The sequence below is a fragment of the Durio zibethinus genome, chromosome 24 (assembly GCF_047325235.1).
Source record: "Durio zibethinus cultivar Kanyao isolate XHJ-2024 chromosome 24, ASM4732523v1, whole genome shotgun sequence".
In the NCBI taxonomy this organism is placed as follows: domain Eukaryota; kingdom Viridiplantae; phylum Streptophyta; class Magnoliopsida; order Malvales; family Malvaceae; genus Durio; species Durio zibethinus.
In genome coordinates, this window is record NC_143185.1 from 19,924,224 (window position 1) to 19,994,589 (window position 70,366).

General features: G+C 30.8%; 7 protein-coding genes, 1 long non-coding RNA gene and 3 pseudogenes across 14 annotated transcripts; 3 read left to right on the forward strand and 8 right to left on the reverse strand.

Annotated features, from left to right (window-relative positions):
* Positions 1-13,320: 13,320 nt before the first annotated feature.
* LOC149512026 (peptidyl-prolyl cis-trans isomerase CYP40 pseudogene) lies at positions 13,321-13,933 on the forward strand (annotated as a pseudogene).
* A 424-nt stretch (positions 13,934-14,357) lies between these two features.
* Positions 14,358-15,534, forward strand: LOC149512027 (uncharacterized). Of its 2 annotated transcripts, XR_016333072.1 has the most exons (6): positions 14,358-14,478; positions 14,575-14,624; positions 14,784-14,888; positions 14,988-15,054; positions 15,153-15,187; positions 15,275-15,534. It is a non-coding gene; the product is annotated as an uncharacterized LOC149512027 (long non-coding RNA). The 2 variants fall into 2 exon arrangements; XR_016333071.1 differs by lacking the exons at positions 14,358-14,478; positions 14,575-14,624 and having other exon boundaries at positions 14,656-14,888.
* Positions 15,535-15,590: 56 nt separating this feature from the next.
* On the reverse strand, positions 15,591-18,531 carry LOC111317127 (uncharacterized). The gene is made up of 7 exons (XM_022919488.2): positions 18,191-18,531; positions 17,290-17,404; positions 16,992-17,166; positions 16,591-16,647; positions 16,404-16,460; positions 16,107-16,270; positions 15,591-15,874 (listed from the first exon to the last, which is right to left on the reverse strand). Exons 1-7 carry the CDS (start codon positions 18,529-18,531, stop codon positions 15,755-15,757), a joined length of 1,029 nt encoding a protein of 342 aa, XP_022775223.2. The 3' UTR covers positions 15,591-15,754.
* A 28-nt stretch (positions 18,532-18,559) lies between these two features.
* LOC111317126 (putative disease resistance protein At5g66900) lies at positions 18,560-22,897 on the reverse strand. 3 transcript variants are annotated; one of them, XM_022919483.2, is made up of 7 exons: positions 22,710-22,897; positions 21,963-22,610; positions 21,082-21,482; positions 20,515-20,873; positions 20,007-20,218; positions 19,167-19,914; positions 18,560-18,832 (listed from the first exon to the last, which is right to left on the reverse strand). In XM_022919483.2, exons 1-7 carry the CDS (start codon positions 22,786-22,788, stop codon positions 18,580-18,582), a joined length of 2,700 nt encoding a protein of 899 aa, XP_022775218.2. In that variant the 5' UTR covers positions 22,789-22,897; the 3' UTR covers positions 18,560-18,579. The 3 variants fall into 3 exon arrangements, with proteins under 3 accessions (XP_022775218.2, XP_022775220.2, XP_089609507.1); XM_022919485.2 differs by lacking the exon at positions 18,560-18,832 and having other exon boundaries at positions 18,891-19,914; XM_089753381.1 differs by lacking the exons at positions 18,560-18,832; positions 22,710-22,897 and having other exon boundaries at positions 18,891-19,914; positions 21,963-22,692.
* A 3,398-nt stretch (positions 22,898-26,295) lies between these two features.
* Positions 26,296-28,080, reverse strand: LOC149512028 (reticulon-like protein B16). Its single transcript, XM_089753864.1, has 4 exons — positions 27,515-28,080; positions 27,257-27,443; positions 26,933-27,147; positions 26,296-26,800 (listed from the first exon to the last, which is right to left on the reverse strand). The coding sequence occupies exons 1-4, from the start codon at positions 28,044-28,046 to the stop codon at positions 26,622-26,624; spliced, it is 1,113 nt and encodes a 370-aa protein (XP_089609990.1). The 5' UTR covers positions 28,047-28,080; the 3' UTR covers positions 26,296-26,621.
* A 3,295-nt stretch (positions 28,081-31,375) lies between these two features.
* Positions 31,376-35,037, reverse strand: LOC111316459 (putative disease resistance protein At5g66900; annotated as a pseudogene). The gene is made up of 5 exons (XR_016333127.1): positions 34,352-35,037; positions 33,468-33,868; positions 32,905-33,262; positions 32,394-32,607; positions 31,376-32,301 (listed from the first exon to the last, which is right to left on the reverse strand). The product of XR_016333127.1 is annotated as a putative disease resistance protein At5g66900 (transcript).
* Positions 35,038-38,359: 3,322 nt separating this feature from the next.
* Positions 38,360-39,844, reverse strand: LOC149512029 (putative disease resistance protein At5g66910; annotated as a pseudogene).
* LOC149512030 (reticulon-like protein B13) lies at positions 38,443-39,208 on the reverse strand. Its single transcript, XM_089753472.1, has 3 exons — positions 39,057-39,208; positions 38,754-38,968; positions 38,443-38,621 (listed from the first exon to the last, which is right to left on the reverse strand). Exons 1-3 carry the CDS (start codon positions 39,206-39,208, stop codon positions 38,443-38,445), a joined length of 546 nt encoding a protein of 181 aa, XP_089609598.1.
* A 3,154-nt stretch (positions 39,845-42,998) lies between the features above and the next one.
* Positions 42,999-47,040, reverse strand: LOC111317128 (putative disease resistance protein At5g66900). Of its 3 annotated transcripts, none has more exons than XM_089753753.1 (6): positions 46,093-47,040; positions 45,293-45,693; positions 44,731-45,086; positions 44,222-44,433; positions 43,348-44,129; positions 42,999-43,154 (listed from the first exon to the last, which is right to left on the reverse strand). In XM_089753753.1, the coding sequence occupies exons 1-6, from the start codon at positions 46,745-46,747 to the stop codon at positions 43,140-43,142; spliced, it is 2,421 nt and encodes an 806-aa protein (XP_089609879.1). In that variant the 5' UTR covers positions 46,748-47,040; the 3' UTR covers positions 42,999-43,139. The 3 variants fall into 3 exon arrangements, with proteins under 3 accessions (XP_089609879.1, XP_022775225.2, XP_022775224.2); XM_022919490.2 differs by lacking the exon at positions 42,999-43,154 and having other exon boundaries at positions 43,191-44,129; positions 46,093-46,753; positions 46,836-47,036; XM_022919489.2 differs by lacking the exon at positions 42,999-43,154 and having other exon boundaries at positions 43,191-44,129.
* A 369-nt stretch (positions 47,041-47,409) lies between these two features.
* On the reverse strand, positions 47,410-50,273 carry LOC111316213 (reticulon-like protein B16). Its single transcript, XM_022918227.2, has 4 exons — positions 49,688-50,273; positions 49,431-49,617; positions 49,105-49,319; positions 47,410-48,963 (listed from the first exon to the last, which is right to left on the reverse strand). The coding sequence occupies exons 1-4, from the start codon at positions 50,217-50,219 to the stop codon at positions 48,785-48,787; spliced, it is 1,113 nt and encodes a 370-aa protein (XP_022773962.1). The 5' UTR covers positions 50,220-50,273; the 3' UTR covers positions 47,410-48,784.
* An 11,031-nt stretch (positions 50,274-61,304) lies between these two features.
* On the forward strand, positions 61,305-65,478 carry LOC111316214 (protein SKU5 SIMILAR 14-like). The gene is made up of 9 exons (XM_022918228.2): positions 61,305-61,446; positions 61,550-61,721; positions 61,828-61,937; positions 62,260-62,530; positions 63,280-63,376; positions 63,538-63,883; positions 64,000-64,365; positions 64,442-64,520; positions 65,096-65,478. Exons 2-9 carry the CDS (start codon positions 61,578-61,580, stop codon positions 65,297-65,299), a joined length of 1,617 nt encoding a protein of 538 aa, XP_022773963.2. The 5' UTR covers positions 61,305-61,446; positions 61,550-61,577; the 3' UTR covers positions 65,300-65,478.
* Positions 65,479-70,366: the final 4,888 nt, after the last annotated feature.

Here is a 70,366-nt window from a genome sequence, read left to right on the forward strand (position 1 = left end):
GCATTCAAGTAAAGAAAAACAAACAAACGCATAGACATGTAGGTAGGTAAAAAAACAAAGAAATTGAAAAAAAAAAAGAAACAGCTAAAAACCTAAATAAAGACAAGGACAAAAACTTCTGTGATTTGATACATGTAATTATTAGGTGGCAACTCAATACCTCAGTTTTCAAACGTCTAACTTGACAAGTATTTTATGGGTTGCACTTGTGATGTCTATTTCAAAGATAGATTGGTCATTTTTTGTATGTCTAGCAACACTTTTAAGCTTTTATTTCTTGAAAATCACGTTTTCTTTTAACTAAGGAAAAAAAAAAAAAAAGAGAAACACCAAATGCCATTTTTTAAGAATACCACATTAGCGATCAAGAATTTTGAATCCTTCAAAGTTCAAAGGGTGAACTGATTGTTTTCCATAAATTTTAATGAAATATTTAATGGACGACTAAGGGGATTTAGATTATTTTATCAATGACTTAAATAATGAAACAATAACATGTGCTAAAAATGGCGTGCATAAAACATATCAATCTCTAATATTAACCGTTGTAATTATAATGTAATTAAGTAAATAAATAATATTTTGCACAATTTTTAGTACTTTTTTTATTTTGTTTTGGTGGGTTTTCTAAAAGTAAGCTCGTGATCTATAGCTTGTGACGTATTTTATGTGTTTATAAAAAAATTATTACCCATTGTCAAAATGTCATATGAAGAATTAAAGTGTTATTATGCTTATAAAGAAAATATTGTCTATTACAAAATCGTCAAATTAAAAACTAAATACACCATAAACAAGTTACTAGCACCACAAGCAGTATCACTTTAACAAAAACCAAAATATGTGTTTTATTAAAATAGAAATGCTATAAATAGTTAATTGACCAACCACATATAAATATATTTAAATTTTTATCTTATCAAAATAAATTCTCTTTATTTCTAAATTTTATTCAATATAAATATATAATATACATTATTGCAAATAAGTATTTTGCAAAGTAAAATATGTTACTTTATTTTTTTAAAGAGATTTATTTTTTTAAGAGTTAATCAAATATATAACTTTTATTTGTTACAAATTTTAAAATTTTGAATATAATTTTTCAAAAATATTCATATATATATATATACACACACACACACACACACACACACACAATAAATAAGTAAATTAATTCAATGCGAATTACTTTCGTGCATCGTATGAGTTAAAATCTAATTATTATATATATTATATATATTTAGTCAAAATAAATTTTCTTTTTATTTTTAAATTTGAGTAAATATAAATATTTAATATATATTATTCCAATAACGATTGTGAAAAGCAAAATATGTCATTTTATTTTTTTAAATTTATTTTTTTGAAAAGTTAATCAAATATATAACTTTTATTTGTTAAAAATTTTAAATATAAAATTTTTAAAAATACTAATTTATACATATACAAAATTAATTAATTAATTAATTTCGTGCATTGCATTAGTTACAATCTAATTATTATATATATATATATATAGCAAATCACATATTTTAATACCAAGTTAAAATAGTTTTTTAAATAGCCCTAATAGAGTTATTAATAAAATAAAAACATAACAGATATAATTATAAATTAAAATGCAAATGTTTAAAAAGAATGTGCTTTAAGGCACCGACGAACTTAATATCCAATCCAAAATATAGATAAATCATAGCGTACACATAATGGCTGCCTTTTTGATACACTAGCTTATTTTACATTATGTATGAGATCACTTGTTCAAGTTGTCTAACAAATAAAATCAATTTACTGAAATGAAATTTGAAAAAAGATATCATAAAAATCGCCTTTTTTTTTATAAAGTAAAAAACTTTTTGTCTATCTTATGAGAAAAATATGTGTTGATTCCCTAACATACATTATTATTATTATTATTATTATTATTATTATTATTATTATTATTATTATTATTATTATTATTATAATTATTATTATATCACATACTTTGATGATACCAAGTTAAAATTGTGCAACAATAATATATGGATTCAAAATAAAATATAAAAACAAATATAAAATTATCATAAGAAGTTTAATTACCTAAATCAAAATATCTATTTATCATTAAAGACTAATGTCACTTGCACATATTTTGTCTTCAAACAAAAGATACAACATACTACCAATACTACTACTAGTTGGCAAACTAATAGGCAAAAATGTCCAGTCAAGACATTAAAAACAACTTCACCATCATATTTCTCCTTCTTCTTCCTCTTTATCTGTCATGACTTTTTACATGGTCCATATGCTCCATCCATCAGCCATCTATAACCAATTGCATCTTCGGTTCTCTTAGTTTTCCCAAACAGTCTTAATGGAATCATTCATAGAATAAAAATACATGACATAACTACAAGTGAGAAGGCATATACGTACATTAATGGAAAAATGCTAAGTTTTTATTTTCTTTGTTCGTAACTTTTAAATTAGTATAGATAACCCTTGTGCATATATAATACCAAAAAAAAAAAATCATAAAGATAGTATACTTATATCAATTAATTTGGAAACTTTATTTGAATTCCTTTAATAGTGAATCACTTGCTGCAAGGTAAGTTATGCATTTATTTAATTATATTAAAATAATAGAATATTTGACTGATTGATTAAAATATATAAGAATATTTTACCCTTTCCAACAACTTGGTCATTGTAACAGACAACTAACTAACACTAAGCTTTCTTGTATTTTACCAAGGCCTTTTCATAATTTCTCATCTGTCATACAAGCAAAACCATAAATACATGAGATTAAAACTAACTTCACTTGCATAAAAAATTCTAACACAAATTTAAAAATGAGATTAATTACCTTCTCCTCCACTGATCCAAGCATGGAGAGAGCACCCACAGTAGCCAACCACCAAGTAAACCTTTTTCCCTTGACAGGAATGTCTTCAGGCCAATCTGGATAAAAGTCATCTTCACCAAATAGGTTGTTGATGGAATCATCTTTCCCTCCCAAAGCTTCTCCATAGTTGAGGATTATTATCGGCTTTAAGGGTCTATACTCGTTATCACAAGATACTTTTTGAACTTCTTTTAAAAGATCCATCCCTTTAATAACTCTGCCAAACACAATGTTACTGTCATCATACTCAGCACATTTTAACCCTTGGTGTTCATAGGAGTAGACACCAAACTAGCCCGATCATGCTAAAGGCTGCACTTCTCACCAATATGCATTATAAGAAAATAGAAGATTAGTGACAGTTTTGTAGCGACATTTCACTTACAAACGTCATTAGCTTCTCTGTTTTTATAAAACTTAAGGCGTTTATTATTAAAACGTCATTAAATATTGAAATAGCAACATTTTTACTTATAAATACTACCCGAGACTTGATATTAGCAACATTTATCAACTACAATACCTTCAATAATCCTGTTTTAAAATTTTGAATAAATATTGAAGGCATTTTTTTATAGAAATGGCTTGAATAATCTAATTAAAAAATGGATATAGGATTATTGAAGGCATTTTTGACAGACAACGTCTTGAATAATCCCCTCATAGAAAAATGTATGCGATTATTAAAGGCCTCTAATAATTCCATGAAAATTGAAAGCGTTTTTGGTCAAAACGTCCTTAATAAATATCCTATCAAAATTTAAGGATCATACGGTTGTTAATCATAAGGTTGTAAGTTTGATCCCTCTTTTTAGCTTTTTTTAGATTTGTGAAGGGAATATTTGTAAGCGAGTATTCTAGGTATTTTTTGGAAAAAAACACTTTCACCAATCAATTTAAAAAATTATGAAGAGAGAATATTAAAGGTGTTTTCGGTAGAAAAATACCTTTAATAATCCAATCAATAAATTTTCATGAAGGATTATTTAATGCGATTTTGATAAAAAAACGCCTTTAATAATATGTTGTTAGGGATTATTCAAGGCGTTTTCTTACTAAAAACACCTTTAGTAATCCTATAAAAAATACTTTGGTTTAATTATATATGTGAAATCAGTTGTATGTTTATGCCAAAAAAACATTTGAAGTCAGTTGTAGGTTTACGCCTAGATAACATTTGGTTTATATATGTGGTAATATGAATTAAATTTTAGAATTTACATTATGAACATTATTGTATTTCAATAAATTGATCACACATCCAAATTTGAAATCGATAACGTTACCATATTGATATAATTTTCTCAAATAATCGTATTGAATATATGTGTATTCATATAAAATAATATATACCAATAATATTAAACTAATACCCCAATAATTTTAAAAAAAATTCATATATATATATGTATATATATATGTATATATATATATATGTATATATATATATATATACACACACACAATAAATAAGTAAATTAATTCAATGCGAATTACTTTCGTACATCGTATAAGTTAAAATCTAATTATTATATATATTATATACATTTAGTCAAAATAAATTCTCTTTTTATTTTTAAATTTGAGTAAATATAAATATTTAATATATATTATTGCAAATAACGATTGTGAAAAGTAAAATATGTCATTTTATTTTTTTAAAATTTATTTTTTTGAAGAGTTAATCAAACATATAACTTTTATTTGTTATAAATTTTAAAATTTTAAATATAAAATTTTTAAAAATACTAATTTATACATATACAAAATTAATTAATTAATTAATTAATTTCGTGCATTGCATTAGTTACAATCTAATTATTATATATATATATATAGCAAATCACATACTTTAATACCAAGTTAAAATAGTTTTTTAAATAGCCCTAATAGAGTTATTAATAAAATAAAAACATAACAGTTATAATTATAAATTAAAATGCAAATGTTTAAAAAGAATGTGCTTCAAGGCACCGACAAACTTAATATATAATCCAAACTATAAATAAATCATAGTGTACACATAATGGCTGCCTTTTCGATACACTAGCTTATTTTACATTATGTATGAGATCAGTTGTTCAAGTTGTCTAACAAATAAAATCAATTTGCTGAAATGAAATTTGAACAAAAATATCATAAAAATCACTTTTTTTTATAAAATAAAAACTTTTTGTCTATCTTATGAGAATTATTATTATTATTATTATTATTATTATTATTATTATTATATCACATACTTTGATGATACCAAGTTAAAATTGTGCAACAATAATATATGGATTTAAAATAAAATATAAAAACAAATATAAAATTATCATAAGAAGTTTAATTACCTAAATCAAAATATCTATTTATCATGAAAGACCAATGTCACTCGCACATATTTTGTCTTCAAACAAAATATACTACGTACTACCAATACTACTACTAGTTGGCAAACTAATAGGCAAAAATGTCCAGTCAAGACATTAAAAACAACTTCACCATCATATTTCTTTTTCTTCTTCCTCTTTATCTGTCCTAACTTTTTACATGGTCCATATGCTCCATCCATCAGCCATCTATAACCAATTGCATCTTCGGTTCTCTTAGTTTTCCCAAATAGTCTTAATGGAATCATTCATAGAATAAAAATACATGACATAACTACAAGTGAGAAGGCATATACGTACATTAATGGAAAAATACTAAGTTTTTATTTTCTTTGTTCTTAACTTTTAAGTTAGTATAGATAACCCTTGTGCATATATAATACCAAAAAAAAAAAAATCATAAAGATAGTATACTTACATCAATTAATTTGGAAACTTTATATTTGAATTCCTTTAGTATTGAATCACTTGCTGCAAGGTAAGTTATGCATTTACGTAATTATATTAAAATAATAGAATATTTGACTGATTGATTAAAATATATAAGAATATTTTACCCTTTCCAACAACTTGGTCATTGTAACAGACAACTAACTAACACTGAGCTTTCTTGTATTTTACCAAGGCCTTTTCATAATTTCTCATATGTTGTACAAGCAAAACCATAAATACATGAGATTAAAACTAACTTCACTTGCATAAAAAATTCTAACACAAATTTAAAAATGAAATTAATTACCTTCTCCTCCATTGATCCAAGCATGGAGAGAGCACACACAGTAGCCAACCACCAAGTAAACCTTTTTCCCTTGACAAGAATGTCTTCAAGCCAATTTGGATAAAAGTTATCTTCACCAAATACGTTATTGATGGAATCATCTTTCCTTCCTAAAGCCTCTCCATAGTTGAGGATTATTATTAGCTTTAAGGGTCTATACTCGTTATCACAAGATACTTTTTGAACTTCTTTTAAAAGATCCATCCCCTTAATAACTCTGCCAAACACAATGTTACTGTCATCATACTCAGCACATTTGAGCCCTTGGTGTTCATAGGAGTAGACACCAAACTAGCCCAATCATACTTAAGGCTGCACTTTTCACCAACATGCACTATAAGAAAATAGAAGATTAGTCACAGTTTTATAGCGACATTTCACTTACAAACGTCATTAACTTCTGCGTTTTTATAAAACTTAAGGCGTTTATTATTAAAACGTCATTAAATATTGAAATAGTGATATTTTTACTTACAAATGCTACCAAAGATTTGATATTGCAACGTTTATCAACTAAAATACCTTGAATAATCCTGTTTTAAAAATTTGAATAAATATTGAAGGTATTTTTGACAGAAAATGGCTTGAATAATCCAGTTAAAAAAATGGATAGGGAATTATTGAAGGTATTTTTGGCAAACAACGTCTTGAATAATCCCCTCATAGAAAAATATATGCGATTATTAAAGGCCTCTAATAATTTCTTGAAAATTGAAAGCGTTTTTGGTTAAAACGCCTTCAATAAATATCCTATCAAAATTTAAAGATCATACTGTTGTTAACCATAAGGTTATAGGTTTGATCCCTCCCTTTAACTTTTTTTGGATTTGTGAAGGGATTATTTGTAAGGGATTATTCTAGGTATTTTTTGGGCAAAAACACTTTCACCAATTAATTTAAAAAATTATGGAGAGAGAATATTAAAGGTGTTTTCGGTAGAAAAATGACTTCAATAATCCAATCAATAAATTTTCATAAAGTATTATTGAATGCGATTTTGGTCAAAAGTGACTTTAATAATATGTTGTTAGGGATTATTGAAGGCGTTTTCTTGTTAAAAACACCTTCAATAATCTCATAAAAAATACTTTGATTTAATTATATATGTGAAGTCAGTTGTAGGTTTATGCCTAGATAGCATTTGATTTATATATGTGATACTATGAATTAAATTTTGAAATTTACATTATAAACATTATTGTATTTCAATAAATTGATCACACATCCAAATTTGAAATCGATAACGTTACCATATTAATATACTTTTCTCAAATAATCGTACTGAATATATGTGTATTCATATAAAATAATATATACCAATAATATTAAACTAATACCCCAATAATTTTAAAAAAATATTCATATATATATATATATATACACACACAATAAATAAGTAAATTAATTCAATGCGAATTACTTTCATGCATGAGTTAAAATCTAATTAGTATATATATTATATATATTTAGTCAAAATAAATTCTCTTTTTATTTTTAAATTTGAGTAAATATAAATATTTAATATATATTATTGCAAATAACGATTGTGAAAAGTAAAATATGTCATTTTATTTTTTAAAATTTATTTTTTTGAAGAGTTAATCAAATATATAACTTTTATTTGTTATAAATTTTAAAATTTTAAATATAAAATTTTTAAAAATACTAATTTATACATATACAAAATTAATTAATTAATTAATTCCGTGCATTGCATTAGTCACAAATATAAAATGGATTCAAACAAATATTAAAAAAAATTTGAATTGAAATTGATTATATATTTTTATTATAAAATAAAAACAATTATTTTATATTAATTACATTAATAATTATATTGAAATAATAACAAAAAATTAATTTTAAAATTTAATGAATCAAATCCATTAAAATTATATTAAAATCTAATTAATTAATTTTAAAATTAATTAGAATCTTAGTTAAAAGCATGGCAAAGAAACTAATGCCAATTGCCAAAATGTTAGATGCGGCCGAAGGTAAATTTGTGTTTTTATTGAAAGCAGAGGGTGTCCATAGGGCATAAAGTAGTGAATGGGAAGAAGGAAATGCCATCAAAATATAAAAAGACAAACGAAGTACATGCAACACAGACAAGAGCAGTAATGCCTCAAGAAAAACCTCTGTTTCACCAAAAAAACACAACCAAAGGAAAGAGGTAATTTTGAAAGGAGAAAGATAAAAGACAAATGGTATTCCTACTATTGCGATAAAGGTGATAAAATCCTATACGCCTAATGTTGCCCATCAATTCGACAGGCCTTTTTGCATGGACTCACCGAAAAACTCAATGAAAATTCTTTATAACAAAAAAACAAAAGGATACTTTTGCATAGAGGGATAAATGATCTCCTTGCACTTGTGCCTACTGCTACATATATTCTAAATTTATCGTGGACTGATTTATAATATACGATACAACAGGTCCCATCAAGCCACTTTACTACCTTTTTTTCTTCACTTTAAATTCTACTACTATACAAGGATTGGTATTATTTTAATTTTGCCCTCACAATTTTATTGCTTTTTTTTTTTGCTGAAATATTTGTTTTTACGTTTATTTTTTGTTTGTTCTCAGATATTTTTATTTATTTTTGTGCTGAAATATATATCACTAAATATGAGCTCTACCAATTACCAACCGGTTTCATAACTTTGTAATTGCATAGAGTTTAACTTTTGCACTAATTATTATTGCATACTTTAAAATCTAAATTACTCGGATATTATATGGATTTGGAAAGATTTTTTAAGGGTTCTTTCTAGAAACGATTTAAAAAATGCTTATTCAAAGAAAAAATATTTTAAAATAAATTTTAATTTTAATTCAATTAATTTATATAATTACTTTTAAAAAATTAAATCTAATAAATTTTAAATTTTAACATCTGCAACGTTCTCACTTATTATTATAATACAATCTTTGTTGTAATATTTTTTTAAAAAAAAATTTACGTTTTAATTGAAATTTTGCATTTTAATTGAATCGATTGTTTTTTTCTTCTTTTTTTTTTTCATTTTGGATTGCACCGTTCACACCATCCAATATTAAGATGTTGTAATTTACTCTTATAAAAAGAAACTCATAAGTGTTATTTCTAAAGATACATTAACATTCGAGTAATTCAAAATAAATACTGTAATGATTTTAAGCTAACTATTAAATAAAAATATACCCATTGTTTAAATAAATAAAATAAAATAAAATAAATTGTATATTGACTTGGAGCCCAACAGAATCATCGATGGGCCTAAAAAAGTGCTAGATCAACAATGCATCCATTGTCTATGTTGGGAAATATGCTGTGGGCTTGGCTTCTGCAAGTTACACGGGCAGGAGCACTTCGTTAATCCAAAACCCATTTTCTCTTTTTAATGGACCTAGATTTGGTCTTTAATTTAAATCATATTTATTTAATTTGCTTGTAAAGTTTGGAAATTCAATTATTAATTAATTTGTGTGCATATAGAAGATAAAAAGAAAGATCAATTTAGTATAAATTTTTTTTATATTATATATTTTTTTAATCATTAATTTTAATAAATTAAAACTAAGAATAATAAATAAAAAATAATCTAATTTCTACTGTATATTGTTAAAAGTAGTAATATATATTTTCTTTTTTTATATTTGGTAATCTTTATGTCTATTTTGTCTTTTATGCTTGATAATTTTGTGTAAATACAAATAGCTAAAAGTAATGCATTTTATCTATTTTGTCCTATGGGCATAATAATCAATTATATTTGATCGCAACCTAACTTGCTCAAATAATTATTTTCTCTATTTTATTTTTGTCTTGAGTAACTTTCTTCTACTTAATTGTAATAGTAAATAATTAAAGGTAATTTATGATTTTATGTAAAATTTTGGGGCCATGCATGTAAGTAGAGAAAAACAAAGAAATTGAAAGAGAAAAGAAAAGGTGAGAGCTAAAAACTTAAATGATGGGCATAGGTTAAAAAGGCAAGGGCAAAGGGTTATGATTTGATTTGTTATAATTATTGGGTGGCAGTTCAATACTTCTTTTTTGGAGACCTACCAAACGGGTCGGTGTGAGAGTTGACGTATGGATCCTACGTAAGTTGGAAGTGGGTTAAGACATCAAAATGATGTTGTTTTAGTGTGTTTATAAAAGATTTATTTTTGTTTTATTTTTTCTCTCTTTTTACCCTTTAGAGTTTCTCTCTCTAAAAATTTATCTCCCTCACGAGCTACCGTAGTAATCCAGATTTTGGCCAATCACCATTGTGCACCGGTGGTCAGAATCTGAAATAGTGCTGAAAAAATAAAAAATTTCTAAAATTTGATGTATTTTTTAGATTTTGGTTGTCGAAAAATTCAACTATTGTAAAAAAATTCAAATTTTTTTAATTTTCAACAACTCAAAAAATTTAAAAAAAATTTCAAAAAAAAATTTTATGCAATCTCCTTGACCTTTATTCTTAAAAAAAAAACAAAATCATAAGCCTTCTAGATGAAGTTTTTAGTTCTCATTTTTTTTTGTTTCTGCAAACCAAAAAAAAATCTATTGGTGGTTTTTCTTTGATAAAAGGATTGTGGTTTTTTTTTTTTTTTTGCTTGCTTGTATTTTTTTGGCTCAGACTTCTCTCTTTTTTTTTTATAGTGTTCGCTTAGGTTTTTTTCTCCTCTTTTTTTTTTGTCATGTATTCTTCTTTGTTTTTTGTTTGTTTGGTTTTTTTTTTTTTTTTTTTTGCAAAACTTAGCTTCATTTATAAAGTTTTTGAAATTCAAATATCAGATATTTTGAGATTTTTTATGAAAAATTTTGGAGATCTATCTGATGACTTTTGATCATCGGATTTTATGCTGTCAAGTTAGTCAGTATCATGGGAGAAAAAACTCATTCTGACAGTTTGATTTCAGTTGTCAAAGTTGAAACATAATATTTTTTTTGTTTTGACTTTTTTTTCTTTTTTTATTATTAATTTTATTATTATTATTATTTGGAGGACAAAATACGTATCTACACTAAAGATAGTTGCTTGACCAACTGTGCAAATTTAGGGATTATTTGATATTATTGTATATTTTAGATTTTAGATTTTTAAATATTTCATTTTATTTTTAATTTATTGAATTTGAAAATATGATTAAATAGAATATTTTTGTTTTGTAAATGTGAAAATAAAAATATGTAAAAGAAAATTATTATAATTTTTAGACTCAGCTTGTTATTAATAATATATAATAATGTTAATATAATTTATTATTTATGAATATAATATCATTTATTAATACAATATTTATATAGTAAAAATATTATTTTATTAATAAAATAATTGTAGATTATTATAGTGGTTTAATTGTAATTTCTGTAAATAGTATCAATACAGTAATAGTGTCAAATTGTTTTCAAAAAATTGAAAATCCAATTTTTCTATTTTGAATAATTTTCAAAAATTTTCAAAACTTTGTTTTCAATTTTCAAAAACCAAAAACAAAAATAACCTACTAAATAAGTTTTTATTTCCAATTTAAAAAAAGTTTAAAACAAAAACGAATACATTATCAAATGACCTCTTAAAGAATCATGTTATTCTCTTTTTAAAATTTTGAATCCCGTATCAAATATTGTAAGGCTCATTTTATTTTTTACTCCTCCGTTACCTTAGGTTTTCTCTTCATAACACTTAGAGCTCAATTTTATTTTTTTAGCTAAAATTTAATTTCTTGGTTGAGATAATAAAGAAACCCATTAGCATAGTTTTAAACCACATTAAAAAAAAAAAAAAAAACACATGCCTTCTCTTTATCTTGAAGAGATTTACCATAACTATAATTGATTTAATCTCAAATCTAAATTTGATAAAATCATTTGGTTTTCACGTAACATATCTTTATTTTAATTATATAAATCTTTCTATAGTTTAATCAAGAAAGTGAAATGTTTGTTTTTGTTTTTGACAAGCGTAAGTATAATTTTGATAACTTATTACTTATTCAATGGTAATTATTCTTATAAATAATAGTATATACATTGTTTTACAAAAAAATTAGATAGAATAACATCTACATTGGTTAGAGCCCAATGAGATGATCGATGGGTCTAAAAGAAGTCCAAGGATCATCAATGCCTTCCCTGGCCATTTTAGAGATATGCTGTGGGCCGGAACACTCCACTCATCCATTTTCTCTTTTTAATGACCTTGATTTAAGCTTTAAATTAAATCCTAAAATTTTGGGATTTTTTTTACAGAAATTTTGATTCTTATACAATGATTGTGGAGTATTTCATTCCATAAGGATATTAGAGGATCGATAATTATCTTATTAAGGTAAATTTATAAAAATTAATTAAAAATAAATTATTAAGGTTAATCTATTAGTAAAGTTTGAAATTTCCATAATTTAATCTAATCTACCGGAGAGTTTAGAGTCTATCTAAAATTCAGTCTTTTAAATCAGGAGTTTTTGATAGATTAAAAAGCTTTAGAATCATTCCCTGTAGAATAGTTGCATCAGGAAATAAAATAAAATAAAAAAACTCATAGAAAGGGTTAGAAGCCGAGGAATAGGGGATTTGAGGCATATATTTTTCATAATCTTTGATTTTTTTGTTCTTGTTTTCTTATTAAGTGATTTCTTTATTCAGAGATGGCGCGCCCCCGGAATAATTTAAGTGTTGTTGTGATAAGAAATACTTGTGGTGTTGGACAACAAACTTTGGCATTTTATTGTGTCCTTTTTGTCACAACTATTGTTTTCATCTTAAAATCTGCGTTCAGGACTTTGTCAATTATCAAAATCAAACAAATGCTTGAAACCAGTAAAGTTTTTTGGTGCGTTTTAGCTTGTGTAGCTTCAGCGGCGGGGGTGTATGTCTCTCTTATTCACCAAATTTGGTGTTAAATACTTGGGACCATACTATCCCCAATGGGTTCTTGTGTGGTTAGAGCCTGCTCAAATGTTAAACATGCTTGCCATGGATGATAGTATGGCATGGTTATGGCAACATCGATGTGGACCGCTAGGAAAAATGATTCGATGTAGTGTGATGTTACTTTTGTCAGTCCTGTTTCAACAGTTTCAAGATCAAAAACCTGCGAGTTTAATCGTCACCTTCTCGTTTGCTGTCTATTTATTGAGCATCATTCGCTTGACTCGTCCATCCAAAGACTTTGAACTCTTCAATTTTTACAGTGGTGCCAGTTTAGGAGTCATATTTAAGAATCATGGCTTTTTTAGTTTGAGTTTTTGGCTATTCTTTTTGGTTTGTGTAAGTCTAATGGGACTCAAACATTGGCTTGAGGAATCTGAATCCGCAAGCAATCCCAAGTGTTTTCTTGACATTGCCATTGGAGGAGAGCGTCAGGGAAGGATCGTCATTGAGCTATACAAAAATTTGGCTCCTCAAGCTTGTCAAAATTTCTGGGCACTATGCGCTGGAGAGAAAGGTTATAGTACTAAAACTAAAACCAAACCATTACAAGGTAATTTTCATTTCAATTTGTTCATTGGTTATATATTTACTACTAATGCTAATTGCTAGTTTGGGAAATTTCTTGCAGAATGCTCGTTTTGATAGAATCATAAATGGTGTCATGGTAGTAGGTGGAGACATTTCATCGAGCTCTGGTGGCGAATCCATCTATGGGTTAAGTTTTGTCGCTGAAACTTGTTACTTAAAACATGACAAGAAAGGTTTGCTCTCTATGGTTATTCAAGGTCCTAATTCTACAATCGGCTCACGATTCCTTATAACAACTGCTCCTTGTTTGGAACTTGATTCCAAAAATGTGGTGATTGGGAAAGTTGTTAAGGGAATAGGTTTGTTAAAAACAATTCAGAAGGTGCCTGCTGGTGAGAAGAATCGTCCTGTTGAGGCTGACTCTATGTGATTGTGGAGAAATTCGGTATGGTGAAGATGATGGCCTTAAAAATTATTTTGGTGATGGCGATTTATTCTTGGATTGGCCTCACGACATCGACAGTAAGCCTTGTGATTACCAATGGTGGAAAGGTGCTGCCTCTACTATCAAGGATAAAGCAGTACACTTACATAAGGTAGTAGACTAAAATTTTCTCTTGCACATCATTTCAATCGATAGTTTTTCATTTATATTATAAATAGATATTTCCAAAAAAAAAATAAAATCTGGATCTGCCATTACATGAACTCGTTCCGTGTGAGTTATAGACAATGGTTCTTTTTTTTTTTTTAATTAAATTCTGCTTATTCTTGGTGTAAGTAAATTTTATATTTAGTGATGATTTGATCACATATTATTGATTTCCTTTGCCCTGGAATGTTGATATTGCGTGCTGCATATGTAGGCCAAAAACTATAAGATGGCTCTTAAGAAATCTGAAAAGGCAATACGTTATTTGAATATGACTTTGTGCATTGATAATGTAAGATGTGCACGAGAATACAACAATGGAGGTAAATTTCATTTTCCTTTTAGCAATTTCAATCAACAAGATTTTGCCAATTTGATGATTTAATATGCCTAATAAGTTTATTTTTCTGAACTTACAGATGCATCACATTTGGCAAAGTTGTAGTCTCAACTATCTTTGCAGAGTGCTGTAAGCTATTTTATTTATCACTTTAAAAGAAAATAATTCATATGTCCTGTTGACCTACTTAAATCACCTGATATAAAATTGGTTTCCTTCAAATTTCTCTTTGCTATTTGATTCTTTAACATATAAACTCACTGATCTATATTATTTCCTTTACCTTAGGCCTGTGGATTAGAGTTAGGAAATCCAAAAGAAGCTTTGTCAGAAATTCTCTCTCGAGTGCACGAGGGAAAAGAGAAGATGGAAGCTTTGCTTTTGCAAGCCAAGGTTAGTCTCCCATTATCTTCCATCTAAACATGTCTACGGGTAACATGTCCAAAATTAATCTCAATATGCATGTGATCCTATTTGTCTTGGGCTTACAAGGCACTTTATAACTTGAACGCTGCCGCCCAGTCCCTTGAAGAAGCAATGAAATTCAAACCAAATGAAGGTAGGTTAATTTCTTCAACTTTTGACTTGTATTCCTGCTTCATGATCATCACTGCTATATATCCATAATATTGGACATTACCTGTTTTCTGATTGTAGTGAGAATTTTGGAGTTGAACAGTGTGAAGGAGAAGGTTAGTTAAATTACCTATTTTCTATCTTTTTCTTTTTCTTTTATGTCCATTTCCCATTGACTTTGTTTCCAATTCATCTGGTTGCAGACGTCTGAAAGGCATGGCAAAAAATTACCCGAGGACAAATGCTGCAAACCAAGTGAAGAGGTGTGGCACCTGGTTTAATTAGTTTAGATCTCAAGGAAACTGATTTCAATATGCTTTTTCTCTGATGTGAGTTCAGGAGTGTTTTGCTTGATTTGGACTATGAGCATGATGCCTCTGTTTTCGTTTTATTTTTAAATTTTTCTTTAGACTAATTGTTAATCTGTTATATATGTGGTTTTAAGCTTTATTTATGCTACTAATTACCTGTTATGTAATTAGTTAAAATTTTAAAAGTTCGAAAATCCCATTGACAGTCTTTGGAGAGGAAAAACAATGAATTAAATTTCAGGTTTTCTATTGCCAAACATTAAAAAAAAAAAAAAAAAACTACAAGGAAAAGACTGGAAACAGGAAACTGTCTCGGAGAAAAACCCTTGTTTCTCTTGAGCTTAACAAAAACAATGTTGAAGCATCTGACTGTCAGGTCTTGAGAAAATGAGCAGCCAAGAGTTTTGTAACTGTGAAGCCATGGAAGGTTTCAACATCAAACAGTTCTTTCAGCTTCTCATCACATATTACTTTCCTCTTGTCAGATGGATCCTTCATGAAAAAGTAAAGAAAAGTTTGGACATAAAAATTCTTGTTGTTTTTGAAACCCAGTACCATATTATATACCCAACTCAAAAATAGCAGATTCAACTGATAGATAAATGGATACCAAAATGTTCAATAAAGAATGACTATAGTGAGTAGACTACTATTATGCAGCGTTATGATCAATAAAATAAGTCAAAGGCTACTATGGTATATTGCATGGTGGGCAATAAAATACCTGGAGGTTGTGTTCTTTTATGTAATCCCACATTCTCTTTATTACAACAGCCCGTGTAAGCTCATTTTCTCCAGTACCCAGAAATTTTACTAGAGCATCTGAAAGTTGAAGAGGAGCAAGAAATCCCTTTTGTCGTTTTTCCTTTCTTTGTGGCTCATCTGGATCTGAAATGTCAAAGAAGAAAACAGCAACAACAGAAACGTCAAGAACCTAAAATGGTGAACTTTCAATCAACATACCTTCTTTGTTTACAAGTTCCGCATAGAAGACCTTTATTTAGTCATTTACAATCCATACCTTCTTCTCTCTCATGCTTACATTGCTTTTCCTTCTCCGTTAACTTGACTGAAACAACTGTGACATGAAATCCAATATAGTTAAATTTGTTATAGACAAGTTGTGAATGTAAGCCATACTAACTCCTCATGTCATGCAGAACAAGTTCTGCACAGAAGACCTTTTTATAGTCATTTACAATCCATACCTTCTTCTCTATCATGTTTAAGTTGCTTTTCCTTCTCTGTTGACTTGACTGAAACAACTGTGACAAGAAAGCCAATATAGTTAAATTTAGCACTTCATAAAGATAATCGGTAGATTTGCATTATAAAACATTTGCAGCATATTGATCAAGACACAAAAGATATTCTTCCTTGATTTAGTTGAAAATTAGTAAATAATGCCCCATATTTCCAGAGGGAGAGAGAGTGAGATGAAAAATAATAATTCCAAGGTGACAACAATAGCCAATTCTGAAGAGTCTCAGCAGTTTCACAATTTCAAAAAAAGTAAGGAAATTTGAGCCCAAAATCTAATATATCAAATGACACTATCTAAAAAAGTTCAGCAAATGCAAAATGGTAGAACGGACAGATATGCTAGTACCTTCATCTGAATCCAAGGGCAAGATATGCTTTGACAGGGCTTTGTTCATTTGAAACATGTCAATGGAACGTACACCAAAAAGTGCATATAAAGGCTCATCACAAATTATGTTTTTCTTGTTATCTGGGTCTTGCAAATTTTTCTGTCTGATATAAGCCCATATTTGCTTGACTACCTAGCACCAATATAAATCAGAAAGTTTAGAACAATGCTACTTCCTTAATTAGAACAATGCTACTTCCTTAATTATGAAATTAACAAGAAGCTAAAAAGAAATTTCAGGATGTTTTAGAGGTACCTCAGTCCTCGCCAATGTAGAGACTCCTACAAGCTCCTGAAGTTGTGGGGAAAGGCTACATACTTTGTTAAAACCACCTCCTCTTCTTTTAACTTCGTTGTTGACTCTTTTTGACCTATATAGTAAATAAAACAACCATAAATTCATAAACTAGCAACCATAATTTTGATGACAATTGCAACCTCTGATTCAGCACCCTACTAAACTAAAATGCTTGCATGACAATGTAGAACGAAAATTCTTGGCCTAGGTATATTCTAGATAAATTAGTGGATTCGAGGAGACAATAAGCTGCTGATATAAGATCACCACTTCACACAAAATCACTTTTAAATATGCTCACTGTCCAACATGAAATAGCAATGTATAAGCTTTAGCAAAAGTCTACACAAGAATTCTGTCCAACATGTCAGACATGCAACTTTAGATAAGAAATCATTTACTCTGGACGGCATCTTTAAATACAAGCGAATTATCTTGTTTGCAGGGAAAAAATGGAGTCTCTATTGTTACAATTTAAGACCAACTCATTTCCTTCTTTCCAGCTCCCACAACATCAAAGAATGACAAGAAAACAAGATATTCAGATTGTCCAGGATTCTCAGGGGTCGAAATATACATATTTAGACTCAAAATTTATAACATGATAACCAGAGCTTAAATGCTCCTCTGTTTCCTGTTCCAAAGGCCAAATTTCAAGTACAAAGGGATAGAGAGAAGCTTTTAAAGAATTTACAATCAACACAAAGATTTCATCTTTAAAATTTATCTAACACCAGCACCTAAGAAATCTTACTACAATTTATACGGAAAAAGGGAAAAAAAATGTTTCCATAAAATAAAATGTGTCAATGCCCAAAGCATGATTAGGTGCTTATGAAATATTAATTAAAAAACTGACCCTTTCTTTGTGGAAGCCCTTTTATTCCTCGCTTTTTCACTCTCCTCCTCTTCCTCGTTCGAATCAGAGCCGTCGGTTTCCTCTGATTTAATCTTCCCCGTCTGATCATCTTCTTCGTTATTTTCATCATCTTGTTCTTGCTCTTGTTCTTCTTGGGCATTTTCGAACTGGCTTTGGAGATATAAGTCGACTTGTTCCCTAATAAACTTCTTTTTCTCTGATAAATCAATCCCGAAATCTTCCTCCAATCTCCGCCGCACGATTGCGGTCGTCGTCGTGGTCAGGTCCGATACTTTCAAGAACTCCCGGAGTCGGGCGATTAGCTCCGATTCCGGCACCATACCGGCTGGAATCCGAACCTATAATTGTTTCCCTACGGTTTTCCGAACTTAGGTGGCCGAGAAGATTATGTTGCGGGCAGAAAAACGAAACAAATGTGAAAAGGTTGGCTCACCCGTTACTCGTTTGGAGCGAATATTGAGGGTGTGCGGCCTACACAAGTTTACACTCGCGGCCCTCCTCGTCGGATTTTTTAATCTTACTGATTTGCCCTCGCGTTTACACTGAAATTCCAATCCAAACCTTGCTCTTTTTTTTTCTCCTTCAAATAAAGCCGCATTTACACGCGGCAAATTCCTGAGCCTACAACATTGACGGCAATATTAAAAATAATAAAAAAATAAAGTGTTGTTTTAACTTACCTTTAGGGATAGACTACGACTTTGAAATTGGTCCAAATCGTTTGATGGCTATGACTAAAGTATTCAGAGAGAAGGACTGTGACAACGCTGGTCTCGAATTGCCATGGTCCATTGAGTCCATTATGTTCATAAAATAAAGCTTTATACATGAAAATAAAGGTTGCTTATACAGCATCCAAGAAAAAACTCATAAACATGTCTGAAGCCAATTTAAGTTGATTTCTTCTTCATGAACTTTTACCCTTAGATTGGTGAGATCAGATTCGAAAGAATACCATTGATAGGATGTCTCCTCATCACAGATGACATCCTTCAAATGTTGAAGCTTTTTAATTGTTGAAGGTAGGTTACAGCTGGAGCACCCTCTCATATAGAGCTTGCTTAGATTGTGCAGTTCACCAATCTGGATTGGCATGTTGATGATGCTTAGACAGTCGGAAATGTCAAGAACAGTAAGCTGGGATAAGCTCCCAATGGTCTCAGGCAAGGTCATGAGGTCAGTACAGGATGTTAGTCTTAGCACTTTCAAGTTAACCAGCTTTCCAATGCCTTCAGGCAGTGCACGAAGCTTGTGGCAGTTGGTGATACTAAGCTTCATCAGTTGAACAAGATCACAAAACCCACCAGTCAGTTCCACCAGATCATCACAATAGTCAATGTCAATTTCCAAAAGATTTGGAAAAGTATCCGACATCCTGTAAGTACCGTTCTTAAAAGCTTGACCTATATTACACATAACCAATGATATTTTTCGCAAATTCTTAAGGTGTAAAGAGCTCATGCTTAGGGAAGGGACTGACACCTTCTCCAACCTCATTCTGGTTAGATTGGACAAAGAACACAGAAGTGGAAAGTTACTTAATTCGGTTGGGTAGATACCATTATTCATGACTATCAAAACCTTCAATTTCTCCATTTTTTCCATGAAGACAGGCAAGGTGTAGTTCTTTGTCCGAAAATTTAGAACTAGAACCTCAACTTCTGGTGCTTGAATGCTGCCCCAATTGAATGAGAATGTTTCATCTGTGATTAGGCGGCATAAGAAGTTAGTAGTAGGAGTAAATTTCTTAATGTGTGTGTATGTGTCTGAAGGTTGGAGAGGTACAGATAACAACCTGTGGAAATAGACAAGAGGCGGGCACCAAGAGGTGGTTGCTTTTCTTCCAACCACCAATTGGGAAAATTATTGCTGCTTAGTTCTACAATTAACCTCTTTCTTTTTTCTACAGGGTCCAAGCTGCTCAGATAGATAACCAGCTCTCTTAGAAGATCATGCTGCATGATGAAGTGGTCATTGTAGTAGCCATCAGCTTCACTTGCATCTTTCCTGGTGAAGAAGAACAATAAATCTGTTGGTAAAGACACAAACATGTATACCATAACTAATAACTTTGTGCCTATCTAATAAAGGAAGCAAGTTTGAGGATTTGTCCCATTTGATTTGCATTTAGATTAATGGAATTATTGGCTACAACAGGATAAACCCCTATAATATGAATAGATTTGAAGAAAATAAAAAACATAACTAGTAGAATAAGCAACATAGCTAGCTGGAATTATTGAGAAGGGTGGACATGGATGTTAAAGTTACAATAGATAGAAAGTAGAAGCCAACTAGCATACCTCATGACTACAAGATTAACCAGATTCCTGATGGAGAATTCATGGAGGATGACAAAGGCATCATTATCTTCATCAAGTTTGTGCTGCTCCACCCACATATCACTGAGTGCAGTGGCAGGAATCATATGATCTTCAGGGAATGAACCTAGGTCCAGGTAGCAGTCCTTTAATCCTACCATACTATCCAGGGCATCTAAACTGCTTTCAAGACATGCAAGCAGTTCAGAGCTAGAATCAAAGATGGGTAGCCCTTTAGACAGCTGCTTTGCTCTACTTTGCCAAACTGCCACAGGCTGCCCATAAAGTGATCTACCAACGACTTCAAGGGCCAGTGGGAGTCCCTTACAACTTTTTATTACCTAAAACACAACGCAAAACATTACAGTCATTTTTTGGAGGTTCAGGAAAACACTCTAATTAAATAACCTAGGTATCCAAATATCAACAATTGAACCTTTTGATCTTTAATTTAACTTATAGAGGCAAATCAACAATGAAACAGAAAAGTGCTTAATGTTTCATACAAGGAGTGAAAGTTAAAATAAGTCGTCAGATTGATAAAAATACCTTATTCACGAGATCTTCTGGAATGTAAGGATTTCCATTTTGCGAGAATGCAGAGTGGTGAAAAAGAGTCATAGCATCATCATCATGTAATGGTTTCAAAATATATGTAGAATCAAATCTTGCAAAAGCAAATCTTGATGTTACCAAGATCTTGTAATCTGGCAATGAAAACTTGAGCTTGTCAACAAGGGATTCAGATCCAGACCAAACATCGTCCAGGATCAGTAATATGGGATCAGTTGCCATTTGCCTTAAGTTTTGCTCCAATTGGTTCAAGGCATCCTCCTCACTTTGAAATTCAGGCATTCTATGATCATTAACTTGGAGTAATTTCCGCAAAATGATCTCCACGTTGGGTGCCTTCGAAACATTGACATAGAAGATGTTTTCTTTAAATTTTCCTGTTCAAACACTGCATTAGAAATCTGCTAAAGTTTCATAGATATTTTATAGCGTTTTGTAAGTGACAAAAATATTCCCCCATAGCATGAGAATTCAGTAAAATTGAATCCAAGATTTCTCAATTTCTTGCCTAAGTAAGATTCCAGTTGAAGACCACACCAGGGAAAACATCCCAATTACTGTCCAAATGACTCACAAAATTTCTTTGCCAAATATTTGAACAGTCATCTAGCTATTCTGTGCACGATGTCTTACATGGCAGGGTATTCAATTCAAATTGACAAAAAACAACATTCCAAATGAATTTTCAGAACAAATATTTTCTTCTGACCCCCATCATATTCAAATTAAGCCAGGGAAATCACTCTGGTTTCCATATTGGACATGAACAAATCAATAGATGTCCATCACACAATAAAAAAATTCAAGAACCAGAAACTAAAGTCAAGAATAGACAAGCTAAGAACAGGAAATGATACCTTTGACCTTTTCATCTCGACATAGCTCTTTAACCAACGTTGTCTTTCCGGATCCTCCCGGAGCAGACACAACAATGACTGATACCCCATCTTTGAAAAGCTTCACCTTTAGCTCTGCCAAGGGTACATCGAATCCAACAACTTTCCCTGGAGGCTCGGGAACTTTGCATGAACCCACAACTGCAACCTGACTAAACATCCCATTCTCGCTACCGGACCCCTCTTTCGAACTGAATCTTCTCACTTCCATACTCAACCCTTTAACTCCAAATAGCACATCTTTAATGTCTCTCGTTTGCTGTATTTGCAAATCAATCTGACAGAAGCGCTGAAGCGATTCCTTGAATCTTTGAAGTTTGTATGTATAACAAGTCTTCTTGAAGAAGTTCCACCTCTGGATGTTAGAGCACTTACTGACAAGTTTGTTTCCTTTGAGGATGATTTCGATGAGCTGCTTTGTTTCGCGCTCCTTATCAAGTCCTTTGTTGAGTGATTCTATGTCTTTGATTATTGGCTGAATGTCTAATAGCGTGGACTTCAGTTCCTCCAAGACATCACGGAACATGACAGCTGTTTTAATGGCTTCTACAACCGCTCCAACCAGCTCCCCAAAACCAGCCTCTAGAGCAGCTCCTCGGAATAAAGCTCCTGCCATAATAATCTTTAGGGAAACCCAAAAAGGAAATTCAAGAAATATCAATGTTTTCATCTGAACATGGCAAGAATTGCCATAAAATAAAAACCCACCTCTATTCCTTAAGGTCTGGGAATCTTTTCGAAATTTCCTTAAGGTCTGGAATCTTTGACTACAGCCTTTTAGCTTCATTGTAGAGGAAGAAAGTAATTATTATAATTATTGGGGTTTAATAAGATTTTCCTCCCTTCTTACAAGCTCTGGAAGCGTTTGTTGTCTTGTTGACTTTAAGTTATCCAACGACTTAGTTACAGACAAAGGGACAAAAGGTATACATCTTAGGATTTACACTACTGTTCCAACGCACGCCCCAACAGCCAATAAATCAGCGAAAAATCTTCACTACTAAAATAAATAAGTGAAAATTTTCATTATTCAAATGTAAATAATACATTTATAACTAAATTTATGATTGTTATTTAATAATTTTAAATTAAATATAAAAAATAAAAATTAATTAAAAAGTAAAAAATGATTTTAAAATATTAATTATTGAGCTAATTAAAAATATTTTATTATCTTTAAGTAAAATCATAATTTTTTATTTTTTAAATAGTAAAAAAGATTTTTTTTCACTATAATTTATTAATTTGTGATGGAAGAAAACGAAAAAACTTGAAAAAAGAAAAAAAATCCCTCTTTTTAAAAAAAGAAGAAGTTTTTTAGATTCCAAAGTTATTTGTTTTACCAAAGTCATATAGAAGTTTTAAGGTAATTTTTAACTAATTTCAATGAAAATGTATTTTTATTTTTTCTAAAATATTGGGTGTTCCTTTGTCAAGCTGGATCTGGATTCTAGAACATTGAAAACAAATGAAAGCTTGTTTTACTGTGCTTGGGCCCAAATTCATCTTAAATTGGGCCTTCATCTCTTAATAAATTTATTGATTTTCAAATTTCCCGTCAAATTACCAAAACCCATAGTCAAAGTCACATTATTCAACAAGATCTATAAATATATGATTAGATATAGTCTAAAAAATCATCATCACTCTTTTTTATTTAAATATGATTAATTATCTAATTAAATTTATCATATTTTAAAAAAATATTTAAAATTTAATTTAATTGTTTTTAAAAGGTATATTTTAATTTATGAAACCTAATAAGTGTGAAAATATGATTATATATGAGACATATTATTGCATTTCACAAAATGATAATATTAGTTTGATTTCATATTATTCAAATCTTAAAATATATTTTTATTTTATTGATTAATTTAATTATTAAAAATTATTCTTAAAATTATTTCAATAATTTGATAATAATTTAAGATAATTTTTTTATTTCAAGAGAATTTATAGAGATTAATATCTCATTCTTAAGAGACTTTTTTAACAAATTCATTTTATGTCTTTAAAGAAAATAATCATTAGAAAATAACTCAAGATTTAAATCTTCTAATCGTGCAATAGAATTGAAAAATTATTTTTTTTCAAAAAATTCATTGAGCTCTCTAACCTTTTAGTAGTACTTAATTCGATATTTAAATTCTTCAATAATTTTGAAATTTTGTTTATATTTTTCACAAAACCTTATTATGAAATTTTTTAATAATTTAGTAAAATTCATAAAAAAAATTATAAAACTCATGAAAATTCTTTAATAATTTGATAAAATTTATGAGTTTATTTAAAAATATTTTTTTTGAAAAAATTAAATAAATTTTAAAATAAATAAATAAAATAAAATAAAAATAAAAATTAGGAAAAAAAGAGTTAGCTTGACTCGACTAGAATTGTGGCTCAACTACAGGAATAGAACTCAGTCGGAACAATAGGCTTGACTACGTAGATGGCTCAGCTTCAGTAAAGGATGCGAGGTATTGGGTCATATGACATGGGTCGGGTCAGGTTATGGACCAACACGCCGAACCCGTGGATTTTAAACATCTCAAAACGATATCATTTTACGTTTGTATAAAAGGCTTTAAAATTTTGTTTTCCTTCCCAGAATCCCCTTATTTTCTTTCTTTCTCTCCCTTTCTCTCTCTTCCTTATGTTTTTTTGTTGCTTCTTTCTTTAAAAGAAAAATCTGGTGGTCAGATACTGGGAAATTCACCAGGATCATGCCAAAATTCTAGAATGGTCACCCAAATCTGCAAAAAATCACTAAAAATTAGGAATTTGGCCGGAATTTTGTCAGAAAATTCAAAATTGGTTAGAAAATTCAATCCTAAAATTCAAATTTTTAAAAAAATTTTCAAAGATTTCCAGAAAAACATAAAAAAAATCACCAATTCAAGTCTTCTAGCTTCCTGAATTTTCGAATAAACGAATCATAACTCTTATAACTTCCTTTAATTCTCAAAAATTTCCTCAGAAACTCTTCTGCTAGAAAAATCTTGTTGCTCTCTTCCTTGAGCTTCTTCACTCGCTATTTCCTCCTTTAATTGCCATATATTGCTTTGATTTTTTTGTTGTGTGTTTTGATTGTGTTAATTTGCCTGTCTATTTATAGGAACAATCAAGAGAATTCTTCTTGATTACTTAGGATTCAATTTTTTTAAATTCTTGCATTATCCGAAATAAAAGTCTATAGAAATTTAGATTCAGATCAAATTATCACAAACTCAACTTTATCACTCAATTTATCACTAACCACTCTTCCCAATTTATTTTCGGCCAATTAATTTTTTTTTTAAGAGTTATCCCGTTTAAAAAAAATGGATAAATATTCAAAGATAAATCATAATAAAAATAAAAGTTTAACACAGACAAAGAACAAAATAAAAATAAATAAATAAGATAGATATGCACATAAATAAATATAAATAAAGTCAACTATAAAATAAATAAAAAAATAAAAAAATTTCAGCAATTGGTCTTGGAATGAGTTCTAGTTTAACCAATTTGGACTTTTGAATCTAAAATTAAATCAAGTCCTATTGACTTAGACCCCAAATTAAATCGAATATCTACACACCAAAATTTTCTTAAACTATGAGATTAAGGAATTCCAGAATTTTTCATTCCTTACCTTTATTGCACCAAAACCAAGCGATAATCTCTTCTTCATTTTCTTCTCAAAACCAAACTCATAAAAATTTTTCTGGGAAAAGAAGAGTCGAGGGTAAATTTGAGATTATTGAGAACGAATTTGAAATCTGCAATCTGTCTCTTTTACTTCAATGACTCTCAATGATTCTTGAATTGTAGTTCCTAAACTCTCTCTAAAGCCACTTCTGTTGCTACTTGTAACTGTTTTTGCCATAGAAACCTGTTTTTATAATGGGAAATGAATCCATTTTAAATACCAGGAAGTTACTCTACAGCCCCTTGAAATTTTCTGGACCGTGTCCGAGGATATCTTCTGCAACTTCATGTAGACCGTAGACGGTTGACCAAGGCCAAAGCTTCTCCATTAAGTAAAAACAATTCATGGTTAGATCCAATAATATTATCTGAAATTGAAAAGATTTCCAAAATCCAAAAGAAAAAGAAGGGTTAATACCGTATTCCGTCTGTTATATATGGTAACTTGAGAATATTTAATTTCCACTATAATTGCTATGAAGGTGTCTAAAAATAGTATAATTAATTTAGTCATCAAGTTTATAATAAATTATATAGCAGCTGCCATTGTTGAACTAGTTGATCAATCATTTCACTTCACCCAATCACTTATGCATAAAATTTTCTGCCATGTGGTATGCAGATGAGAAAGAAAACAAGCTTTTTGAAATAGAAAAAGACTATGAGTGAAAGATTCGTTTCACTTATAAGAAAGTTTTAGAAACAAGTTTATAATGATGGTTGTGTGTTATTCTTTGTTGGAGACAAGTTTATAGCAATGAAGTTTGCCACAAATTTCAAAGTTATTTGCAACTTGCTAATATAGGCCAATATTTTTTTTCCTGTACGTACCAACTACCAAGAAACTATGAAATTAACTACTGATGATTTTAATCAAACCAAATATGCCTGAGTTTGGAACCAATAGCAATGATGAGTACATATATATCACTTCTGTTTCTTTAATTTCTTCTTATTGATCTCGTCTTTGACGAGGTTGTACTTCCCTGAATCGGTTAACTTCTCCTCAACCATCTCGTAGACTCTTCCCAACAGACTGCCCAGAGGCTTTATTCGATCACCGTGCTTCGACAATATCACAGGAATTGTTGTACCCATCATAACACCTGCAGCAGCAATAACAACAACAGAAAATTTTAACATTGCACTTAATTTAATAGGGGGCTTTAGCCTAGCTAGTGCCTAAATTCTTTCTTCCTTACTCTTTGTTTTCCTCCCTACTAAACAATTATTGTTACCTCTACAAAGAGTTGGCAGATCAAGGAAGCTTCCTACATAGGAGAAAATTAGTAGAAAGGCAACCGTTTGTGGAAACACAAACCATCCTCTCTCAACATCTGTCACATGAAATAACAATCTTATTACTTTATCAGTCAGTTCCCAACAAGCGTTTGCAGTCTCCACAACAACCTGCTCTCGGATACTTTCCAATCTGGAACTGGTTGCTTCCTGTCTGATATTAAAAAAAAAAAGAACAGTGTCGGTCGGCCCTCTCAAAATTTATTTACAGTTTAAGATACAAGAAATGGGATTAAACTTAATTTGGAAATGAAACTACTTACTGGCCAAGATACCGATTTACATATCTCCAAATGAACAATGAAGTAACAATGAAAATGACCACCCATGAAGCAATAGTGAGAAAGTTGTATTCATAAACTTGCTGCAACAGCCATGTTGCAGTTGAGCCGAAGAGAAGCGATCCACTCAGCTTTTTTCTCTTCCATAGAGCTATATCGTTTACAATCTCTGCAAAGAAAAACAAAGGCGACAGCGTAAGGGATCGAGGGATAGGGATCAGATAGAGGTAAGGAACTGACCTCCAGGCTGAGACCGGACAATTGTCTCCAATAGGCTTTCAATCAGATCAAAAATAATACCACCAGTATTTTTTGCACCTGAATGAAAATCTTCAAGTATAATGTAAAAAAATATTGAAAACATTAGCTTCAGTTCGTCAACAGCATCCAAAATTTTTCTAGTATCCCCCAATATCATAACCGGAAAGAATACTTGCAACGTCGTTCGAATAGAATTATCCAGTTCAATGAGCTCTTTGGCCAACATGTACTTCTTCCAATAGTTCCATGAGCTTATCCCAGAGCATTTATCAACAGTTTCCTTGGCTTGATTCAACAGATTCAACAACCTGTGAATTTCCTGTTCATCTGTCGACCGACTTATCTCTTTGACCCTCGAAGTGATCCACTGAACAGTGTCTCTAAGGTGATTGAGAACGGATTTGAATCTTTTGGTTGTCTTTTTTACTTTTGATATGGCTTCCAATAAAGTGTCAACTATTTTTCTTAAAGCAACTCCTACAGCAGCATCACGAAATAAACCTGCGTTCATTTCCGTACTACTACTTTTACAAATTAAAGGAACTTGATTTTCATTTACATAAACGATCGAGAACGTAAACTTATATTTATAGCTATTAGGTAAGTACGTTAATCTCAAGTAAGATTGCTTCTTGGAAGCTGTCCTGTCCTTCCCCAGGACCTCATTGTATGTTCATTTGACCTGGTCTGAAATTTTTTTTTTTTTTTTATAACTGTATCTGCTAGGAAGTCTTCCCCTTTATATTTAATGACAACTGGGACATACTATTCCCTATAGTCTAGAAGCAACTATTAATTGTCATCCTCATCCAGGGCAAGTCTACCCTAAATTATATGAAAATGGGAGAAAACAACTCCGATATAATAATAATAATAATAATAATAATAATAATAATAATAAATTTTTCAAGGAGATGCTGAGTTTAAAAAGGGTGAAATCTTATATTTAAGGGTTAAAATTTTAATGCTAACTATTAGTTTTATATACAATATATTAAAGAAGCTAATACAATAAGCCGAGATTAAAAAAAAATAAAAAATTTTCATTAGATAAGTTACTTATAAAATTTTTAAGATTGCTCTAGGAGATGACTAAATCTAAAATAAATTATATATAGTATTCCTCTTATATTGAATGGTCCAAAATCATGAAACTTTTCCAGGTTTGAGGTTTCCGAGTTTTAATATATTTCGATCGATCAGTTGCACAAAATCATTAAATGTCTCAAGTTTTCACATTTATAATAACAAATCAAAGCAAACAAACCTATTATAAAAATTCAAGTCAATTCCTAACTTATAACAGGTTGAAAATAAAGGATCAATAATTATTATTTTTTATTTTGAATGAAAAAAAGTTTGAAAATAAAAGTTTAATATATACAGTAAAACTTATATATCTTTACATTGCAGAACAGTACCATTTTTTTTTAATTGGTAATTTCATGTAAATATGTTACATGGTATGTCTAATTATGTGATAATACCATCTAATGTAAATGTGATAGATAAGGTGACAATACCACGTCAGCATGTGGTTAATCTCAAATGGTAAGATAATAAAAAAAATAATATTATAAATATTAATGATCAAATCATAATTTTTTTTTATAATTGGTTGATCAAATAAAAAATTAATTAAAATTAAATGACTTATTATCTATACTATAATCTATTGTTTTGGCTGGTTTATATGTGCTAGACATCTAATGCAAATGCGTAAATTCCCGATCCTAGGGTAAACTTCATATTAGCTTGCAAATTAACATAGATTCTTACTTGAATCTAAATCACTTCTTGTATTAAAAAAATCTCACACTATAACATAATTAAGATTTACATTTCGTCAAAACATTTCCTTCATCATTTGATTAAACTTGCGAGTACTTTTATAGAAAGACTTCACTTGATAACATCAAGTTTTTATATGTAAATCCATGGTAGTTATTAGGTAAAACTGATCGATCGAGTGTGAAAATTACTGCGCGATGCCTCTGTTTTGACAGGTTCTAAGTCTGCTTAAAATATGAGATTCCACATATATTAAGTCATAATTAATTAAGTAATTAATGTCAACTAGGTAGGGGCATATTAATTTCTTTGGATCTTCGGCTTATTACATTTTATATGCTTGTGTGACTAAGCCTGATATCGTCAATTAACCTTTGATTTAAAAAAAAAAAATGTCACATATGCATAAAAGAAATCAGCCCTTTGACAGCGTCAGTAATCGTGGTAGGGAAATTCAAAGGTCAAGTCTTCCCATGTATGTAAGTAAACAAACAAGAAGAAAAATTTAATATTGGGATTGGTTTATAAATTGTAATATTTAAATTTTAAAATTTTTAATATGATATATAAATTATAAATTTATTAATTAATATGATATATATTTTTAATGTTAATTTGAACTAATAACACGTAATGAATACACATTCATTTAAATATTACATTAATCATTTGAATTAATTTCAAATTCAATATATGCGTGTTACATTGAGAGAGATATGATAATTTGAAATATAATATATTGATATGATATGAATACGATATAAAAATAAAATTTAAAAATGATATAACTTAAAATTTTAACAATAATTATATATAAATTTTAAAAAATTAAAAAAAATATATTTTATATTTTTATATTAAAATAAATTATGATATATAATTTTAATATAAAATATAAAATAAATTTATAAATTTTAATATTTTATATAATATAAATACATAAATCACCAAATGAAATAAGAACATTATGGAATTCAAGGAATCACCACACAAATGGACAAAGATTCTTCATATTCAGTCCTTCCTTTCAACCACCATGGCATTATTATTATTATGGTGGTGAGCTTGAGCTAGCGGTGCGGCAGTAGAAATCCGTGTGGTTGGTGGTTACCACTTCGCACCCTTTTGCCTTGGTTGGTCGGGTCATCAAATGCTCAAATCCAGCCCAACATCTCACGTGACGACTTGTATATATTTTTAATTTTACTAGGTTTCTATTTGTATATATTTGTATATATTTGAATTTTGTTAACCAATCTTTTATGTGTATTAATTAAATTGATTTTTTATTGAAGAGAAAATGATTATATAAAAATGAATATACTAATATGAGTCAGTGTTTCGTTGTCTTTATTAAACTTAATGTCATCTATTTTAAATTTTAATGATTATAATTATAATAAAATATTTATAATTTTGATTTCTTGTAATAAAAGATTATTAATTTTTAATTTTACTAAATTTCATCGACTTACTTGAATATCATGTCTACTTGAAATTTGAATTATAAATTTTATTAATATATAATAAAAATTTTAAAACTTCCATTTTCTTCAATAAAAAATTTTAATAAACATTTGTGATTCATATATAGTAGAAATAGATACGAATACAGATATATATATATATATATTTATGGAATTGGTTGACTTGACGTTATCAGTTTCACTTTAGGGATGGACTACCACTTTGAAATTGGTCCATATTGTTTGATGGCTATGACTAAAGTTTGGGTTGAATAGTTTTGACTTTTTGACATTAACAGAAACGATCATGCAGATACTTGCTAGGGCCACCATTCCAGCTGCTGGAAGCCCATGGTTTAAACCATTACATGGTAGACAACCTCGATGATGAGGACAGGGATGACCTCGATTCTTAATCTGAGATTGGAATTTATAGCAGCGGGAAGATAGTCTATGCAATATAATAGGAAGAAGACAGCTTCTCTGCATTAATGGTGCAGTTATTTCGGGCATATCAAAGTGTGAAGACATGGCTGCAGAGAATTTATGGTGGAGTGCCTGGTAAAGTGTCAGAGAGAAAGACTGTAACAACACTGGCCTCAAATTGCCATGATCCATTGAGTCCATTATGTTCATAAAATGAAGCTTTATACATGAAAAATAAGGAAGCTTATACAGTATATGAGGTCTGAAGCCAATTTAAGTTTATATCTTCCTCATGAACTTTCACCTCTAGATTGGTGAGATCAGATTTGAAAGAATACCATTGATAGGCTGTCTCCTCATCACAGATGACATCCTTCAAATGCTGAAGCTTTTTGATTGTTGAAGGCAGGTTATAGCTGAAGCACCCTCTCATATAGAGCTTGCTTAGATTGTGCAGTTCACCAATCTGGATTGGCATGTTGACGATGCTTAGACATTCGGAAATGTCAAGAACAGTAAGCTGCGATAAGCTCCCAATGGTCTCAGGAAATATCTTGAGGTCAGTACAGGATGCTAGTCTTTGCACTTTAGAGTTTACCAGCTTTCCAATGCCTACAGGCAGTGCACAAAGCTTGTGACGGTGATACTAAGCTTCATCAGTTGAACAAGATCACACAACCCATCAGTCAGTTCCATCAGATCTTCACAATAGTCAATGTCAATTTCCAAAAGATTTGGAAAAATATCTGACATCCTTTTAGTACCGTTCTTAAAAGCCTGACCTATAGCACACATAACCAATGATTTTTTTCGCAAATTCTTAATGTGTAAAGAGCTCATGCTTAGGGAAGGGACTGACACCTTCTCTAACCTCATTCTGGTTAGATTGGATAAAGAACACAGAAGTGGAAAGTTACTTAATTCGGTCGGGTAGATACCATTATTCATGACTATCAAAACCTTCAATTTATCCATTTTCTCCATGAAGACAGGCAAGGTGTAGTTCTTTGCCCTAAAATTGAGAACTAGAACCTCAACTTACTGGTGCTTGAATGCTGCCCCAATTGAATGAGAGTGTTTCATCTGTGATTAAGTGGCATAGGAAGTTAGTTGTAGGAGTAACTTTCTTAATCTGTGTGTATGTGTCTGAAGGTTGGAGAGGTACAGAAAACAACCTGGGGAAATAGACGAGAGGCGGGTACCAAGAGGTGGGGTTGCTTTTCTTCCAACCACCAATTGGGAAAATTATTGCTGCTTAGTTCTACAGTTAACCTCTTTCCTTTTTCTACAGGGTCCAAGCTGCTCAGATAGATAGCCAGCTCTCTTAGAAGATCATGCTGCATGATGAAGTGATCATTGTAGTAGCCATCAGCTTCACTTGCATCTTTCCTGGTTAAGAAGAAACAACAAATATGTTGGTAAAGACACAAACACGTATACCATAAACAATAACTTTGTGCCTATCTAATAAAGGAAGCAAGTTTGAGGATTTGTCCCGTTTGATTTCCATTTAGATTAATGGAATTATAGGCTACAACAGGAGAAACCCCTATAATATGAATAGATTTGAAGAGAATGAAAAACATAACTGGTAGAAAAATTAACATAGCTGCCAGGAATTATTGAGAAGGGTGGACATGGATGTTAAAGTTACAATAGATAGAAAGTAGGAGCCAACTAGCATACCTCATGACTACAAGATTAACCAGATTCCTGATGGAGAATTCATGGAGGATGGCAATGGCATCATTATTTTCATCAAGTTTGTGCTGCTCCACCCACCTATCACTGAGTGCAGTGGCAGGAATCATATGATCTTCAGGGAATGAACCTAGGTCCAGGTAGCAGTCCTTTAATCCGACCATACTATCCAGGGCATCTAAACTGCTTTCAAGACAGGAAGCAGTTCAGTGCTAGAATGAAAGATGGGTAGCCCTTTAGACAGCTGCTTCGCTCTACTTTGCCAAACTGCCACAGGCTGCCCACAAAGTGATCTACCAACAACTTCAAGGGCTAGTGGGAGTCCCTTACAACTTTTCATTACCTAAAACTCAGCGCAGAACATTAGTCATTTTTTGGAGGTCCAGGAAAACTCTAATAAAATAATCTAGGTATCCAAATATCAACAATTGAACCTTTTGATCTTTAATTTAAGTTATAGTGGCAAATCAACAGTGAAATAGAAAAGTGCTTAATGTTTGATACAAGGCGTGAAAGTTAAAAATAAGTCTTCAGATTGATAAAAATACCTTATTCACGAGATCTTCTGGAATGTAAGGATTTCCATTTTGCGAGAATGCAGAGTGATGAAAAAGAGTCATAGCATCATCATCATTTAATGGTTTCAAAATATATGTAGACTCAAATCTTGGTAAAGTAAATCTTGATGTTACCAAGATCTTGTAATCTGGCAATGAAAACTTGAGCTTCTTAACAAGGGATTCAGATCCAGACCAAACATCGTCCAGGATTAGTAATATGGGATCGGTTGCCATTTGCCTCAAGTTTTGCTCCAAGTGGTTAAGGGCATCCTCCTCACTTTGCAATTCAGGCATTATATGATCATTAACTTGGAGTAATTTCCGCAAAATGACCTCCACGTTGGGTGCCTTCGAAATATTGACATAGAAGATGTTTTCTTTAAATTTTCCTGTTCAAACACTGCATTAGAAATCTGCTAAAGTTTCATAGATATTTTATAGCGTTTTGTAAGTGACAAAAATATTCCCCCATAGCATGACAATTCAGTAAAACTGAATCCAAGATTTCTCAATTGCTTGCCTAAGTAAGATTCCAGTTGAAGACCACACCATGGAAAACATCCCAATTACTGTCAAAATAACTCACAAAATTTCTTTGCCAAATACTATAGCAGTCATCTAGCTATTCTGTGCACGATGTCTTACATGGCAGGGTACTCAATTCAAATTGACAAAAAACAACATTCCAAATGAATTTTCAGAAAAAAGTATTTTCGTCTGACTCCCATCATATTCAAATTCAGCTAGGGAAATCACTCTGGTTTCCACATTGGACATGAACAAATCAATAGATGTCCATCAAACAATAAAAAAAAGGTCAAGAACCAGAAACTAAAGTCAAGCATAGACAAGCTAAGAACAGGAAATGATACCTCTGACTTTTTCATCTCGACATAGCTCTTTAGCCAACGTTGTCTTTCCGGATCCTCCCGGAGCAGACACAACAATGACCGATACCCCATCTTTGAAAAGCTTCACCTTTAGCTCTGTCAAGGAATCCAACAACTTTCCCTGGAGGCTCAGGAACTTTGCATGAAACCACAACTGTAACCTGACTAAACATCCCATTCGCGCTACCCGACTCCCTTTTCGAACTGAATCTTCTCACTTCCATACTCAACCCTTTAACTCCAAATAGCACATCTTTAATGTCTCTCGTTTGCTGTATTTGCAAATCAATCTGACAGAAGCGCTGAAGCGATTCCTTGAATCTTTGAAGTTTGTATGTATAACAAGTCTTCTTGAAGAAGTTCCACCTCTGGATTTTAGAGCACTTACTGACAAGTTTGTTTCCTTTGCGGATGATTTCGATGAGCTGCTTTGTTTCGTGCTCCTTATCAAGTTCTTTGTTGAGTGATTCTATGTCTTTGATTATTGGCTGAATGTCCAATAGCGTGGACTTCAGTTCCTCCAAGACATCACGGAACATGGCAGCTATTTTAATGGCTTCTGCAACCGCTCCAACCAGCTCTCCAAAACCAGCCTCTAGAGCAAGTCCTCGAAATAAAGCTCCTGCGATAATAATCTTTAGGGAAACCCAGAAAAGGAAATTCAAGAAATATCAATGTTTTCATCTGAACATGGCACGAATTGCCATAAAAAGAAGAAGCCACCCCTATTCCTTAATGAGAAAGCTCCTCGAAATTTCCTTAAGGTCTGGGAATCTTTGACTACAGCCTTTTACCTTCATTGTAGAGGAAGCAAGGAATTACTATAATTATTGGGGTTTAATAAGATTTTCCTCCCTTCTTACAAGCTCTTTAAGCGGTTGTTTTCTTGTTGACTTTAAGTAATCCAACGACTTAGCGACAGGCAAAAGGACAAAAGCTATACATCATAAAGATTTACACTGGAACACTACTGTTCCAACCCACGTCCCAGCAGCAAATAATTCGGGGAAAAATCTTCACTGCTAAAAAAAAAATAAGTGAAAATTTTCATTATTCAAAGGTAAATAATACATTTATATCTAAATTTATAATTGTTATTTAATAATTTTAAATTAAATATACAAACAAACAAAGAGTAATTAAAAAGTAAAAAATGATTTTAAAATATTAATTATAGATTTAATTAAAAATATATTTATTATCTTTAAATAAAATAATATTTTTCTATTTTTTAAATAGTAAAAAAGATTTTTTTAGGATAATTGATTAGAAAAGTTATTATCAATTATTTTTATTTAAATAGATTGGTTATCTAACTAAATCTTTTATATTTTAAAGAAATATTCAAAACTTGACTTGAATATTTTTAAAAAATTTAAAATAATTTTCTCACTTCAAAAATACATAAAAATTAGTGTTTCATTATTAAAAATTTTTTTTGTGAGATTCGTTTTATGTTTTTCTAAAAATTAATTATTAGAAAATAATTACTAAAATCTTTTAATTGTATGATAAAATTCTATTTTGGCGCATATATCCCCTAATAGTTTGATACAATTTTTATTTAAAAACATTTTCATAAAATTAAACAAAATTATTAAATCTTTCAATAATTTAATAAAATTAATTCGATATTTAAATTTTTTAATTGTTTAATAAGATTAAAAAATTTATTTTTTTCAAAAAATTTATTGAATCTTCTAATAGTTTGGTAATACTTAATTCGATATAATTTGATAAGATTTAGAATTTATTTAAAAATATTTTTTTGAAAAAAATAAATAAATTTTAAATCAAATAAATTAAATAAACAAAATAAAAATAAAAAAGAAAAATTACCAAAAATGAAGTCGGCTTAGCTTAACTAGAATTGTGGTTTGGCTACAGGAACAGAATGCAGTTGGAGTAATAGGCTTGATTATGCGGACAGCTCAACTTCAGCTTCAACAGAGGATGCGAGTTATTAGGTTGTGTGGCATGGTTGGGTCAGGCTATGGAGTGGCACGCGGACTTTGTGGATTTTAAACGCCTCAAAATGACGTCGTTTTACGTTTGTCTAAAATGCTTCAAAATTCGATTTTCCTTTCTAAAATCCCATTATTCTCTCTCTCTCTCTCTCTCTCTCTCTCTCTCTCTCTCTCTCTCTCTTTTTGTTGTTTCTTTCTCTAAAAGAAAAATTCGGTGGCAGAAAACTGGGAACTTCACTGAGATCACGTTGAAATTCTGGAATGGCAGCCCAAATCTGTAAAAAGTCACCGAAAATTGGAAATTAGTTTAGAATTCTGTCAAAAAATTCAAAGTTGACTAAAAAATTCCATTGAAAAATTCAAATTTCCAAAAGTTTTTCAAAGATTTCCTAAAAAACACAAAAAAAATCACCGATTCAAGTCTTTTGACTCTTCTAATAACCGAATCATAACACTCATAACTTCTCCAAATTTTCAAAAATTTCTTCAAAAACTCTTCTGCCAGAAAAATCTTGTTGCTCTCTTCCTTGTGCTTCCTCACTCACTTTTTGTATATTTCTCCTATAATTGCTGTATATTGCTTTGATTTCTTTGCTGTGTGTTCTAATTGTGTTAATTTGCTATCTATTTATAAAAGACGATGAGGAGAATTCCTGATTACTTAGGATTCAATTTTTTAAGTTCTTACATTATTCCAAAGAAAAATCCACAGAAATTTAGACTTAGATCTATTTGTCACAAACTTAACCTTACCACTCAATTTATCACCAACCACTCCTCCCAATTGATTTTTGGTCAATTAATTTTTATTTTAAGAGTTATCCCTTTAAAAAAAAAGAAGATAAATATTCAAAGATAAATTAAATTAAAAATAAACCATAATAAAAATAAAAGTTTAACATAAATAAAAAATAAAAATAAATAAGATAAATAAGATAGATATGCATATAAATAAATACAATAAAAATAAAATAAAAAATAAAAAAATTTAGCAATTGGTCTTGGAATGAGTTTTAATCGAACCAATTTGGACCTTTGAATCTAAAATTAAACAAAGTCCAATTGACTTAGACCCCAGATTAAATAGAATATCTACACACCAAAATTTTCCTAAATTATGAGATCAAAATATTCCAGAATTTTCCATTCCTTACCTTTATTTCACCAAAACAAAGCGATAATCTTCATTTTCTTCTCAAAGCCAAACTCATAAAAATTTCTCTGGGATGAGCAGAGTCGAGGGTAAATTTGAGATTATTGAGAACGTATTTGAAATCTAAAATCTGTCTCTTTTACTTCAATGACTCTCAATGATTCTTGAATTGTAGTTCCTAAAACTCTCTAAAGCCACTTCTGTTGCTGCTTGTAACTGTTTTGGCCATAGAATCCTGTTTTTATAATGGGAAATGAATCCATTTTAAATTCCAGGAAGTTACTCTGCTGCCTCTTGAAATTTTCTGGACCGTGTCCGAGTTTATCTTCTGCAACTTCATGTAGACCGTAGACGGTTGACCAAGGCCAAAGCTTCTCCATTAAGTAAAAACAATTCATTGTCAGATCCAATGTCAGGTGTAATATTATCCGAAATTGAAAAAATTTCCAAAATCCAAAAGAAAAAGAATGGTTAATATCTTATATATATCTAATAACATGTGAAGATTTAAATTTCCACTACAATTGCTATGAAGGTGTCTAAAAATGGTATAATTAATTTAGTCATCAAGTTTATAATAAATTAGCTGATCAATCATTCGCTTCACCTAATCACTTATGCATAAATTTTTCTGCCATGTGGTATGTAGATGAGAAAGAAAACAAGTTTTGTGAAACAGAAAAAGAATATGAGTGAAAGATTCGTTTCACTTGTAAGAAAGTTTCAGAAACAAGTTTATAATGATGGTTGTGTGTTACTCTTTGTTGGAGACAAGTTTATAGCAATGAAGTTTGCCACAAATTTTCAAAATTATTTGCAACTTGCTAATATAGGCCAATATTTTTTCTTGTACGTACCAACTACCAAGAAACTATGAAATTAACTACTCATGATTTTAATCAAACCAAATATGCCTGAGTTTGGAACCAATAGCAATGATGAATACATATATATCACTTCTGTTTCTTTAATTTCTTCTCATTGATCTCGTCTTTGACAAGGTTGTTCTTCCCTGAATCGGTTAGCTCCTCCTCAACCATCTCGTAGACTCTTCCCAACAGAATGCCCAGAGGCTTTATTCGATCACCGTGCTTCGACAATATCACAGGAATTGTTGTACCCATCATAACACCTGCAGCAGCAATAACAACAACAGAAATTTTAACATCGCAATTAACTTAATAGGGGGCTTTAGCCTAGCTAGTGGCTAAAATTCTTTCTTCCTTGCTCTTTGTTTTCCTCCCTACCAAACAGTTATTGTTACCTCTACAAAGAGTTGGCAGATCAAGGAAGCTTCCTACGTAGGAGAAAATTAGTAGAAAGGCAACCGTTTGTGGAAACACAAACCATCCTCTCTCAACATCCGTCACATGCAATAACAATTTTATTACTTTATTAGTCAGTTCCCAACAAGCGTTTGCAGTCTCCATAACAACCTGCTTTCGGATACTTTCCAATCTCGACTTGGTTGCTTCTTGTCTGATATTAAAAAAAAAGAACAGTGTCGGTCGTCTCTCTCAAAATTTATTTACAGTTTAAAACTTAATTTGGAAATGAAACTACTTACTGGCCAAGATACCGATTTACATATCTCCAAATGAACAATGAAGTAACAATGAAAATGACCACCCATGAAGCAATAGTGAGAAAGTTGTATTCATAAGCTTGCTGCAAGAGCCAAGTTGCAGTTGAGCTGAAGAGAAGCGATCCGCTCAGCATTTTTCTCTTCCATAGAGCTATATCGTTTACAATCTCTGCAAAAAAACAAAGGCGTTAGCGTAAGGGATCGAGGGATAGCGATCAGATAGAGGTAAGGAACTGACCTCCAGGCTGAGACCGGGCAATTGTCTCTAATAGACTTTCAATCAGATCAAAAATAATACCACCAGTATTTTTTGCACCTGAACGAAAATCTTCAAGTATAATAGAAAAAAAGATTGAAAACATTAGCTTCAGTTCGTCAACAGCATCCAAAATTTTTCTAGTATCCCGCAATATCATAACCGGAAAGAATACTTGCAACGTCGTTCGAATAGAATTATCCAGTTCAATAAGCTCTTTGGCGAACTTGTACTTCTTGCAGTAGTTCCATGAGCTTACGCCAGAGCATTTATCAACAGTTTCCTTGGCTTGATTCAACAGATTCAACAACCTCTCAATTTCCTGTTCATCTGTCGACCCACTAATCTTTTTGACCCTGGGAGAGATCCACTTAACTGTGTCATTGAGGTGATTGAGAACGGGTTTAAATTTTTTGGTTGTCTCATTTACTTCTGATATGGCTTTCAATAATTAGTTAACTGCTGTTCCTAAAGCAACATTTACTGCAGCATCACGAAATAAACCTGCGTTCATTTCCGTACTACTACTTTTACAAATTAAAGGAACTTAATTTTCTTTTACATAAACGATCGAGAACGTAAACTTATATTTATAGCTATTAGGTAAGTACGTTGATCTCAAGTAAGATTGCTTCTTGGAAGCTGCCCTGTCCTTCCTCAGGACCTGATTGTATGTTCATTTGACCTGCTCTGATTGATTTTTTTTTTTTCACTGTATCTACTAGGAAATCTTCCCCTTTATGTTTAATTACAACTGGGACATAACTATTCTCTATAGTCTAGAAGCAACAATTCATAGTCATCCAGGGCAAGTCTACCCTAAATTATATGAAAATGGGAAAAAACAACTCCGATATTATAATAATAATAATTTTCAACCGATTAGTTGCACAAAATCATTAAATATCTCAAGTCTTCACATTTATAATAACAAATCAAAACAACCAAACCTATATATAAAAATTCAAGTCAATTCCTAACTTACAACAGGTTGAAAAGAAAGGATCAATAATTATAATATTTTTATTTTGGCTGAAAAAAAGTTTTAAAATAAAAGTTTAATATATACAGTAAAACTTACACATTTTTACATTGCGAACAGTACCATGTTTTTTTAATTGGTAATTTATTGTAAATAATGTTACATGGTGTCTCTAATTATGTGATAATACTATGTAATGTGATATGTGACAGATAAGATGACAATACCACGTCAGCATATGGTTAATCTTAGATGGTTGGATAATAAAAAAAATAATTTTATAAATATTAATGATCAAATCATAATATTTTTTTATAATTAGATGATCCAATAAAAAATTTATTTAAAATTAAATAACTAAACATGTAATTTATTTTTTATACTATTATCTATTGTCTCAACTAGTTTATAGATATGCTTGGTATACAAGATTATGATAGGATATTATAAAATGATATCATGAATATAATTAAATTAAATAATGTTATCTTATATTATATTTAATGTGTGTAAATATTAAGATAGAATAATTTATCTATTAGTTAAAATTATCATTCTTTAAGGTTTATACAATTGAAATTCTTGATATAATTTTTAAGGCATAATAGAACATATAAGTTCAATTTAAAGAATTAAAAATAATTCTCTCCCCTTGGGAAGATTAAATTATCTTATACCAAGAAAATGATTAATCCTCCTTTGGTGGATCTTGACATCTAATCTTGCGAGGTCAATTAAAATTATATATATATATATATATATATATATTCATTTGTTATGTTATTCAAATTTGAGAGTTAATATCATATGTAGTATGTGTTCAATAAAAATATACTAATTTTTTTTTAATTTTTTCTTTATTTTTAGACTGTTCAATATCTATATTCATATTTACTACATATATATCAAATATAAAGATTTCAAAAAAAATTTTTTTTGATCAAATTACATAATTTATTTGAAGTTTTATCAAATAAAAAAATGAAAAAAGTCACAAAGATATAAGAAAATAACTGCCGGCTAAGAAAAGAAATACACCTTTGGTATTTGGTTGAAAAGTTGTAATCTTGTAGAAAATTAGAAATTAATTCCTTTTTCTTTTTTTAAGATTACATGCATTTAACTTAATATTTTTTTACAAATATATTATTTTTAAGGGTATTGTGGATATAATAAATAGACAAATAATATTGTTATTTTAATTCTTCATAAATTAAAATTGTTAAACTTAAATTAAAAATAAAAGATAAAATTAACAAATAACAATTTTAATATGAGAACTAATTAAATTAAATTAAATTAAAATATATAAAATAATTATAGTATATATAATATAATATTCTTATATATTAAAGAGTTGAGTGCTAGAAATAATTGCTTATACAATTATCTTTCAACACCTACTTATATAAAGAAGTACATCATACTATCATGTGAAAGAGTAAGAAATACTAGGGTCAGTTTTTTTCTTCTATAAATAATAAATATGAAGCTATAAAAAATTAAGCAAATTTAAAATTTATTATCCAGTTTTATGAACTACCAAATTTTGAAGCTATTATGACTAGACTCATTAATAGAATAAATGTTTAAATAGCTCCTCATTTGACTGCCCCTAGCATGGCATCAAAGGGTTTACAAAATTTTGTGGGGGCCAAAGCCATCTCAGGCTCTAATGAAGCTTCGCCTTCTGTCTCTTTATAATTTTATCATTTTTTAGATATAAATTAAATATAATATAAATCAAGGAATCACCACACAAATGGACAAAGCTTCTCCACATTCAGTCCTTCCTTTCAACCACCAGAGCATGATTATTATTATGGTGGTGAGCATGAGCTCGCGGTGCGTCTGTAGAAATCCGTGTGGTTCCACTTCGAGCCCTTTTGCCTTGGTTGGTCGGGTCATCAAATGCTCAAATCCAATTGCCCAACATCTCACGTGACGACTTGTATATATTTTTAATTTTTCTAGTTTTCTGCTTGTATATATTTTTATATATATTGAATTTTATTAACTAATGTTTTATGTGTATTAATTAAATTAATTTTTTATTGAAGAAAAAATGAATTCAAATGATTATATAAAAATGTTTATACTAATATGAATTAATGTCTCGTTGTCTTTGTTAAACTTAATGTCACTTATTTTAAATTTTAATGATTATAATTATAATAAAATATTTATAATTTTGATTTCATGAAATTAAAAATTATTGATTTTTCATTTTAGTAAAATTCATCCGCTTGAATATTATTTCTACTTGTAAGTTGAATTATAAATTTGATTAATATATAATAAATATTTTAAAATTTCCATTTTCTTCAATAAAAAATTTTAAAAATACATTTGTGATTTTACACATAGTAGAAATAGATACGAATAAATTACATACAGATAAATAGATAAATAAATAAATAAATAAATAGATAGACTGTATAAATAGATAGATATAAGATTGGTCGACTCGACTTTATCTGTTTTACTTTAGGGATAGACCACCACTTCGAAATTGGTCCATATTGTTTGATGGCTATAAGTAAGGTTTGGGTTGAATAGCTTTGACTTTTTGACATTGACAGATACGATCATGCAGATAATTGCTGAGGCCACCATTCCAGCTGCTGGAAGCCCATGGCTTAAACCATTAAATGGTAGACAACCTTGATGACGAGGACACGGATGACCTCGATTCTTAATCTGAGCTTGGTATTTATAGCAGCGGGGAGATAGTCTATACAATGTAGTAGGAAGAAGAGAGCTTCTCTGCATTAATGGTGCAGTTATTTCGGGCATATCAAAGTGTGAAGACATGGCTGCAGAGCATTTATGGTAAGAGTGCCTGGTAAAGTATCAGAGAGAAAGACTGTAACAACACTGGTCTCAAATTACCGTGGTCCATTGAGTCCATTATGTTCATAAAATGAAGCTTCATACATGAAAATAAAGGGAGCTTATACAGTATATGAGAAAAAAGGAACTTATAAACATGTCTGAAGCCAATTTAAATTGATATCTTCCTCATGAACTTTTACCTCTAGATTGGTGAGATCAGATTTGAAAGAATACCATTGATAGGCTGTCTCCTCATCACAGATGACATCCTTCAAATGCTGAAGCTTTTTGATTGTTGAAGGTAGGTTACAGCTGGAGCACCCTCTCATATAGAGCTTGCTTAGATTGTGCAGTTCACCAATCTGGATTGGCATGTTGATGATGCTCAGACAGTCGGAAATGTCAAGAACAGTAAGCTGGGATAAGCTCCCAATGGTCTCAGGCAATGTCTTGAGGTCAGTACAGGATGTTAGTCTTAGCACTTTCAAGTTTACCAGCTTTCCAATGCCATCAGGCAGCGCACGAAGCTTGTGACAGTTGGTGATACTAAGCTTCATCAGTTGAACAAGATCACACAACCCATCAGTCAGTTCCACCAGATCATCACAATAGTCAATGTCAATTTCCAAAAGATTTGGAAAAATATCTGACATCCTGTTAGTACCGTTCTTAAAAGCCTGACCTATAGTACACATAACCAATGATATTTTTCGCAAATTCTTAAGTTGTAAAGAGCTCATGCTTAGGGAAGGGACTGACACCTTCTCTAACCTCATTCTCGTTAGACTGGATAAAGAACAGAGAAGTGGAAAGTTACGTAATTCCGCCGGGTAGATACCATTATTCATGACTATCAAAACCTTCAATTTATCCATTTTGTCCATGAAGACAGGCAAGGTGTAGTTCATTGTCCGAAAATTGAGAACTAGAACCTCAACTTCTGGTGCCTGAATGCTGCCCCAATTGAATGAGAATGTTTCATCTGTGATTAAGTGGGATAGGAAGTTAGTGGTAGGAGTAAATTTCTTAATGTGTGTGTATGTGTCTGAAGGTTGGAGAGGTACAGATAACAACCTGTGGAAATAGACAAGAGGCGGGCACCAAGAGGTGGTTGCTTTTCTTCCAACCACCAATTGGGAAAATTATTGCTGCTTAGTTCTACAATTAATCTCTTTCTTTTTTCTACAGGGTCCAAGCTGCTCAGATAGATAGCCAGCTCTCTTAGAAGATCATGCTGCATGATGAAGTGATCATTGTAGTAGCCATCAGCTTCACTTGCATCTTTCCTGGTGAAGAAGAAACAATAAATCTGTTTGTGAAGAAACATAAACGTATACCATAAACAATAACTTTATGCCTATCTAATAAAGGAAGCAAGTTTGAGGATTTGTCCCTTTTGATTTCCATTTAGATTATTGGAATTATAGGCTACAACAGGAGAAACCCCTATAACATGAATAGATTTGAAGAGAATAAAAAACATAACTAGTAGAATAGGTAACATAGCTAGCTGGAATTATTGAGAAGGGTGGACATGGATGTTAAAGTTACAATAAATAGAAAGTAGAAGCCAACTAGCATACCTCATGACTACAAGATTAACCAGATTCCTGGTGGAGAATTCATGGAGGATGACAATGGCATCATTATCTTCATCTAGTTTGTGCTGCTCCACCCACATATCACTGAGTGCAGTAGCAGGAATCATATGATCTTCAGGGAATGAACCCAGGTCCAGGTAGCAGTCTAATCCTACCATACTATCCAGGGCATCTAAACTGCTTTCAAGACAAGCAAGCAGTTCGGCACTAGAATGAAATATGGGTAGCCCTTTAGACAGCTGCTTTGCTCTACTTTGCCAAACTGCCACAGGCTGCCCACAAAGTGATCTACCAACCACTTCAAGGGCCAGTGGGAGTCCCTTACAACTTTTCATTACCTAAAACTCAACGCAGAACATTACAATCATTTTTTAGAGGTTCAGGAAAACACTTATTAAATAACCTAGGTATCCATATATCAACAATTGAACCATTTGATCTTTAATTTAACTTATAGTGGTAAATCAACAGTGAAATAGAAAAGTGTTTATTGTTTCATACAACGATTGAAAGTTAAAATAAGTCTTCAGATTAATAAAAATACCTTATTCACGAGATCTTCTGGAATATAAGGATTTCCATTTTGCGAGAATGCAGAGTGATGAAAAAGAGTCATTGCATTATCATCATTTAATGGTTTCAAAATATACGTAGAATCAAATCTTGGAAAAGCAAATCTTGATGTTACCAAGATCTTGTAATCTGGCAATGAAAACATGAGTTTCTCAACGAGGGATTCAGATCCAGACCAAACATCGTCCAGGATCAGTAATATGGGATCGGTTGCCATTTGTGTTAAGTTTCGTTCCAAGTGGTTCAGGGCATCCTCCTCACTTTGAAATTCAGGCATTCTATGATCATTAACCTGGAGTAATTTCTGCAAAATAACCTCCATGTTGGGTGCCTTCGAAACAGTGACATAGAAGATGTTGTCTTTAAATTTTCCTGTTCAAACACTGCATTAGAAAACTGATAAAGTTTCATAGAAATTTTATAGCGTTTTGCAAGTGACAAAAATATTCCCCCATAGCATAAGAATTCAGTAAAACCGAATCCAAGATTTCTCAATTGCTTGCCTAACCGGTTGTAGGACCACACCAAGGAAAACATCCCAATTACTGTCAAAATGACTCATAAAATTTCTTTGCCAAATACTAGAGCAGTCATCTAGCTATTCTGTGCACGAAGTCTTACATGGCAGGGTATTCAATTCAAATTGACAAATCAATAGATGTCCATCAAACAATAAAAAAAGTCAAAGCATAGACAAGCTAAAGTCAAGAAGTCGAACAATCAAACAATAAAAAAAAATCAATAACCAGAACTAAGAACAAGAAATGATACCATTGACTTCTTCATCTCGACATAGCTCTTTAACCAACGTTGTTTTTCCGGATCCTCCCGGAGCAGACACAACAATGACCGATACCCCATCTTTGAAAAGCTTCACCTTTAGCTCTGTCAAGGGTACATCGAATCCAACAACTTTCCCTGGGGGCTTAGGTACTTGGCATGAACCCACAACTGCAAACTGACTAAACATCCCATTCTCGCTACCGGACCCCTCTTTCGAACTGAGTCTGCTCACTTCCATACTAATGCTTTTAACTTCAAGTAGCAAATCTTTGATGTCTCTCGTTTGATGTGTTTGCGTATCAATCTGACAGAAGCGCTGAAGCGATTTCTTGTATCTTTGAAGTTTGTATGTATAACAAGTCTTCTTGAGGAAGTTCCACCTGTGGATTTTAGAGCACTTACTGACAAGTTTGTGTCCTTCACGGATGATTTCGATGAGCAGCTTTGTTTCGTTCTCCTTATCAAGCTCTTTGTTGAGTGATTCTATGTGTTTGATTGTTGACTGAATCTTGAATAGCGTGGATTTCAGTTCCTCCCAGACATCAGGGAACATGGTAGCTGTTTCAGTGGCTTTTACAATGGCTCTAAGCAGCTCTCCAAAAACAGCCCCTAGAGCAGCTCCTCCGATTAAAGCTCCGGCCATAATAATCTTTAGGGAAACCAGAAAAAGGAAATTCAAGAAACATCAATGTTTTCATCTAGCAAGAATCACAATAAAAAGAAGAACCCACCTCTATTCCTTAATGAGTAAGCTCATCGAAATTTCCTTCAGGTCTGGGAATCTTTGACTATAGATTTTTGGCTTCATTGTGAAGGAAGCAAGGAATTACCATAATTATTGGAGTTTATTACGATTTTCATCCCTTCTTACAACCTCTTGAAGGGGTTGATGTCCTGTTGACTTTAAGTTAACCAACGACTTAGTTACAACTGTTTACGCTTTACCAAAGTCATATAGATATTGTAGGGTAATTTTCAACTAATTTAAATGAAAATGTATTTTTATTTTTTTATAGAAGATTGCATGTTTCTTCATCAGGCTGGATCTGGATTTTATAACATTGAAAACAAATAAAAGCTTGTTTATCTGCTCATGGGCCCAAATTCACCTTAAATTGGGCCTTCATCTCTATAAAATTCTCGGTTTTCAATTTCCCATCAAATTATCAAATGACCATAGCCGAAACCACATTATTCAGCAAAATTTTCTCAAACTATGAGATCAAGGGATTTCAGAATTTCCCATTCCTTACCTTTATATCACCAAAAGAAAGTGATAATCTCTTTCTTCATTTTCTTCTCAAATCCAAACTCATAAAAATTTCCCTGGGAAAGGTAGAGTCGATGGTGGATTTGAGATCATTGAGAACGAATTTGAAATCTAAAATCTGTCTTTTTTTCTTGTTCAATACTTTAATGACTCTCAATAATTCTTTAATTAAGATTCCTCAAACTATCTCTAAAGCCATTTCTGTTGCCACTTGTAACTGTTTTAGCCATAGAAATCTTTTTTTTTTTTTTTGGATAAATCTGAATTTCATTCATCCAAGCTAGCAGTGATCTGTTACAGAAAACAACAATTCATAATTTTGCAAATAATCAAAGAATAAATTCTACTATCCGCTTATTCAAAATATAAGTCTATTCTAACATAGTAATATTAAGGATTATTAAGGGTCCATGCATCACAAAGGTCCTTATTAAAGACATTTGCAGCAATCCTATAAGCCTAGCAACCTAATTCTAATAGCATCCTTGATTCGATCCATCACTTGCGTTGAGATTTTTTCCATTTGCTTAAACAGTCGATTATTACTTTCTTTTCATATCATATGTATATATATTTGCGCATGCCATGCTAAGCGTAGTATATTAGAAGTCAATGCTCTCCCTTTTAGTCTCTTTTCCGCCCAACTTAACTCTGCAACTCAATTTCCTATTTTTATAATGGGAAATGAATCCATTTTAAATTCCATGAAGTTACTCTGCTGCCTCGTGAAATTTTCTGGACCGTTTCCGAGGCTACCTTCTCCAACATCATGTAGACGGTTGACCAAGGTGACAGCTTCTCATTAAGTAAAAACAATTCATGGTCAGATCCAAAGTAAGGTGTAATATCATCTGAAATTGAAAAAATTTCCAAAATCCAAAAGAAAAAGAAGGGTTAATATCTTATTCAGTCTATCATATATAATAACTTGTGAATATTTAATTTCCACTACAATTGCTATGAAGGTGTCTAAATATAGTATAATTAATTTAGTCATCAAGTTATAATAAATTATATAGCAGCTGCTATTGTTGGATTAGTTGATCAATCGTTTTACTTCACCTAATCACTCATGCATAAATTTTTCTGCTATGTGATATGTAGATGATAAAGAAAACAAGTTTTTTGAAACAGAAAAAGACTATGAGTGAAAGATTCGTTTCACTTATAAGAAAGTTTTAGAAACAAGTTTATAATAATGGTTGTGGGCTATTCTTTATTTGTTGGAGACAAAGTTTATAACAATGAAGTTTGCCACAAATTTTCAAAATTATTTGCAACTTGCAAATATAGGCCAATGTACTTTTCCTGTACCAACTACCAAGAAACCAAGAAATTAACTAGTCATGATTTTGATCAAACCAAATAGGCCCGAGTTTGGAACCAATAGCAATGATGAGTACATATATATCAGTTCTGTTTCTTTAATTTCTTCTTATTGATCTCGTCTTGGACAAGGCTGTTCTTCGCTGTATCAGTTAGCTTCTCCTCAATCATCTCGTAGACTCTTCCCAACAGACTGCCCAGAGGCTTTATTCGATCCCCGTGCTTCGCCACCGTCACAGGAATTGTTGTACCCATCATAACAACTGCAACAACAACAACCGAAAATTTTAACATTGCAATTAATTTAATGGGGGGCTTTAGCCTAGCTAGTGGCTAAAACCACGATTATTGAAATTCTGAATATAACTTTCAGGGTTTAAATTTATAGCAAGTAGCAGTATTACCTCTACAAAGAGTAGGCAGATCAAAGAAGCTTCCCACGTAGGAGAAAATTAGTAGAAAGGCAACCGTTTGTGGAAATACAAACCATTCTCTTTCAACATCTGTCACATGAAATAACAATCTTATTAATTTATCAGTCAGTTCCCAACAAGCGTTTGCAGTCTCCATAACAACCTGCTCTCGGATACTTTCCAATCTCGACTTGGTTGCTTCTTGTCTGATATTAAAAAAAAAAAAAAAGAACAGTGTCGGTCGTCCCTCTCAAAATTTATTGCAGTTTAAGATATAAGAAATGGGATTAAATTAATTTGGAAATGAAACTACTTACTGGCCAAGATACCGATTTACATATCTCCAAATGAACAATGAAGTAACAATGAAAATGACCACCCATGAAGCAATAGTGAGAAAGTTGTATTCATAAACTTGCTGCAAGAGCCATGTTGCAGTTGAGCTGAAGAGAAGCGATCCGCTCAGCTTTTTTCTCTTCCATAGAGCTACATCGTTTACAATCTCTACAAAAAAAACAAAGGCGTCAGCGTAAGGGATCGAGGGATAGCGATCAGATAGAGGTAATGAACTGACCTCCAGGCTGAGACCGGGCGATTGTCTCCAATAGACTTTCAATCAGATCAAAAATAATACCACCAGTATTTTTTTCACCCGAATGAAAATCTTCAAGTATAATACAAAAAAAGGTTGAAAACATCAGCTTCAGTTCGTCAACAGCATCCAAAATTTTTCTAGTATCCCCCAATATCATAACCGGAAAGAATACTTGCAACGTCGTTCGAATAGAATTATCCAGTTCAATAAGCTCTTTGGCGAACTTGTACTTCTTGCAGTAGTTCCATGAGCTTACCCCAGAGCATTTATCAACAGTTTCCTTGGCTTGATTCAACAGATTCAACAACCTGTCAATTTCCTGTTCATCTGTCGACCGACAAATCTCTTTGACCCTGGGAGTGATCCACTTAACCGTGTCATTGAGGTGATTGAGAACGGGTTTAAATTTTTTGGTTGTCTCTTTTACTTCTGATATGGCTCCCAATAATTTGTTAACCGCTGTTCCTAAAACAACTCCTACAGCAGCATCACGAAATACAATTCCGTTCATTTCCGTACCACTTTTACAAATTAAAGGAACTTGATTTTCTTTTACATAAACGATCGAGAATGTAAACCTATATTTATAGCTATTAGTTACATACGTTAATCTCAAGTAAGATTTCTTCGTGGAAGCTGCCCTGTCCTTCCCCAGTACCTGATTGTATATTCATTTGACCTGGTCTGATTGATTATTATCTCACAGAATAGACTAGGAAACCTACCCCTTTATATTTAATCACAACTGGGACATACTATATGTTCCCCGTAGTCTAGAAGCAACTATTAATGGTCATTTAGTGCAAGTGCGCCCTAATTTACACAAAAATGGAAGAAAATAACTCGATAATAATAATAATAATAATAATTTCTAGGGAACAATGATTCTGAGTTTAAAGAGGGAATTCCATTCACTATGCGCATGTCAACGTGGAAGGAGTCATGATAGGGTGAAATCTTATATAATATTAAGGGTTAAAATTTTAATGCTAAATATTAGTTTTATATACAATATATTAAATAAGCTAATACAACAAGCCGAGATTAAAAAAATTTTGCAGATTTTGAAGCAAAATCAATTTTCGGATATAAGTATTTTACTGTTTCTCTTATTTTGATTCAATTTTAATTTTTTGAAAATAATTGATATTTTTTAATGTTCATCTAATTTGTGCTCAAAAGTTTGTTCTATTGGTCTAACTTCCACGCTACTGGTTACTGCTTGACCTTTTGCTTTGCTTTCCCACTACTGGTTTCTCGTAATGTTGAATAAGGTCCATTCAAACTCTGCATAGGATTCTAATCCAAGTCTCCCCATGTTTTTTGTCCCCTTTTTTTTTTTTTTTTTTTCTTGAGTCTGCCTTCTTCCCAGTACGCCTTCTTCCCCTTGTTCGCTCATTTTACTTCTATGCCTGGCTTTAGCTTTTGTGATTGGAACAGTAGTTGATAATGGGAATTTACTAGTTTTCAACATAGGATAAAGATGCCTGCGAGGGTGGGTCTCGTTTGTTTTTTGTGAGCTTTTTTGAATGTGTATAAAAACTTCCATAGTCTACACCTTAATTTACCAAACATCTCCTTTCATTTTTAAGTAATGGACTTATTAAACAAGGTTAGGAAATAGGGAAGACTATCAGACCAACAGTTGGATTTAGAATTTACCCAAATTATTTTGGATTCAGAATTTACTCAAATTATTATATATTCTAGATTAGTGGGCGGTATGTACATATGTATAGCAGTTGTTGGTTACGTTACATGAGTTAATTGTAGTCACTCATTTTTTTCAAACCTGCTTTTTCGATAAGCTTCAAATAAAATAAAAGAAAAAGATAAATAAAAGTAAAGTTCTAGTTCTAATAAAATTATGGGATAAAGGGACTTAAATTTTAAAACTAGGATAAAGAAGGATTTCTTTTTTAAAAAGGGGATAAACAGATGAGAGGATGAGGAGATTCTGATTTTTGAATCCTCAAACTAACCCTATATAAACCATCAATCGCACACAGCAAGGGAAGAGCCCAGAGGAGAGGGAAAAATATAAGGGAATTGAGAGGCAGAATCAAAGAAGCAAAACAGAAAAGAGGGCTTCGGTTTAAGTAAAAATTCTGGGTTCCGATTTTAAAAAAAAAGCAGTTTAGTAAAAAATCTTGGGTTTCGTGTTCTTGAATTTTTAGCTTCTGTGTTTCTAAGTTAAGAAAAACATGCAATATAGAGGAAGAAGAAGCCAGTCGGTTCCATTGTGGCCACTCAAATATCACCAAGTCACTTTTGTTCAAATTTTCGCTCCTTAAAGAGGAATGGCACACCAACATGAAAAGCTCCGATTTCAATCGATCCATTAGCTTCGGCTACATGCGCATCATCATCCATCCGCCAGCAACAGCTTCGGCTTTACAATAGAATCCAAGCACCAATCCTCCCACAATCCTTGCCTACGTGGCACTAAAGGTTTAGGAGATGATCGATGTTGACAGACGAGAAGGAGATATTTTCTAAGCAGTCGAATGGAACAAAAGGAAGCTGTAGTATTAAGAGCAGTTTGCAGTAACAGTCTTACGTTCAACTGGAAATAAATGCATCCTGACCGTTTCCTAAATATTTAATTGGTTCATTAATTTTAGTGGTGCACGATTTGCCAAAATTTTGAGATTGAGATGCATCATGGCTGATAAATCAACATTTCTCTACAGTTACAGGTTTTTAAGATAAAAAATCATTAGATTTTATTCATGCTAGATTATAAATTCAAGTGGGAAAGCAATCCATTTTTTTTTTTAAGGATTTCTCGAGTCGAGCCAACTAATCGAGCTGCATAAACTGTTGACTTCTGAGTTGAGCAATTGATTGAGCGTTCATTAAATCTTGAGTTGAACTGATACTCCTTAAGCTTAGTTGAGTTAATTTTTTGATAATATTTTATGTTTATGTATTTATTTATTTATTTAATATTTTTTTGGGTGCATATTTTTAAAAAGTATATATAATAATTTCAAATTTTGAGAAAAAATTAATAAAAATATTTTTTCTTAAATAAAAATGACCAATTTTCCTTGGATAAAAAATATTTAAAATATCATTTTGAGAAAAAATTGAAGTATTAATTTTCTTTAAATAAAAAATTTTACAAAAAATATTTTTTTAAAAAAGTTGAAAGTATTAATTTTGCTTCAAAATAAAAAATTTTTAAAAATATTTTTTGAGAAAAAGTTAAAAGTATCAATTTTTTTTTGAACGAAAATTTCAAAAAATATTTTGTGAGAAAAAAAATTAAAAGAATCAATTTTTCTTAAAAATAAAAATTTTTTAAAAATATTTTAAAGAAAAGTTGAAAGTATTAATTTTTCTTAAAAATGAAATTTTCAAAAAATATATTTTTAGGAAAAGTTAAAAGTATCAATTTTTCTTAAAATAAAGTAAAAAAAATATTTTTAAGAAAAGTTGAAAGTATCAATATTTCTTAAAGATGAAATTTTTAAAAAAAATTTTTCGAGGAAAAGTTGAGAGTTTCAATTTTTCTTAAAAATAAAAATTTCTAAAGATGTTTTTTAAGGAAAATTTGAAGGTATCAATTTTCCTTGAACAAAAGCATGAATCTTTTTTTTAAAAAAATAAAATAAGCAAAGCGATCTCAAAAAAAGTTAAAGTATGATTTTTTTTTTCTTTTTCAGAATTCCTTGTTAATGTAAGAAAATCCGATGATAGAGTCCCTGAAAGAGAAATAGTAATTTTTTTGTATATTCTTAAGGTGAGAAAAATTTTTTAATTTTCTATCAAAAGTAGTGGAGTGAATTAAGCATAATTTTCAATAATTAATTACTCGGTAAGATTTTTAAGGCTAAATGGATAACACGAAATTGAGCTAGTATTATCATTTAGATAGGCGTCGTGGGTGTGCTATAACCTTCTTCACACATAATCGCACTCTTAGACCTAATTCTGGCTTTGTAGACATTGAATCTATCTTTTGGAAATGCTTAAGTCAAACTTAAGATTTATCTTTAAAACGAGACAGATTCAGTTAGGTAACCAATCGCACCTAAATAAAAAATATTGATGGCAACTCCTTAAGTCAATGTCTAATGATAGGTCCTCGGATCTAGACGTTATGACAGTTTGATGATTCCACTGAGGATATATCAAGAGTCAAGCCAACAAATAAATTTATGTTATCCAAAAGCCTAATAAAATTGATTTTTTTTAAGATTTTTGTTTAGTTATTTATTTATTATGTCATTCATATGCATGTGCATAACATGAACTTTATACCCGAGCTCTGTTCTTTTAAAAAGGAGTAAAGTACCTATGCTTTCATGAGATTTTAATGCCTCTGCAGTGGTTAGCAAAATACTCTCACTCAAATTAAATCATTTTCACATGTAACTTGTGATAGGTGAGGATAGAAGTGCCTCACTAGTCTGTGATGGACAAAGATGTGAGGAATAATTTGAGAACCTTTGGACTATTAACTTTGAACCACATATAGTAAGCATAAGAAACCTAACATGTAGTTAGAGCCTTACCTTCATTTTTCATAGAAAAATTCAACAGTTAAGTTACATTTTTACAATGATTGATTTTTCTTGAGCGAAAATTAACTACTATTGTCATGTTGTATGAATTGTCATGATAAAATGCATGTTAGTTGAATTTTTTTTTCTTTCGTCTATTTTTCTTTCAGTTAAAGCAAGAAAACATTAGGCTACATATATTTTTTTCATTCATTTCATATGTGTTAACTTGAAATCATATTAAGATTATTTTTATAGTCCTTCTTTCATGACATGAGCATGTAGTAATGCAAGCATCTTAATTTATAGTAATCAAAGGTTCAAAGATAGCTTGACCATCGATAAATTCAAGCCAACCTACATGTCACCCATATAATACTCGATCGCAAGTAAGGCAAATTAAACTGGAACAAAGTACCCATATGGACAAGGTCGAGAAAGCTCAAGAAGAGATGAAGGAGGAGTTAGCAAATATGATGAAAATGCTAGAGAAATTAGATAAAGCTAAAACAGTAAAAGAGACCCCAAGTTCAAATGAGAAATAATATATTATGGATTCTCTACACCTTTTAGGGTTTGGCCCAAATCAAGGTCAATCTTCTCAAAATACATAAACCCACAGTTGCCATTTTCTGGGGCATATCCTAAAGTGCCATTTCATAGCTACACTAACCCTACCTTTGGGGCAAAGTCATATGATCCAATTGAGGTTCCTGATTTTGATGATTTTAAAGAGAAAGAAAAATTGAAGATGAAGACTTTTAAGGTGATGAAAGATTCGAGCATGCAACAAATGAACCTTTTAGAAGATAGAGTGTGAGCTATTGAAGGAATAAATTATTTTGGCTTTGCAAATACAGTTGAATTATGCTTAGTTCCAGGTATGGTCATCCTGTTAAAATTTAAAGTCTTCGAATTTAAAAAATACGATGGGACAAAATGCTTGGTAACTCATGTTACCATGTATTATTACAAAATGATTGTCCATGCTCATGATGAAAAATTACTGATGCATGTTTTTTAAGATAGTCTCATTGGCTCAGTCGCAATGTGGTATGTCCAGTTAGATCGACCTCGTATCCATTTTTAGAATGATTTGGCAAAGACATTCATCGTCCAATACCGACACATTATAAACTTAGCTATAAATCATTTATCTTTATAAAGAATAGAAAAAAAAACCTTCTGAGGAAGTATATAAAGTATAAAAGTTGAGCGTTTCAATTTTTCTTGAAAATAAAAATTTTGAAGATGCTTTTTGAGGAAAAGTTGAAAGTATCAATTTTTTTTGAATAAAGGTGTGAATCCTTTTTTAAAAAAATAATAAAATAAAAAAAGCAATCTCCAGAAAAAGTTGAAGTATTATTTTTTTTTCCTTTTTCGAAATTCCTTGTTACTGTAAAAAATTCGATGATGGAGCCTTTGCAAGAGAAACAATAATTTTTTTTGTATACTTTTGAGGTGAGAAAATTTTCTTAATTTTCTATCAAAAGTATTGGAGTCAATTAAACATAATTTTCAATAATTAATTACTCGGTAAGATTTTTAAGGCTTAATGGATAACATAAAATCAAGCTGATACTATCATTTGGATGGACATCGTTGCTATAACCTTCCTCACACATAATTACACTCTCGGACCTAATTTTGGCTTTGTAGAAATTGAATCAACCTTTTGAAGATGCCTAAGTCAAACTTAGGATTTCTATTTAAAATAGACAAATTCAGTTAGGTGATCAATCACACTTAAATAAAAAAGATTGATGATGACTCATTAAATTAATGTCTAATTATAGGTCTCCAAATCTCAACGTTATGACATTAATAATTAATTAATGCATGATGATATGTACTTATGATCAATTGATCATGACCTCAACTAATTAATTAATTAATAGTCCTTTGATCTAATCCAATCCGAAAATTTTATGTACTTAAATACGATTACCATGTATCCAAAAAAAAAAAAAAAAAAACAACACAAAACCAAGCAAAAATCCAAGGCACCATTGGCTTTAGCATTAAGCATATGGATTTCAATATCTCCATTAGCTTTGGTACTTATACCAATCTACCTATGGTATATATATATATATATATATATATATATATATATATTTAATGTGCTTTTATTACTAAAATTACTTTTATGTGCTTTCCTTCTATTGTTATACAATTGTAATTTAGTTTTTACATATGTTATTGGTGTTTATTTGTTCAGAATATCTAAGCTATCAAATTAGTACAAAAGTGATATTGTATATAATTTGTTAAAATCTAAAACCCAAAGCGAACACTGTTGTGGTTAGAAATTGACATTCTAATCAATGATGTCAATTTTTGCTACCTATTGAATTTAATCAATGATATTTCTTTTTTTTTTTTTAAGCATGTATTGCTTTTCTTTTTCTTTCACTTCTCATCTTAGTTTTTCTTGTTTGGTTTTACTTTACATATCTACTCATTTGATAGCTTTATACCTTATAAAATTATTTGTTTTTCTTCTATAGGTAAGGATGGGAAGCAAGAGATAGTTACTTGATATTAGAACAAATTCATTAACAAATGATGGCTGTTTGCGCAAATATTTTCATGTTAATGCATACTCTTGTGCAAAGATATCATGAAAAGAACATTTGTTAATAATAAATATTTAATATGTTAAAATTTATATATTATATATACATTTCTAATATAAAAAATACTTACAAATGTAAAAAAAAAATAAAAAAATATACCTATTAATATGCACTTAATGTATACTATAAATATTTAAATTTTAATATATACATTACTAATATAACAATCATAAATATAAACATAACTATATTAGTTTTTAGGATTAAATCCAAAATGATGAACTACTAAATATTAAAAAATAAAATAATGATGTATTATACTAATATTATTATTTTTTATTGTATTTATATTATTAATATAAAAAATAATTTTATAATAATTATTAAATTAATATAATAATTAAATGTTTAAAATAGTATTTATATGGTATATTGAATAGCTAATTAGGTATCATAATTAAAAGATTAAAAATTAAAATAATCTTTTTATGTTTATATTAAATTAAAATAAATATAAAAAATATGTCAAACATGTTTTCATGTCGTGTTATATGTTAAACATATTTTTGTGTGATACGTTTTACTTAAATGTATTTTTTTATGTTTTATACTCGTTTAGACTTATCAATACATATAAGATATGAATTGTATTATATTAAAATTTATATTGACACAAATAAATACAAAATATATATTTTTAAAACATATATACTATTTTTTTTATCATTTTCGTATTATATTATCGTATCATATTTAAAATTATCAAATCCATTTTAATTATAACGCAGAAATTGATAATTGTCAATTTTTACAGTGATCAACTACTGCATTGCTTTGTTTTATAATACAGTAATTGATGATGTAATTATTTTAAAACAACTATTTAATGCATTTATAGGCTTTGAAACAGTCAAATAATGTATTTACACTATTTGAAAACTGCATTATTTATCTATTATTCTAATTAAAAATTTGTTATGTTTATTATGTAGTGAAAGATATTATAGTAAAAATTCAAAAATTAAATAATCTAACTTTCTCCTAATCAAATATAAGAATCTATCAATGGGATACTATAAAGAATAACCTGTTGCAAGGAATTCACACTTTTTCGAAAATTATATTTTTCTTCAAAATCTAAAATTTTACAAATCAAACACTTTTTAAAATTTTTAATGCTAAATATTAATTTTATATACAACATTATATAAAAAAGCTAATACAATAAGCCGAGATTAAAATAACATAAAAAATTTTCATTACATAAGTTACTTATAAAATTTTTAAGATTGCTCAAGGAGATGATTAAATCCAAAAAAATTCTTGTGATACTACTACTGAATTTGTTATGAAAAAAAATTATAATAGTATTCCTCTTATATTGAATGGTCCAAAACTAATGAATATTTTTCAGATTTGAGGTACCGGAGTGTTATTATGTTTCAACCGATCAGTTGCACACAATCATTAAATGTCTCAACTATTCACATTTATGATAACAAATCAAAGCAAACAAACCTATATATAAAAATTCAAATCAATTCCGAACTTACAACACCTTGAAAATAAAGGACTAATAATTTTCTTTTTTTTGCAGGAAAAAAGTTTGAAGGGTTAGTTGTTTATTGTTTTTGTGAAATAAAAGTTTAATATATACAGTAAAACTTATATATTTTTACCTTGCAGAACAGTACCATATATTTTTTTAATTTGTAATTTTTCGTAATTAATATCACATGATATGTCAAATTATGTGATAATATCATATAATATGATGTGTGATGGATACAGTAATAATATCACGTCTGTATGTAGTTAATCTCGAACAATTAGATAATAAAAAGAATAATTTTATAAATATTAATGATCAAATCGTAATTTATTTATAATTAAATAATCAAATAAAAAATTACTTAAAATTAAATGACTAGACATGTAATTTATTATTTATACTATAATCAATTGTGTCGGTCGGTTTATATGTGCTAGACATGCGATGCAAATGCATAAATTTCTTTCTTAAAGATAAAAGATCGAAAACAAATGAATTCGTACGGATAGGGGTAAACTTCACATTAACCTGCAAATTAACATAGATTCCTACTTGAATCTAAATCACTTCTTGTATTAAGAAAATCTTACACTATACGATAATTAAGATTTACGTTTTTCCCTCATCATTTTGATTAAACTTGCGAATACTTTTATAGGAAGACTTTACTTGATAATATCAAGTTTTTATATATAAATCTATGGAAGTTGTTAGGTAAATCTGAATGATCGAGTGTGAAAATGAATATGTGATGCATCTGTTTTGACTGGTTCTAATTCCACTTGATGTCATACATGAAAAGAAATCAGCCCTTTGGCAGTGTCAGTACCATAGTTGGAATATTTAAAGGTCAAGTCTTCTAACGTGTGTAAGCAAACAAACAAGAAAAAAAAATATTAATGTTAGGAATGATTTATAAATTATAATAAAATATTTAAATTTTATAAAATTTTAATATAATATGTGAATTATATATTTATTAATTGATATAATATTTATTTTTAATATAATTAATTTTAAATAATAATATATAATAAATAATTATTTAAATATCACATTAATTATTTGAATCAAACCCAAATTCAATATATCCATATTACATTGGGACATTGTGGAATCCAAGGAATCACCACGCAATTGGGGCAAAGCTTCTTCGACATTCAGTCTTTCCTTTCAACCACCATAGCATTGTTATTATTATGGTGGTGAGATTGACCTAGCAATGTGTCAATGGAAATCCGTGTGGTTCCTACTACCCAGTCTTTTGCCTTGGCCGGTGAGGTCATAAAATGCTCAAATCTAACTGCCCAACATCTCACGTGAAGTCTCATTATTCATATTTACTAGGTTTCTATTTGTATATATATATTTTATATTTTAAATTTTGTTAACTAATGTTTTAAGTGTATTTATTAAATTAATCTTTTATTAAACTTAATGTCACTTATTTTAAAATTTAATGATTATAATTATAATAAAGTATTTATAATTTTAAATTTATGCAATAAAAAATTATTGATTTTGAATTTTGGTAAAATTCATCCACTTACTTGAATATTATGTCTACTTGTAAGTCCAATTATAAATTTTATTAATATATAATAAAAAATTTAAAATTTCCATTTTCTTCAATAAAAAATTTAAATAAACAGTTGTGATTTTATATATAGTAGAAATAGATACATATAGAATGCAGATAAGTTATAATATAGATATGGAATTGGTTGACTTGACCTTATCAGGTTTTTTAATTTAGAATTTTAAGTTGTGGGAGAAGAATGGAGGCAGTGACTAGGGATATATGCTTCCTATGGAGCATATGTATCCAATATAGAATTTTTTTTTAAGATTAAACTGAAAAACCTGCTGAATCTGTTCAAGCTTTAAGGAGCCAGCTAACATTATACAAGAATGTAATTTTTTTTGGCCAATATACAAAATGTAATTCGACTTTAAAATTTACGATTTGTCATGATCTTCGACTGCGAAATTCTCTCCTCATCTTAAACTTAAAAAAAAAAAAAAAAAAAAAAGTCTAACAAACCTAAAAAAAATGCAAAGACAACCAAGCTTTTAACTTGCTTAAGTCGATTCCCCAACTTTCCCATAACTTCATCCATATCCACGTTTGTCCCTACGCTTATGGACTGTCAGTTCCAATCCAAAGCTACAAATTTATGAAAGGAAGGGCCATTTGTTTTCGGTATGCATGAGTGGTTATGTATTTAATTCATTTTTGCCTGTGACTGTCATAAAATGGAACGGTTACAATGCTAACCATATCCAATGCCATTAATTTTTTTTATAAGAAAAAATTTTAAAGATAAATAGATTATTCAGTCTTTTAGGTCAAAACAAAATGTATCGTACTTGACAGTTTAAGACAGATGACTGCAGATCGTGCATTTGAAATGATCCCAATAAATGATCACCGATAATACTCAAATTCAAAATTTTTTCGTCGAAAAAAATAATCTTAACCGATTAAATTAATCATTTATTAATTTTTTTTATAATTTTGGTACATGCAAAAAGTTGGAAGTTTCAATTATTAATTTCTTTTACTGCTTAAAACAAGTTTTTGATTTCATTATTAGCATAAAAACTCGGCTAATGGAAGCAAAATTTTTGGAATACCAACTTCCAATTTCCAAGAAATGCGAAAATAAAAGAAGTAGCAGTGCCAGTGACAAACATCCAAAGCTTCTTTTTTTTTTTTTCTTTTAGGTCCAACAATCATGGTGGGTTATTCTTTTTTCAGGAAAAGAAAAAGAAGACAAAAATAAAAGAAAAAAAGTTATAATCAATGGCGAGATTACAGGAAGACAATTTTTAATAAAGAAAAGAGTGACTGAGTGAAAATTAACTTGAGCTGGAAGCAATTATCATAACGCGGAAACCCGTGAAATGCGCCGAATATTAGTTAACTGCAATAAAAAAAATAAAAGTGTTACAGATAGAATGTAGAACAAATAATAAGATGGCCACTCGACCAATATCTGATGTAGCTTTTTCCCGCTTTGGTTCCTATAAAACGCTGTACTTCTTTAGATTGTGACATCAAAATAGTTTACTTTGCAGGGAGTCTCAAATCAGGTAAGTTTCTTCTGCAGGCAAGATGTTGATTTATTATGGTAACCCAATTCTGCCAGCTGTTGTAGTTTTACAAACTAACAGTTCTTGGTTTGTTAATGTTCAGTGGCATTCAGGGTAAAAAAAAGAAGAGAATGGGGGAAACAGTCATGCTCCATTTGGTTTTTGGAGTCTTGGCCGTTTTGGGTGTGTCCTTGGTGAATGCTGAAGATCCTTACTTGTATTACACCTGGACTGTTACTTATGGCACTCGCTCTGTTCTTGGAGTGCCCCAGCAGGTTGGTTTAATATGAAGTTGTCTTTTGTATTGTTGAAAGTAATGTATTTGATGTGGATGTTCTGTGGGTTTCTAAGAAAGTTCTGATTTTTTGTTGTTTTTGGAAGGTTATCCTTATCAATGATCAGTTTCCTGGACCAAAACTTGAAGTGGTGACTAATAACAACATTATCTTGAATCTCATTAACAAGCTTGACCAGCCTTTCTTGCTGACATGGTGGGTCTCTCTCTCACGCACACATTTGTTCTTCTGATTTTACACTTTGTTCTTTGCATTGAAATCCTGAGTCTCTTGCTGCTTTTCCTATTCATGAATCTTGGATATAGTGGGAAAATCAAGACTTGTCTTTTCCTGTAAATCCACTTCATTTCAATTTGTTAAACATATCAATGAAATTGTTTGCTGGTATTTAAAAATGGCTGATTCTTTTTGTGACTTTAAACCCTAATAAATTTGCCATTGTTTCTCCATGTTCACTTGATTCTGCTATCTAGAATCATGGCATTGTCGTAAAATGGGCTTATTTTAATCACAACAGGAATGGCATCAAGCAAAGGAAGAACTCATGGCAGGATGGAGTGTTGGGAACCAACTGCCCTATCCCTCCAAACTCAAACTATACCTACAAGTTCCAGGCCAAGGATCAGATTGGGTCCTACACATATTTCCCATCAACTCTAATGCATAAAGCTGCTGGAGGATTTGGAGCGCTCAATATATACCATAGAAGTGTGATCCCAATCCCTTATGCAAATCCTGATGGAGATTTCACTTTACTTCTTGGCGACTGGCACAAGACCAACCATAAGGTTAGTCTTCACAATTTTCTTTTGACCCCCAAAAGTTAAGATTAATCTTTCTAATTGTGAAGCAATAAAGCATTTTCCTCTTCCCCTGTTTTCCTTCTCCTGACATTGTTCTTAAATTAGAAACAATAAGTTAGATAAATTTTGTAAAGGCTTGCAATTTACTAAGTGCTCATTGTCATTCTTGCAATGCCAAAGTTATGTTTTAGGATATGAAAATTTCGAATGGGATTTGTGACAGAGCTGTTGGTTTTTAGCCAATTCTGTTTGGAATTCTGTACCTATTCTCCCTTCAAAAAGCATTATACATCCATCTAAAAGAGCTGCTAGCCAGTGAAAGCTTGTTTCTTGCTATTGATCCCCTTAACTAACATTGCTATGAAACAAAATCATTTGTTCTTCATTTTCATTTTGATAAATCTTTGTGCTGCATTTTATAGTTTAGATCATATTGGAGATTAGATGAAAACTTGGAAACTAACTAGGTGGTTAAGTGGCTGTCTCAAATTAGTTCCTGCTTCTCCAAGTTGTATTATTGTGCTTTTACTGATGGCATCTTTTGCATTTATGGATAGTAAACACGTAAATACCAACAATTTTCTATTTTTACAAGAATGCTAAAAAAATAAAATTTGAAAGCTGCATTTTTCTTGGAAGGGGCTGTCTCTATGAATATTTACATTCTTGCCATGCTCCACATGGGTTCCTGCCATGTGTAATTCACTCATCATATAATGTTTTCTCTTTTGCAGACATTGCAACAATCTTTGGACTCAGGAAAATCTCTGCCCTTTCCTGATGGAGTCCTTATTAATGGCCAGACTCAAACTACCTTTAGTGGAGATCAAGGTCGTTATTAACTTTAATTCATATAGCATTATCATCTTGTTATTACCAATCAAGTTTCATCATTTAATTCATGCAACACAACTCTATTTTGCAGTTTTCTCATTTTTTTTCCTAAAGAGGATCATGCCTTACCAAATGAGTTTTATTTTGTGGTGTTTCAGGAAAAACTTACATGTTCAGGATCTCAAATGTTGGATTATCCACCTCACTCAATTTTAGGATTCAGGGTCATACAATGAAGTTAGTTGAGGTTGAAGGATCTCACGTAATTCAGAACTTGTACGACTCTCTTGATGTACATGTGGGCCAATCTGTAGCTGTCTTAGTAACCTTGAACCAGCCACCAAAAGATTACTACATTGTTGCATCCACAAGATTTACTAGGATTGTTCTCAATGCAACTGCAGTGTTGCACTACACAAACTCGCATACCCCAGTTTCTGGACCCCTGCCAGCTGCTCCTGCACACCATTTTCATTGGTCAATGCAGCAGGCGAGAACATATAGGTACTAGTCAATGGAAGATCATATAGCATTTTTTGATTTATGCACCACTTCTTTCTTCAAATCAATTTAGAGTAAAAATGATCTTATTTGATTCTTTTTCCTTCGTTTTCTTGAAGGTGGAATTTGACATCAAATGCAGCCAGGCCTAATCCTCAGGGTTCGTTCCATTATGGGAAGATAACAACAACTAAGACTATTGTCTTGGCCAACTCAGCATCTTTAATAAATGGAAAGCTGCGTTATTCAGTGAATGGTGTCTCCTATGTTAATCCTGATACGCCTTTGAAGCTTGCTGATTGTTTTAGCATCCCTGGAGTTTTTAGCATGGATTCCATCCAGGACCTTCCTTCAGGTGGTGCTGCAACTGCAGCTACCTCCGTTATGCCAACTTCTCTCCATGATTTCATTGAAGTTGTCTTTCAGAACAATGAAAACGCAATGCAAGCTTGGCATCTTGATGGTTATGATTATTGGGTTGTCGGGTGAGTTACAATGCCCTGTTTGTTTTTTTTTCCTTGGCTTGATAGGTTCTTATCATTTCTATTACAATATACGCAGTTTTGGCTCTGGACAGTGGACACCCAAAAAGAGAAAAACCTACAATCTTGCTGATGCTCTTACCAGACACACTACTCAGGTAACCCACATCAAGTACCAAACACAAATCATTTTCCTTTTATTGATCATTGCTATGCGTGGAGGTCATGCCTTTTTATTAATTATCATTACTATTGGTAGCTCTTTGATCTGTTGTCATATTCCCTAGGAGCCATGGTTCTCATGTTTTCATTTCGGGTTTCGTGAAAAAGAATTGATGCTTCCCCTTTACTCTCATCAGCATTATAGCAATCCTTGATGTGTCCCCTTTAAGTGATTTTCTGCATTATGTGGCAAATATTTCAAATTATTGTTGAAAACAGAAATTCACTATCATATCATCATTTGCTGCAGCATTTATAAGCAATGCCATACAAGTTAATCATCCCAAAGACAATCACTAGTTTCCATTTCCTCTTCTAATTCATTGACTATCCATGTGCAAAATCCTGTCAGAACCTTGATCCATCTGTAGTTAATTGCAACTGATATTTTGGATATGTAATATTTAAGAAGATTTGGGTGGTAGTATTTGCTTATTTCAGTTCATTCTTTTAGGCCATCTCTATATCCAATCTGTTGCGGCTGCTGATGCTTTTTTATTCATTTTGGCAGGTGTATCCAAATTCTTGGACTGCCATATTGGTCTCCTTGGACAACCAAGGTATGTGGAATGTAAGATCTACATTATGGGAAAGACAATACCTCGGGCAACAATTTTACCTGCGAGTCTGGAATCCTGTTCACAGCCTTGCTAACGAATATGACATTCCCTCTAATGTCCTACTCTGCGGCAAAGCTGCAGGACGTCACCCTTAGTTTGATTAACCATCGATGCCTATCTGTTTCCGGTCATGAGTGTTTGACTGTGGAGAAAATAGATGATAGAAAAGAAAGTGGATTGAAATGGTTGGCCTTTTCTCGATTGTATATCACAGAAACATTCGATAAATTATCTATTCCATTGTATTACTGTATTAAATCCAAGCGTTTGAATTATATTCTGAAAAATTGAGGTTTTTTGAATTTTAAACCATCTGTATCAAGAGTTTGGTGTTAAGAAGGATGATTGTATGGATATATCTATGCATTTTGATGCCCAAGCTAATCATAAAACGGAAAATTCTTGATGGTTAAACTGATGAAAACATTGGCTAATTCTTGAATTGTAATCACAAGGAGATACGATTCCGTGAATATATATCACAAAGAGAACCGGTAAGATTTAAGATCTAAAAGAGAACCACTAGGATTTAAGTCTTTCCTCAGCAACTTTGGGCCATCAAAAATTTACCCAATGCTAATGAACTATGACCACATTAAATGCTATGCAACTTGCACGCAGGCAGGCTTGGAGCCGTTTCATTCCCCAAAACCCAAGAACCCTTCCTTCTTGACAGGAACACAGAAGCAATTCTCGATGCGTCATTACATCATTTTATCACCAAATTCATGATGGAGATGGATGAACAACACAGCTTATTTGAGTTAATTAGTATGCTTTTAAGCGATTTCAGCTAGAAAAAATCATAAATTTTATGCATTCTAAGGGGACAAAAATTACAAAGAGATGTCAAAAGATGACACCAAATTCACATCTCCACAATAGGTAGCTAGATTTACAATTTGTTTCTCTATGTCTAAATCGTCAAAGCTGTGCCTTGTGAACACCAGAAATTAAGAATGTTGAGTTCCGTCATGGATTCATGGGGCACATGCTAGGAATTTAATTTCACATGTGTTTGAATGCAGCAGGTTTTTACTTATCAGGATTTATTACTTATGCAGGGTTAGCCTCTTTAAGGTATTCATTCAAGTTTGAAGGTTCATTTAAATTTTAAAAAAAATTTGAATAAAAAATTAAAATTTATAGGGCAAAACTTTTAGATTCGTTCAAATTTTGAGCTGAATCTTGAATGCAAAAATTAAAATATGAGTTTGGTCCAAATAACATAAATATAATTAAATTATTACAATTATATACGTAAATTTTTATTTTAATATTTTATTTTTTTAAAGTGTATTTTTATTTTTACTAAATAAATTGAACTTAATAAGTGGGTCTAGATTTAATTTTTTTAACATAAGTCAAAAAAAATTTTAAGTCCAAAATATCAAGTTGGACGAACCTAATAAATAAATTTTTAATACCAAATATGTGTTGGGCTTAATTTTCCTCTATGTGGAGGAGGTGGTTTAAAACTAAGGCCCATTCAACAAGAATTTTTTAGTCATTTTATGCTTGGTTATAGGATTTTAAATCTTTATATGGATAAAAAAAGAAACAAAAGAGTGTGGCCGTAAAATAGAGAAAAAAACGAAGAAAAGAAGGTTTTATGTAGTTCCAGTCAAGTACTTTGATCAAGGTCAATTCGTTATCGGATTGAGTTAAAATTTTATCAATGTATTTACAACTCATTATTATTCAATCTAAATGGTGGAGATTGGGTTTTGAGTTTTCTACTTACTAATTTCATGGGTATTTGTTAATCTTTAAATTTATTGAAACTTCTCCAATTTTTTCTTGCAAGATTGTTTCTTTACCAAGATTATTTAATTTTGAGATATTGTGGTTTTATACCTCTAGTTTTAGCTAGAGAAAATTTTGTATTTTTATTATTTTGATAGTGAAGATTAGTTGTTACTATCCATGATTTTTACTCATCATTTTGATGAGATTTTTCACGTAAATTGCTTATGTCTTTATGTTTGTGGTTTGTTAATTTATTTGTTTGCTCTATTTGTTTGATTCCTGTTAGATTCACATAAGAGATGAATAATTTAATTTTTTTGTTGCGTGACATATTCAATTTGAATATTATTTGAGATTATTTTATTCCATCAAAACAGTATTAGAGCTTAGGCTATTTGATTTGTGCCTTGTGTAAAACAATGGAAGTCAATACAAGTAGAATGATTAATTTAAATGATTCAAATTAAAATGTATGAAAAGGGAAGATGAAAGATTTGCTTTATGTGAAGGATTATTATTTGCCTGTGTTTGCTACTGAAAAACTTGAAAATAAAATAGATGTGGAATACAATTTGTTTCATCGATAGGTATGTGATTATATTAGACAGTGGGTAGATAATAATGTTTTGAACTATGTTAGTGAAGAAATACATGCACACACTATTTGGAGTAAGCTTGAAGAGTTGTATGCTTAAAAAACTGGGAATAATAAAATGTTTTTAATTAAGCAATTGATGAGTTTGAAATATTAGGATAGAACTCCTATGACAGATCACTTGAATGCATATCAAGGTATTATTAATCAATTAGCTTGCATGAGTCTCAAGTTTGAAGATGAGATACAGGGCTTATGGCTTTTTGGTGCACTGTTGGACTCATGGGAGACGTTTAGAACAATGTTATCTAACTCAGCCCTAAATGGTATTATTGCTATGGATTTGGATAAGAGTGATGTTTTGAATGAAGAGATGAAAAGAAAGTCACAAGGTTCTTCTTCATAGTTTAAGGTCTTAGTCACAGAAAATATGAAAAAAAATAAAAACAAAGATCCGAAGAATAGAGACAAAGTAAGAGTAAGTTTAATAGATTTGCTAATGTTGAGTATCATTATTTTGGTCTAAAATGGCACATAAGAAAATATTGTTGAAAGTTGAAAAGAGATAACAATAGTGACAAAGATAAAGAAAAGAAGAATAGTGATAATAATGATGCTGATAAAGTTGCTACTATCACATATGACTTTCTTATTTATATGATGATGATGTTGTTACTCTTGCACACCATGAGACTAGTTGGGTGATTGATACCGGTGCCATAATTCATGCTATATCTTAGAAAGACTACTTTATATCTTACACATTTGATGATTTTGGGAGTATTAGAATAAGTAATAATGGCTCAGCTAAAGCCATTGGTATGAGAGATGTGTTCTTAGAGACCAATAATGGCACTGCATTGGTCTTGAAAAATATTAAATAATTTTTATATTCACATGAATTTGATTTTTATAGGGAAGCTTGATGATGAAAGATTTTGCAACACTTTTTATGATGGTCAGTGGAAGCTCACTCAAGGTTCTATGGTTATAGTTAGGGGTATGAAATGCTTTTCATTGTATTTGATGTAGACAAATGTATCTGATTTCATTATTAATGTAGTAGATAATGATGATACAACTAAACTTTAGCACAAGTGACTTAGTCACATGAGCAAGAAGGGTTTGAAGGTTTTGGCGAAGAAGAATTTTCTTTCTGGAGTGAAAAATGTATCTTTGAAAAAGTGTGATCATTGCTTGGTAGGAAAACAAACCAAAATTGTATTCAAAACATCCCATATATCAAGAAAGCTGGTATATTTGATTTAGTATATTCTAATGTTTGTGGTCCTATGAGAATAAAAACACTTGGTGGTTCCATCTATTTTGTGACTTTTATAAATGATCATTCAAAGAAGATATGGGTTTATACCTTGAAATCAAAAGACTAAGTGTTAGATGTATTTAAACAATTCCATGCTTTAGTTAAAAGACAAATAGAGTTGAAATCGAAATGCATAAAGACTGATAATGAGGGTGAGTACATTGGATCTTTTGATGAGTATGGCAAACAATAGGATATTAGACATAAAAGATCATCTTCTAAAACTTTTCAGTTGAATGGGTTAGTTGAAAGAATAAACATGACACTCATGAAAAAAGTAAGATGTTTGCTTTCATAAGCACGGTTATTAAAATCTTTTTAGGGTGATACTTTGAGTATAGTTGTACATGTTTTGAATCTTTCACCATGTGTTCTCCTAGATTTTGATGTTTCAGATAGAGTTTTGTCAGGCAAAGATGTGTCCTATGATCATTTGCATACCTTTGGATGTAAGATTTTTATATATATTCTAAAAAATGAGAGGTCCAAGCTTGATGTCAAAACTAGACAGTAAGTGTTCCTTGGTTATGGCCAGAATGAGTTTGGCTATAAGTTTTATGATCCAATATAAAAAAACTTGTGAAAAGCAAAGATATTGTTTTTGTTGAAGACAAGACCATACAAGATATTCAGAAGACTGATACATCAATTCCATAATGCAATGATGGTTTGATTGACTTAGATCTGGTTCTTCTAATACATGTTCCTATAGAAGTTGAAGATGTTAAGGATAACTAATGTAATACATATGATGTTAATACCAGTCCTACACAGGTTAAAATGGAAAATGATACCCATGAGCAATCACCAGTATTAGAGGTTCAACCAGAGGTTTTACCAAAAACTTTACTCAAGAGGTCTACTAAAAATCGACAACCTTTCACATAGTATTATGTTGATGAGTATGTGTTACTAAATGATAGGGGAGAATCCGAATGTTATGTAAAGGTCATGAAAGATGAACATAAGAAATAGTGGGTTGATGCCATGCAAGATGAGATAAAGTTTTTGTATGAGAATAATACTTTTGAACTAGTAAAGTTGTCTAAGAAAAAAAGAGTTTTGAAGAACTGATGGGTATATAGAGTGAAGCAAGAAGCATACACTTCACAACCACGTTTCAAAAATAGATTGGTTGTTAAGGGATTCAGTCAAAAGAAAGTTATTGACTTTGATGAAATCTTTTCTCTCATCGTTAAGATGTCATCTATTCATGTGGTTTTAGGTTTTACAGCTAGTTTTGATTTAAAGATCGAGCAGATGGATGTCAAAACTATTTTTCTCTATGGTGACTTGGACAAGAAGATTTACATGGAACAACCAAAGGATTTCATAATAAAAGAAAAAAAAGATTTTATGTACAAGTTGAAGAAAAGTCTTTATGGGTTGAAGCAAGCATCGAAACAGTGGTATAAGAAGTTTGAGTCAGTTATGGATGAGCAAGGCTACCAAAAAACTACTTTTGACCATTGTGTGTTTGTGCAAAAATTTTTT

Bases quoted from the DNA above. Each gene is read 5' to 3' on its own strand.
- LOC111317126 (XM_022919483.2), bottom strand. From the start codon at position 22,788: ATGAAGCTAAAAGGCTGTAGTCAAAGATTCCAGACCTTAAGGAAATTT. The intron at 21,483-21,962 runs GTATCATTTCCT...GTGTTTGAACAG, and splicing joins TCGAGATGAAAAGGTCAAAG to GAAAATTTAAAGAAAACATC. The intron at 20,874-21,081 runs GTATTTTTATCA...GTTGTGTTTTAG, and splicing joins CAGAAGATCTCGTGAATAAG to GTAATAAAAAGTTGTAAGGG.
- LOC111317128 (XM_022919489.2), bottom strand. From the start codon at position 46,747: ATGGCCGGAGCTTTAATCGGAGGAGCTGCTCTAGGGGCTGTTTTTGGA. The intron at 45,087-45,292 runs GTATTTTTATTA...GTTGAGTTTTAG, and splicing joins CAGAAGATCTCGTGAATAAG to GTAATGAAAAGTTGTAAGGG. The intron at 44,130-44,221 runs GTTGTTATCTGT...ACTTAATCACAG, and splicing joins CCTCTTGTCTATTTCCACAG to ATGAAACATTCTCATTCAAT.
- LOC111316213 (XM_022918227.2), bottom strand. From the start codon at position 50,219: ATGAACGGAATTGTATTTCGTGATGCTGCTGTAGGAGTTGTTTTAGGA. The intron at 49,618-49,687 runs GTCAGTTCATTA...TTTTTTTTGTAG, and splicing joins CGCCCGGTCTCAGCCTGGAG to AGATTGTAAACGATGTAGCT. The intron at 49,320-49,430 runs GTAAGTAGTTTC...TTTTAATATCAG, and splicing joins GTAAATCGGTATCTTGGCCA to ACAAGAAGCAACCAAGTCGA.
- LOC111316214 (XM_022918228.2), top strand. From the start codon at position 61,578: ATGGGGGAAACAGTCATGCTCCATTTGGTTTTTGGAGTCTTGGCCGTT. The intron at 63,884-63,999 runs GTACTAGTCAAT...GTTTTCTTGAAG, and splicing joins CAGCAGGCGAGAACATATAG to GTGGAATTTGACATCAAATG. The intron at 64,521-65,095 runs GTAACCCACATC...TCATTTTGGCAG, and splicing joins TTACCAGACACACTACTCAG to GTGTATCCAAATTCTTGGAC.
- LOC149512030 (XM_089753472.1), bottom strand. From the start codon at position 39,208: ATGCTGAGCGGATCGCTTCTCTTCAGCTCAACTGCAACTTGGCTCTTG. The intron at 38,969-39,056 runs GTAAGTAGTTTC...TTTTAATATCAG, and splicing joins GTAAATCGGTATCTTGGCCA to ACAAGAAGCAACCAAGTCGA. The intron at 38,622-38,753 runs GTAACAATAACT...TTGCTGCTGCAG, and splicing joins TCTGCCAACTCTTTGTAGAG to GTGTTATGATGGGTACAACA.
- LOC111317127 (XM_022919488.2), bottom strand. From the start codon at position 18,531: ATGGTGCCGGAATCGGAGCTAATCGCCCGACTCCGGGAGTTCTTGAAA. The intron at 17,405-18,190 runs GTCAGTTTTTTA...TTTACTATATAG, and splicing joins AGGGCTTCCACAAAGAAAGG to GTCAAAAAGAGTCAACAACG. The intron at 16,648-16,991 runs GTACTAGCATAT...TTCTTGTCACAG, and splicing joins GCCCTTGGATTCAGATGAAG to TTGTTTCAGTCAAGTCAACA.
- LOC149512028 (XM_089753864.1), bottom strand. From the start codon at position 28,046: ATGAACGCAGGTTTATTTCGTGATGCTGCTGTAGGAGTTGCTTTAAGA. The intron at 27,148-27,256 runs GTAAGTAGTTTC...TTTTAATATCAG, and splicing joins GTAAATCGGTATCTTGGCCA to ACAGGAAGCAACCAGTTCCA. The intron at 26,801-26,932 runs GTAACAATAATT...TTGCTGCTGCAG, and splicing joins TCTGCCAACTCTTTGTAGAG to GTGTTATGATGGGTACAACA.